The 63,394-nt window shown below is 37.4% G+C and overlaps 1 protein-coding gene across 2 annotated transcripts; it reads left to right on the forward strand.

Moving 5' to 3' along the window:
* Nucleotides 1-27,161: 27,161 nt before the first annotated feature.
* Nucleotides 27,162-60,690, forward strand: EED (embryonic ectoderm development). Of its 2 annotated transcripts, XM_030835874.2 has the most exons (13): nt 27,162-27,945; nt 33,180-33,332; nt 35,294-35,386; nt 38,691-38,756; nt 40,028-40,153; nt 40,803-40,884; nt 45,777-45,868; nt 47,672-47,805; nt 50,308-50,413; nt 51,576-51,650; nt 58,899-59,057; nt 59,787-59,860; nt 60,277-60,690. In XM_030835874.2, the coding sequence occupies exons 1-13, from the start codon at nt 27,832-27,834 to the stop codon at nt 60,401-60,403; spliced, it is 1,401 nt and encodes a 466-aa protein (XP_030691734.1). In that variant the 5' UTR covers nt 27,162-27,831; the 3' UTR covers nt 60,404-60,690. The 2 variants fall into 2 exon arrangements, with proteins under 2 accessions (XP_030691734.1, XP_030691736.1); XM_030835876.2 differs by lacking the exon at nt 51,576-51,650.
* Nucleotides 60,691-63,394: the final 2,704 nt, after the last annotated feature.

A 63,394-nucleotide genomic window follows, 5' to 3' on the forward strand; every position in this document is an offset into this window, starting at 1 on the left:
TGAGAGAGGCACCAGGGTATGGGGTTGTCAGTTTTTACAGGGCTGGGTAATTTCATAGGCTAATGAGTGGGAGGGGTATTCCAGCTCTTTGGGGGAAAGGGTGGGGATTTCCAGGAATTGGGCCAGTGCCCACTTTTTGACCTTTATGGTCTGCCTTGGAACTGTCATGGCACCTGTGGGTGTGTCATTTAGCTTGCTGATGTGTTACAATGAGCATATACTGAGGCTCAAGGTCTAGTGGAAATCGACTCATCCACCATCTTGGACCTACTTGGTTCTAATCAGTTTATGTCATGTGTCGGGCTACGTCATTCTTTTAGAGGTTGTACCCTGCCCCCTTCCTGTCTCAATTGTACCCTAGGTCCTAGCACAGAGCCCGCCACATAATAGGATTTCAATATTTGTAGAGTAAATGAATATTTTTACATGAAAAGCAATAGGGTAAAGGGAGTTGAAACATAGATTTAAAGGGGCTGCTTAAAGTAACTTAGCATACTGCTAATAATCAGTGACAGAATCTTACACGTATGAGGACTTGGTGAGAGGGCATGAGAGGCTTATTTCTTCCTAACTGTATATATGTTGATGTCTTTTCCAACTCTCTGACACCGACTGGGAGTCCAACAATTCAATTCAACTCTGACACTATCTACCTGGAGTTAGCATCAGATCCCACAAGTTAAAGGGCTCATCCCACAAGATTCGCCCCACTTTCAGATGCTGATTCCAAGTCCCAGGCCACTCATGCTTCTGACCCATTAGATATAAATCAAGGATTACCATGACCTCCTCCTCAAGCTCAATATTTTGCTAGAATGATTCACAGAACTTGGGGAGTCACTTTACTTACATTTACTGGTTTATAATAAAGGATATGAATGAACAGCCAGATGAAGTGGTACGTAGTGTGAGATCCAGAAGGGTCCCAGTGAAACAGGAGGGAAGGGGGCAAGACATAACTTTTAAAAGAATGACATAGCCATAGGACAACGATAAAAACTGGTTAGAACCAACTAGGTCCAAGATGGTGGACAGTTCGACTTCCAGTAGACATTGAACATATTCACATAATGAATACGTTCATTGTAATACATTAGCTAAATGACACAGTCACCAGTGCCATGACAGTCCTGAGGCCAACCATAAAAGGTCAAAAAGTGGGTGGTGGCCCAATTCCTAGAAATCCCCAACCCCTCCCCAAAATACTTGGAATAATCCTCCCACTCATCAGCCTATGAAATTACCCAGTCCCTAAAAACTAACCATCCCATATTTGGGGGCCTCTCACCTTCTGAGATGGCCCACACTCGGACTGTGGAGTGTGTTTCTCTCTAAATAAATCCACTTCTACTTATCACACTGTCTCTCACTGAATTCTTTCTACCATGAGACATGGAGAACCTGAGCTTCATTAAGTCCTGAGACCAGGTGTGTGATCTCAATTAAAAGACCATGGGTTCAAGTTCCAAATCTGAGTTGCACGGTTTCACCAGTGCAGGAGCTTCTGTCCCTGTGCAGTTGGGTTTTGCCACCCTCCCAGCACCTTGATGTGCTCACCACTTCAGACCCCATCTGGACCCCATCATTTAGGGGTTTTTATGAAGGTTTCATTACATTGGCATGATGGATTACATCACTGGCCATTGGTGATTAAACTCTGTCTCCAGCCCCCTTTCCCCTTCCAGGAGGTGGGGCTGAAAATTCCATACTTCCAGTCAATGTTTGGTCTTATTGGACACCAGCCCCCATCTTGAAGCTATCTAGAGGCTTCCCAAGAGTGGCGTCATTAAAAGACACTCCTATCACCCTTATCACTCAGGAAATTCCAAGGGTCTTAGGAGCTATGCCAGGAACTGGGGATAAAAAAAATATATATCCTTCTATGATACCACAGGGTGGGAATTAATTTAAGGGCATAAATTTAAGGGTATATACAGCTAATAAGTAGTTTGTAATTATAATGTTGGCAGAGTTGTTAACCAAGGTTTCAAAGGTAATAGTAAGTCATTTGGTTACACTTGTATTTCAACACAATTAATTTCCCATTAACTTCTTCACTGGGGAAATTCATGACATCAGCATGTCTACACTCAGTAATTACAGCACTCCCCTCCCCACTTCATCTAGCCCCAATACCATCTTACTCTGAATCATTTATCTGATAATTAGATGTCTTAGACACTCTTGAGAATGTGTGGCTGAATTACATATTCTGGCACTATGATAGCTTTTCTAGGAAGAGAGGGGTGGATGCCCTTTAATAACCTTAGGCCCCATACAAGATTCATGAACTTAGGTCTAAACTTTCTTTACTTTTGCTATGCTCCAACATTTAATATATCAAAAGATACTTTCCAGTACAAACTATAACTAAGCTGATAATTTAAGGGGAAAAAACCAGACCTTGTCAATTTACACACTGCTGCTCAAAATTGTTGCTGACAGGGTAAGAGAAAGCAAATCATATACAACATACAGATTAAGACATTAAGTCATTCATTCCCTCAAGTTTATGTTGAATGCCTGACACTAGGCATGTAGGAGACCTCTATGATAAAATGAAAATAGGACGCCTAGAGGATGTGACGTGAACTCAAGCTACCAGCAAGAAGCTCCCAATCTTGATAGAACAAAAGATTATAGAACAAAATCTATAATTAAATACTAAGATAAAAGAAGCATTCTACAGAAATATGAGGGAAAGGCAAACAAATCAGATTGGGGATTAGGAAAGATTTCCCAGAAAGCTAAGTTTTGAAGGATGAGCTACATAAAAAGGATAAGGTAAAAAACAAACAAATAAAAAAGGGTAAGGTAAGAAGGAGAGAGTATTTTAAGCAAAAGGAAACATATATATGAAAGAGCTCATGACTTAATCAGTAAACTACAATTCATGACAGATCTTTACATAAAAACATTCAATCTATGAACATTAATAAATACAAAGCTCTGTTCCCAAGCGAAAGTACATCCATTCTTTCAGATATGCTGGAAGGAGTTAGTGGTCAGGTGAGGTAATTTTAGTCCTAGTCACGTCAAGTGACGTAAATGGATTTAGGCTAGTTCTAAATCCATTTTCATTAATTCCTTTGTTTGCAGGGTGGCAAATTCAAATGGCTACCATGAGTGAAGCTGGCAGTTCGGGGGCTGAGGTGAACTGGAGTGAGGGCTGAGGGGAGCTGTGTCCATAGACAGGGGCGGGCAGCCTGCGACATCAGCTGATTGTACCTCGCCAGAGGTAGCCTCAGCGCTGCCTAGCCTTGCTTCTCTCAAAGCAAACCAGAAACCTCCTACAACTTTGAAATGTTGATAACTAACTCAACATTTTTTTTTTTTTTTTTTTTTTTTGCTGTACGCGGGCCTCTCACTATCGTGGCCTCTCCCGTTGCGGAGCACAGGCTCCGGATGCGCAGGCTCGGCGGCCATGGCTCACGGGCCCAGCCACTCCGCGGCATGTGGGATCTTCCCGGACTGGGGCACGAACCCGTGTCCCCTGAATCGGCAGGCGGACTCTCAACCACTGTGCCACCAGGGAAGCCCTAACTCAACATTTTTAAATGTTATGCAGGCCAAACAATTTATGCAGTCCAAATTCAGTCTGCTGACCACCACTTTATGACCTTTGATCTTTGTATATTTGATATCTTTGCTCTTAGCTTCCAATTTTTCACAAAAACTACAAATGGTATTAACCCTTCATGTTCAGTAAGAACAAACGCAGCTAGAGTATCAACAGTGTTGGAAGGAAGAGACATACAGTTAGTATAGACAAAAATAGATGTAGTAAAAAATTGAAAGTGACAAACGTATGTACTTGTAGGATAAATTGTTCATTAATAATGACAATTCTGAAGGACAAGGATCCAATCATTCAATCATTCCTATACCAATGCCATCAGCAATAATGAGCAAAAAGAATGAAAAGTGACTGTCAGAATGAAAGGCTTTAACAAGTGTGCACCTAGAAAAGGGAGATCAATGCCAAACGCCTAAATAAAGTTAATTCTGGACAAAGACCGCCGTGTGTTTAGGAACTTAAACACTGAACATGATAAAAATGCTGCTGTGAGAACTTCTGACACAGCCACAGTTAGGTTCCAGAGTTTACGGATATTTTAGCTTCCAAGGAGTTTCCCACACTTGTAGCCATCACCAAGGAGGGGAATCACCTCTCCTGGCATATGTTCAACATAGTGGAAACTGGTCTATAGGAAAAGATAACTTACAGATTATTAGAAGGCAAGAGAAAAGAGCATGTCTGGTTTGTGATTTTAAAGACTACCTGGTTTTGTTAAAGCAAACATTGTAAATGTTTAAAAATCCAAATAGTTTAAAAAGATATACAGTAGCAAACAAGTCTTTCTTTTGCCCTAAACCCCCAGTTCTCCTCCTAGAGGTGACTACTATTAAGAGTTTCTTATATTTCATTTCATATTAGTCAGCACATATTATACATTTATTTCTGCAACTTTTTTCCCATTTAATATATTTTGGAGATTGTTTTATATTAATTCATATAGATATACCTTATTCATTTTAAAAGCTACATATAAAAATATGCCATAACTTATATAATCAACACTCCATAGATGAATTTATATTGTAGTCTTTTGCTATTACAAACTGTTAAGTCTGTCAGTTTTGAAATCTTTAAAGAATCTTTTTGGTGGAACTGTATCCTAGGCCTGCAAGCTTAAACGTCTCTTAGTCCATTTGGTCTTGGGAACAAGTGGACCTAAGAACAGCCATTTGGAAATGAATTTGTTCATAAGAAGAGAAGAATCTGTGTCTGGAAAGAGGGTAATGTGGCAGAATGATTAACTAGGAAACTAAATTCAAAATTAGCAATATCCTAAAGGGCCTCATGTGATAACCTAAGGAATTTGACTTTATCCTGAAAGTTATTCAGAGCCACTAACTGGTTTTAAGCAGAATGGCTATGACATGGTTATAGCTATGTTTTAGAAACTTACTGTAAAAAGAATGAGGAGAATACAGTGGAACCAGAAAAGAAGTAGGGAGGCCAGGAGAACTATATAAGTAACTCAGGAAATAATTTATGATGATTTTAACTAAGTGATGGCAGTGGACTGAAGAGGAGGGGTATGATATTAGAGAACTATTAATGGAGTAAAACTACAGTACTTTGGACTGACTGCACAAGGGTGTGATTGAATGGGCAGAATCTAAGATGAATACCAGGTTTCTGGATTGGCCCACTCAGTGGATGGTATTAGTCACCAAGGCAAGAGGAGCAAGTAAATGGAGAAGGATGTTCAGTGAGTTTTGAACATTTGACATTGACCTTCTGGAGCATGTAGGTGGTTATGTCAAATAAGTAGTAGAACATATAGGTCTGAAGCTCAACAAGAGCGCTACACACCAATAGCCGTTATCAGCATATATTCCATAGTTGAAACTATGAGAATGGAGTAGGTCAACTAAGGGTTACATATTTGTTGATAGAACAAAAGGAAGAGATGATGGGATCTTAAGGAAAGGAGACATTTAGGTGGTAGGTGGAAGAAAAGAAGCCAAGGAAAGCAGTTTAAAAAAAAAAAGGCCTTCAATGAACATTCAAAAATTAAATAAAAGTGACATAACATGGGACTTCCCTGGTGGCCCAGTGGTTGGGAGTCTGCCTGCCAATGCAGGGGACACAGATTCGAGTCCTGGTCTGGGACGAGTCCACATGCTATGGAGCAACTAAGCCCGTGTGCCACAACTACTGAGCCTGAGCTCTAGAGCCTGAGAGTCACAACTACTGAGCCCACGTGCCAAAAAACCCAAAAAAACAAACCAACAGAAAAACTGACATAACAAAGAACTTGAATATTGGCATAATAAAGGATTCAAATAATTTTATCTTGCTTGAAATTCACAACAACCCCACGGTATTTAAAGCAGATGTTACTATCAGAGTCCCATTTTAGAGGCGACTTAAGCTGATTTAGATGACTAGCCCACGATTTCACAGTTGTTGGTTTTTTTTTTCAATTAATAGGACTCATTACTTTTATTTTTTTATTTATTTTTGGCTGTGTCGCTGTGCATGGGTCTTCATTGCTGTGCACGCAGGCTTTCTCTAGTTGCGACGAGCAGGGGCTACTCTTCCTTGCGGTGCATGGGCTTCTCATTGCGGTGGTTTCTCTTGTTGTGGAGCACGGGCTCTAAGCATGCAGGCTTCAGTAGTTGTGGCACGTGGGCTCAGTAGTTGTGGCACACGGGCTTAGCTGCTCCGTGGCATGTGGGATCTTCCCAGACCAGGAATCGAACCCATGTACCCTGCATTGGCAGGTGGATTCTTAACCACTGTGCCACCAGGAAGTCCCAATTTCACAGTTTTTAAATAGTAGAGCTGGAACTATAACAGGTCTTTTATAGATCTTCATTCCACCATGCTGACTCTAAGTTGCTTATGATTCATAGATATACAGACTAGCAAAACCAGGAAAGCAGATGTGGGAAAGAGATGATGCTAGTACATTATCAACCTCCCTCAATAACCCCGATTCCCAAGTTTTTTATACAGTAGGAATTTAAGGCTCGGAGAAGTTTACAAAGACACTGTGGGCCTTCCCTCGTGGAGCAGTGGTTAAGAATCCACCTGCCAATGCAGGGGACACGGTGCGAGCCCTCGTCCAGGAAGATCCCACATGCCGTGGAGCAACTAAGCCCATGCGTCACAACTACTGAGCCTGTGCTTTAGAGCCCGTGAGCCACAACTACTGAAGCCACCGCAATGAGAAGCCCGCGCACCTCAACGAAGAGTAGTTCCCGCTTGCCGCAACTAAAGAAAGCCTGCATGCAGCAACGAAGACCCAACGCAGCCAAAAATAAATAAATTAAATAAGTAAATTTATAAAAATATATATATATATTAAAAAAAAAGACGCTGTGGACTAAGGATGCCATACCAGTAAACAAAGGATATTGTGTCCATCAGGCCATCATGTTACAGCCCCCCTCCCCACGCTGAAGGTGAGGCCTGAGGGAACTTTGGATGGGAAACAGCCGAATACTGGCCCTAGACAGTTAAGGTGAATATCAAAGGAACGATTTCAATGAGCCAGACTCTTGCACCTTCCCACAAATAGAAAAGTTCTAAATTCTTAACTTGAGATGTCTGGTTTTCTTTAATTAACAGTAACCTTTTGATGTTCCAATTACCTGGTTTTTGTTGCAAAACTCCTATATATCCTGGCTCTTCCCTTACCTCTTCAGAGCAGTCCCTCAGAGCTATCTGAGAGGCTGACTTGGAGGCTTGAAGTCCTCAGAATGTCCGCCGAATAAAACATAATCTTCAACTTTTAGATTGTACATATTTTTTTTAAGTTGACAACACTGATACTGCGCAGGGCCCTGTGGCGCTCCTGGGCACAAAGCCTTTCTCTGTCCTCCATTTCTTTGATTATAGGGAACAGCCTTCATTCAGCCTCCATGACCTTCCTTGAGTTCCAATGGCAGATTCAGGCAGTTGCTAATTAGGGAAGGGAGGGGATGCAGACCAGGGAGAAACAAACAGTCAAGAGTAGCCTTGGGGCAAGGTCCTGTTTCACCATCAATAGAACACACAAAAATATCTTTGAGTTATTTTGCAGATGTTGAAACCCCCTCTAGGTGAGAGAAGTTAAGGATTCATGATGGTATGCTGCCCACAAATATGTAGACCCCAGACCAGTTGGACTTGAAGGTTGATGATGCTGACTCCTACTTACCTCACCACCAACCCATGAGAAGAATGCACGACTATTACTACCTTGATCCTTATCGCATACGCCTGACCACGAGCCCCGACTGTAAGACCTCTCCCTGTTCCCCAGGGAGGGGAGCACAGTTCTTGAGACACTAGCCTACTGTGCTCCCCCTTTGCCTGGCAAAGTAATAAAGCTATCCTTTTCTACTTCACCCCAAACTCTGTCTCCGAGATTTGATTCGGCATTAACACCTTACCTTAAAACTCCAATTCTTATCAAAAATTACCTAAAACTCCAATCCTTTAGCATTCACAAGCAAAAAGGCATTAACGGTTTGCATACAAATATATGTGCTCAGAACATAAACTAAATAGCATCTTTTCTATATTATAATCAGTACAGCACAAACTATGGGACTTCTTAAGGCCTTGTTCTACCCCACACAATGTTCTTTATTTCATGCAAATGTACTGGCCATGGGAGATACCCTGTGCTGTTTTCACTAGCATGACATGAATGAGTGATAGAGATAAGTAAACCATCTCCTTATGCAACAGGGAAGAGCCAATTCTGACTCCATGTTGGATCAGTTTTTTTTACTTTAACCTTTGCTTTTCGTTGCTTTTGTTATTATAATCACTGTCTATAGCTGTAAGAATACATAATGGCCTGTCACAGGGAACCCTACCCCTCTCCCTGACTGTTAAACTAAAGTGTCTTTGTTCAGCTCACAGAAAGATATTCTGACCCTGCCCACCTGTGAATGGCTGCAGAAAAGAAGAAATTAACACATCTCCTCCCTGATGCAGGCCTTGCGAGATGTTTTGTAAGATAAATAGCCTTTTTACTTTACTTCCTCACCTCCTCCCCTTCTCTGTTCTATAAAAGAAACTGGCATCCAGGCCCCTATAAGATGGCTTTGGGGGGACCCTAGTCTGCCATCTTCTCGGTCTGCAGTCTTTCTGAATAAAGTCGCTATTCTTTGCCTCAACACCTCATCTACTGATTTATTTGCCGGTTGTGCAGAGAATAGGGGGAGCTTGGACTTGGTAATACCTATAAAGATATTAACACAGCATTATTATTATGGACCTGCAAAAGCTTAGAAATACTTTCACTATAATCCACCCTGTGATAGTGAAAATTGTTTCCCTGGAATTTGACCTGAAGGAACAGAACTTGGTCATCAAGTTTCAGCACAGATCTTGTGGAAATGAAACAGGAGGGAAGGGGGCAGGGCACAGCCTTTAAAAGAATGACATAGCTGTTGAGGATATGACATAAACTGGTTAGAATCGATTCGGTCCAAGATGTCAGAAGATTTGACTTTCAGTAGAAGTCAAATTGAGCCTCATTATACACTCATTGTAATACATTAGCATGCTAAGTGACACACCCACAGGTGCCATAATAGTTCCCAGGCCGACAATAAAAGGCCAGAAAAGTGGGCGGTGGTCCAAATTCTGGAAATCCCCGCCCCTTCTCCAAAATACTTAGAATAATCCTCTCACTCGTTAGACTATGAAATTATGCAGCCCATAAAAACTAACCACCCATATTTCTGGGCCTCTTACCCTTCTGAGATGGCCCACACTCTGTCTGTGGCGTGTGCTTTTCCCAGGGCTGCTCTCGCCTTTTGAGACGGACTGCATTCTGTCTATGGAATTTGTATCTCTCTAAATAAATCCACTTCTTATCTATCACTTTGCCTCTTGCTGAATTCCTTCTGCACTGAGACATAAAGAACCTGAGCTTCATTAAGTCCTGAGACCAGGTGTGCGATTTCCATTAAAAGACAATGGGTGTGGGCTTCTCTGGTGGCGCAGTGGTTGAGAGTCCGCCTGCCAATGCAGGGGACACGAATTCGTGCCCAGTCCGGGAGGATCCCGCATGCCGTGGAGCGACTGGGCCCGTGAGCCATGGCCGCTGAGCCTGCGCGTCCGGAGCCTGTGCTCCGCAACAGGAGAGGCCACAACAGTGAGAGGCCCGCGTACCACCAAAACAAAAAAACCATAATAAGATACCATTACATACCCACCAAAATGGCTAAAATTAAAAAGACTGACAATACCAAGTGCTGAGAAGGATGTAGAGTAAATGCAACTCTCATACATTGCTAGTGGCAATAAAAATATGGTACAACCACTTTGAAAATGGTTTGATAGTTTCTTATAAAGGCAAACATACATTTGCCACATAACCAAGAATTCCACTCCTAGGCATTTATCCAAGGAAAATCAAAACATACGTCCACACAAAAACGTGTCCATAAATATTCATAGAAGCCTTATTCATAATAGCCCCAAACTATAAACAGCCCAATTGTCTATCAACAGGTTTGTGGATAAACAAATTATTACGTATCCATACAATGAAATACATACTCAGCAATAAAAAGGAATGAAGTACATATGCATGCAACGACACTGCTGAATCTCAAGAAGTATGTATGTGTAAAAGACTACATACTGTGTGGTTCCATTTATATAAAATTCTAGCAAATGTAAACTAATCTATAGCAACACGAAACAAATCAGTGTTTGCGTAGGATGGAGGTAGAGGAGGAAAATGAGTGCAGAGGGGTGCTAGGCAACTTTTGGGATAATGGAAAATTCTATATCTTGGTGGCAAGGGTTACACTGGTGTCAAAACTCATTGAACGGTATACTTTAAATAACTGCAGTTTATTATATATAAATTATACCTCAATAAAGTATAAGAGATACTATGCATGCCAGGTGCAATGTTAGGGCCTTGTGGAACACACAGATGATTAGATATTACAGTTCCCTAGGCTTCCCAGCAGAAAATGAAATGTGCATAGGGTTCAGTAAAGATAGAAGTTTGTTTTCTTTATACTGTCCCTCCTAATTCACCTATCCAACAAATATTTTTTGAAGTCCAATTACATGCCAGGCATTTGGCTCAAAGTTAGAAGTTTACAAAGTCATGTAAACAATCTTCACAAGGTCCCTGACCTCCCGGAGCCTCCAGTTTCAAGGGGGAAATGGCAATGTGAACTACAATCTACAATGATGATTTCTGTGATTGGGAGAATATAGGATGTCAGTGAAGTGCATTTGTGTGGTTAGCGATGACTGCCTGGAACAGTTAACATCTAAGCTCATGTTGAAAGAGTGAGTTTTAGTTAACCAAAACAAAGCTACCTGTCACACCAGAAATGTCATCCCTTTCAGTATCAACAGTGACATACAATTTTTTTTGTGTATACTGTTTTGGATTAATGCTTCCCCAACTAACCAGTTTTTCAAAAAGTTTTTCAAAATTGGGGGTAATTTATCCATGCTTTTAGTTTAATACCAAAAATGTACATGGGTATTAACCAAAACCCTAGTGGTTTCATGACTGAAGTCCTCACCCAACTTTGCGTAACTATGTATATAGTTGATTTACAATACTTTGGGTGTATAGCAAAGCAATTCAGTTATACATATATACATCTATTCTTTTTCCGATTTCTTTTCTTTATAGATTATTATAAGGTATTGAATATAGCTCCCTGTGCTATACAGTAGGTCCTTGTTGTTTATCTATTTTATATATAGTAGTCTGTATCGTTAATCCCAAATTCCAAATTTATCCCTCCCCCGCAGTTTATATGCTAAACCTCATTTTATATAGTTTAATTACAGATTTACACATTATTTAATGTGAAATAATCTGATACAATTAATTACACCGTCAAATCAGAAAAAAAAAGAAAGTAATAGTCTGCATTTAAGATATAGTAAAAGTAACCTTATTAAATCTATTTCTTCCTCTATAAGAGAGTAGGGAGTGGCTCCTAATGAAGAACTCTACCCTCAGGTGTTTGGAAATCTGAGGGATGGTTTTGTCACAATGACTGGGAGAGCTATTTGCATTCAGAGGTTAAGGCCAGGGGTGCTAAATGCCCTGCAATGCTCAGGACAATCTCCCACATACCAAAATCACTCTGCCCTCAATGCTAATAGCATCTGCATTGAGAAATACCATTAGAAGGTCTCCAATGGCCTTTCCAGATCTAAAAGTTTTTTAGTGAATTCTAGTCATTCATTTCCCCTGGTATTGCTTTATTATTCTAAATATCAAATAAAATAAGCAGACAACATCAGCCAACTAGGCATCTGTGATGATTAATTTCACGTGTCAGCTTGGCTTGGCAATAGTACTCAGATACACAGTCAAACGTTATTCTGGATTAAACATGTGAAGGTGTTTTGGATGAGATTAACATTTAAATCAGTGGACTTGAGTAAAGCAGATTGTTCTCCATAATGCAGGTAGGCTTCATCCAATCAGTTGAAGGCCTGAATAGAACAAAAAATGACCACCCACAAGAGAGAGAAAATTCTGCCAGCAGATGGCCTTTGAACTTGAACTGTAGATTTTGAACTTTCCAGCCTTCATAATTGAGTGAACCAATTCCTTTAAACACCACCCCTCATACACACACACACACACACACACACACACACACACACACACACACACACCCCTACTGCTTTTGTTTCTCTGGAGGACGCTCACAAATATAGCATCCTTGTTCTTTGTCATAAGATTTAGGAAATGTGGAATGGATAAGTGAAGTTAAGGGAAATTATCACGTTTACTCTAGATATGGATGGCCATGGTCTCATTAAGTGCACACCTCAAATCTGAAATATTTCAAGTATTTGAGTTCTAGACTGCCCTTGAGCATTTTACAGAGAATGTTTTCCTCTACACTTTTAAACTCATGGGCACTTCGAGGAGTGTAATCCATATGTTTCTGATTCATTTATACTTAACTCATCAAAATCTCTTTTCACAGTTGTCAATCTGAGCTTTCTGAATGCTTTAGCTCTATCAAGTCTTTGTTCTAAGAACCACAAGTCACCTTTTGCTCAAAGAAATGAAATAAAGTCAGAACTCAAGTTGGAGTAAAATTCGAAATGTACAATTTGTTTTAATTTAATTTTTTTAAATTTTTGGCTGCGTTGCGTCTTTGTTGCTGTGCACGGGTTTTCTATAGTTGCAGTCAGCAGGGGCTACTCTTTGTTGCGGTGCGTGGGCTTCTCACTGTGGTGGCTTCTCTTGCTGCGGAGCATGGACTCTAGGTGCACAGGCTTCAGTAGTTGTGGCTCTCAGGCTCTGGAGTGCAGGCTCAGTAGTTGTGGCACATGCGCTTAGTTGCTCCACAGCATGTGGGATCTTCCTGGACCAGGGCTCGAACCTGTGTCCCCTGCACTGGCAGGCGGATTCTTAACCACTGCGCCACCAGGGAAGCCCAAAAGGTACAATTTTGAAATTAGTTCTTACCCCCTTTTTAAAATCACATTTATTTTTGCTTATCACATCTTCACTAAGCAAAAACTGCCTTGTACCTAAAGCCTATTGAAGGTTCTCAGGCATATTTTTAGATATACACAGATCTTCAAAAGAAGCAAGTAATTTTTGTATCAAGCATATTTACATTAAGTATATTTCTTTTCTTGCCTTGGTTATATATACTGATGGTGGACTGTTCAGTGAATCCAAGGATACGCTGTTCTAGAGGCTGTTTTTTGTTTTTTGTTCCCAAGTGCTCATGTTTTTTGCAAAGTCCACGTAATTTAATCTATGTAATTACCTTTTCAACACAAAAACTTCCGTGATGTTGTCTTATTCCAACAAAAATAGCACTATCTGATCCAACAGATTAACACTCCTGAGGCATCATGCAATAACAAGCCAATGTGGGCATGGGAAAAAGGAAAACGAAATATTGGCAAAGAAATTAGAAATGCAATTTTGCACTTCTACGGTGCTAACTCACATTTTTAACTTAAACATCAGATCTCAGGACTGTTTGGGCACTGACTTTAACTTACAGATAGTAGTGAATTTCTTAAGGCTGATTAACAGTCTTTCAGACAATTTAAAGATTATAAATGTTAAAAAAAAAAAAACTCCTGTTTCTCTGGCTTTGATAGCTAAACTTTTATTTCAGAATTGTGCATTTATCTCTAATATTCCAGAGTCTAAGATAATGACAGTTAATTAACCTGGCAATAATTGTAGTTTATTTTTCAGAGAATTAAGCACACAATATGAACCACGTGCCAGACAAAACCTGGTCTTCAAACAGCAAGGTACTTAATGCTTAAAATCAAAATTAGATACAGAGGTGTTTTTTTTCAGGGAATGAATGAGAATTGGGCTATTTAAAATAAATTCATTTAGCTGATTGCTTTTTAAATTAAAATAACCTTTTTTTCTCAATCCCAAAGTAATACATGCTTATTACCAAAAACACAGAGAAGTAGAAAGAAAGAAATAAAGGATATACTCAGGTCCACCCACCCAGAGATAAACATGTTGACATTTCAGTGGGAAGCCATATGGTGCAGAGATGAACTCAGGTTCCAGCCTTAGGCTGTGTGCATTCAAACCTAGCTCCACCACTTACCACCTCTGTGAGCTAGTAATTTAATTTCTCTGTCTCATCTTCCTCATCTGCAAAATAGAGGTTCAAGGATGTGGTGAAGATTATGAGATAAATCATGCAATGTCCCTGGCATATAGCAAACTTTCAATGAATGTTAACTCTTTGTTCAACTTTCTAGATTCTTTTTGTCTTAGCATTTTCATCCAGGGACATTGCTGGGTTTGATTTACATTTGAAAAGAGCACTGAGTGTCTCAGAAGATAGTCACTGAAGATAGTTATAATCAGTAGTGTCTCAGAAGATAGTTATAATCAAAATATGTTTTTCTTCATACTTCTTTTTTATTTTATAAGGGGAAAATTGTAGATAAAATCTTGCTATTCCTAAAATCAAGGCTGGTGATTTTAAAGCACAAGCAAGCTTTTCTTTCATAAAACAAAACAAATTTATCATTCAACAATTTTTCATGCAATAACAAATATTTCAAGCTCTTCCACACAGATTGTCTCATTTAATGCTCATACAAAACTCTTTTGAAAGCACAAGACATTAGAATTATCTCCATTTTTTGAGCTAACTCTTCCCTTAGATTAATGATAGGTCATTGTCATTTCCACTTGCCCTTGAAGACTATATTTAGATATGGGGAGAAGTAAAATTACATGTCTCTCTGCTCAACACTAAAAGTTAAAAAGTCCACCTGCTTTTCCTCCCTTTTTTCTTATTTAGAGATACCACCACTCAGGAAGTCAGCCAAACTATAAACCTGTCACTCTATGGCCCTCTCTCTTCATCCCTCACAGTCCATGAATTACAGAGTCCAGTTGATTATATTTCTTAAATACCTCTGGAAACAACCCTTTACTTTGCACCTTCATTGGCACTGTCTGAGTTCAGATCTGCAGTGTTGCAGTGGCCTTGGAGTTCCCCTCCCTGCCTCCAGTGTTACCTGCTGATATCTGCCAAAGGGAAAACTCTTCTTTGACCACCCATTACCCACAGACTAATGGCAGAAGGCTTTTCATAATCCGGCCCCTTCCCAACTAACAAGATACCTATTTATAAACCATCTACCCAAGTATTAACATTATGCTGTGAAATATACCTCTCCAAGACTAAAATATGAATATCCACTCTTTAGGGCACTCCCTTCCTGTTATCAAGGAAACCAGAAGGTTGAACTAGCGATCATAAGGTAGTACTTGGTAAGCAAAGTCACTGCATAATCACGAGGGAGATTTTATTCTGGCTATAATTGATCCCAATACACTTTCCTTTATCCACAATAGAGTGTGCTTTTCCAGTGTTTGGAATACAGTATTTGCATCCACTGTGTTGTCTCTGTCTCTCAGACTCTATTAGGAAAGACTGATAAAAATGTATTTTCCTAGCTAATTCCCACCTCTTTATGAAGCCTTCTCGTATTTCCACCCAGTTAAAATTACATATTCCCCTGCCCATCCTATCCTAGTCCCGTATTCAGTGTTGGGTATTTCTACTATAGGACTCGTTAGTATTTTTATCACTATAGTTATTTATGAAGGTTGCTTTCTCCTAGAAAGCTGCGAGTGTTAGTGATAAAAAGGACTAGCACTTGGGTCAACCAGATGTGGGTCTGAATTCTGATTCTCCCACTTACTTGTTGAGTGGCCTTTGTCTAGTCCCTTAACGTCTCTGAGCTACTGTTCCCTCATCCATAAAGTGTAGATAATATAGTACTAGCTTCACAGAGTTATTGAGAGAATTAAAAGACAAACTGCATGGAAAACAATTTTCACAGTACTGGATGCATGGAAAACACTCAATAAAGTCAATCTTACTGATCATCTTTGCATTCAGCATGGCAGTGAGGAATCCTGTGACTAGGATGGGATCGATTATACAGCCTTGCTTTTACTTTTAGTGGTTTATCGATTTGGGAAAGCAAGAGCGTTTTCCCTTTTAAAACATTTTGTCCATCATTGAGTGAAGAGACTTTCTCAGACAGTTAGAAGTATTCATTTGGTTTACCTCTGTCTTCTTAGCAGACTGTAAGTTACTAGAGGAGAGGCAAGATGTTTTGTTTTGTTTTTGTTTTTTTTTGTTTTTGAATCCCCAGAAACTAGAAAGTACCTGGCACATAGCAGGTCCTTAAAAATATGTTTACTGAATGAATAGATAAATTTCTAGAAGCTGTTCATAAGACAGTTCTGAGTTTATCATCTAGACCAGTGGTTCTCAAAGGTGGTCCTTGAATCAGCTGCTCGGGCATCACCTTGAGTTTGTTAGAAGTGCACACGAAGGGACCCCACCTCAACATAGCATATCAGAGGTTCTGGGGTGGAGCACAGCCAACTGTGACTTAACAAGCTATCCAGCTGCTTTTATGCCTGTTACAGTTTGAGAACCACTGACCAGATAGTTAACACCATTCTATAAATCTCAAAAACATTATGCCAAACAAAAGACATCAGAGACAAAAGAATTATTCCTTTCACATGAAGTTCTAGAATAGGCAAAACCAATATAAGGTGAAAGAAACCGGAATACTAGTTGCCCTGGAGGGTGGGGTAAGGAGTCGGGGTAGGGATTCAAACAGAAAAAGGCATGAGGAAAGCAGATGGCATGGGTTTATGCCTATGTCAAAACTCATCAAACTGTTTACTGAAGACCTGTGCATTTTGCTGTATTTAAATGCAATGCCAACAAAAAATTAAAGTAATGCCCTTTGAATTCTTTCTGTATAAGTCTTATCAGCAGGAGATCTATTTTTACATTGCAATCTTAAGATGATCTGTAAGGTCCTGCATGATCTGACCCCCTACCTACATTTTCTAGCCTTATCTGTCACCACTGCTTCTGTCACTTTTTTTCAGTCTTTCATCAACATTGACCTTTCACTTTCCCAATGGCATGTATTTCTATCCTGCTCCAGGGCCTTTGCACAGGTTGTTACTACTCCCTTGAATGCTTCTCATTCTTCCTTTTTACCTGGTTAACTCCCATTCTTCTTTGGTTCTCATTTTTTTGTCTGTTCCTCAGGGAAACCCTACCAAATCTCACTTTGTTGTATGTCCATGGAAACTTTTGTAGGGTTGCTGTGTACACTTGTTCAGGTTGTTCATCTTAACAATGGTGCCCAGCTGAGGTAATAGTGGCTAAAATCCAATTTGTACTCTACTTACAAAGACTTACACATGGAGCAGGGCTGTGTTGCCTGGAAAAGGGCTGCCTTTTTCTAATTCATCAAAGGCATAGTCTGCTTGCCAAGCTGTGCCTACTTTAGGTTGCTTCTGTCTATTGAAGTGCCCCTTAAAATATAGCACGAAGATACTACACAGGCTAGCAGCAGCCCTGGCCTTGTACTTCCTCTTCATAGGATTTCACAGTTGTAATTTTACATTTATTTGTGTGATTATTTGGTTAATATTTATTTCCCCCACTAGACAGTAAGCTCTAGTTTTGCTTATCAAGTATTTCCAGCACCTAGAACAGTGCTTGGCACAGAGTGAGTACTCAGTAAATATTTATGAAACGCATGAGACATTTTTTACTGCTGGAAGAATATTATGCTTTTTGAAGGTAGAGTCTGTATCTTATTTTCCCTTTTTCCCTCCTCCCCCACTCCACCCCTTACAATTACCTTACTGCTTTGCACATAAATGGCATTCAGTAAATTCCTCCTGATTGATTTAAAAATGTTCAAAGAAGCCATAGATGTTCTATTCACAGAAAAGTGGATCTGCAAGCATATGATTACACACTGCCTGGGTGATGATGAACAGCTGCTATTTATGAAGCAGAAGAGACAAAAATCGGTGAATGAATGAGAAATAGACTTCAATTGAAATGATAAGGATTTAATTTAGCTTTTGAAACTCATTTCCTGATATGAAGTTTACAAGATACTAGAAGACAATACAAAGTGAGGCTGTGAATTTTCTTTTTCTTTAAAAATACATGATCTTTGAGAGTTTCCCAAGATAGATCAACTACTTGTTTAAGGGCTAAGGGGTATTTCTTTTTTTAAAAAAAATAAATTTATTTATTTTTGGCTGCACTGGATCTTTGTTGCTGCGTGTGGGCTTTCTCTATTTGTGGCGAGCGGGGGCTACTCTTTGTTGTGGTGTGTGGGCTTCTCATTGCGGTAGCTTCTCTTGCTGCAGAGCACGGGCTCTAGGCATGCAGGCTTCAGTAGTTGTGGCATGCGGGTTCAGTAGTTGTGGCTCACGGGCCGTAGAGCGCAGGCTTAGTAGTTGTGGCACACGGGCTTAGTTGCTCCGCGGCATGTGGGATCTTCCCGGACCAGGGCTTGAACCTGTGTCCCCTGCATTGGCAGGCGGATTCTTAACCACTGCACCGTGAGGGAAGCCCTAAGGGATATTTCTGACTTGCGTTCTCAACAATCTAAGATAGACTTTTTTTTTAAATAAGGTTTTTTGTAGGGGATAATTTTACAGAACTGTTGCAAAGTTTCTCTCATTAACATCTTACATCACCATGGTACATTTGTCAAAATTAAGAAATTGAAACACATAACTATTAACTAAACTCCAGACTTTATTTGGATTTCCCATTTCTCCAGTTATGTCCTCTTTCTGTCTCAAGTGAGACAGCTTTTTGATGTTCTTCAGTGGTGTATAAAAGATTGGGTACTCTAAATATCAAGCTCTGAATAGAAATCCATAAATCTAGAGTGGCCTGTGTCCTTCATCTTGAGGCAAAAGTACTTTCCAATCAACCAGACTTGAATATGATCCCTAGCTCTGCCACTTTGAAAAGCTGTGTGCCTTTGGGCAAATCGTTTAATTACACTAAGCAATGGTTTCCACATTTGTAAAATGGAGGTGGTAAGACCTCTCCAACTGCGATGGTTTCTGAAATCTTTCACAGTAAGGGAATTCAGTGTTGAAAAACATGACTTTTGGGCTTCCCTGGTGGCGCAGCGGTTGAGAGTCCGCCTGCCGATGCAGGGGACACGGGTTCGTGCCCTGGTCCGGGAAGATCCCCCGTGCCACGGAGCGGCTGGGCCCGTGAGCCATGGCTGCTGAGCCTGGGCGTATGGAGCCTGTGCTCCGCAACGGGAGAGGCCACAACAGTGAGAGGCCCGCGTACCGCAAAAATACAAAAAAAACAAAAAACTTATGACTTTTTATAGGTAACTAATCTTTTGCATTTATTAAACTAATACCATAAAAATATCACTCTAAATAGCATACCTGTGATGTTTTATATATGTTAAATTAGAAGAGGGCTGGGGGGAGGGATAAATTGGGAGATTGGGATTGACATATAACACTACTCTATATAAAATAGATAACTAATAAAGACCGACCATATAGCACAGGGCACTCTACTCAATACTCTGTAATGACCTATATGGGAAAACTATCTAAAAAAGAGTGGATATATGTATATGTATAACTGATTCACTTTGCTGTATACATAAAACTAATGCAACATTGTAAATCAACTATACTCCAAAAAAATTAAAAAAAAAAAAGAGGGCTCAGAGGATCCTGACTAAAGACTCCTTAACCAAACTTTAGTCAGGCTCCTATGAGCCCTGTTCTCAACTAGACCTTATCCTTCGACCTGCCTCGTTCAGTTGTAGCAAGAATTCTGCTAAGTCAGTTTAGAAAGAATCCTCCACCTTTGATACCTGATAACCCTGGCAAGTCAGTTTAGGAAGAATCCCCCTACGCTTGAGGTCTCCTCTAATAAATTTCCATCCATCAACCCCCCTGTAGGGGTGGAAAGACTTTCCCTCTATCGTCCTATGTTTGAAAGCTGTATCTATGAAATAAACCAAAAACAAGCTAGTTAACAGGAGAAAATGTTTACAAATTTATTTATTTTTAATATTGTATACACAGGAGCATTGCCAGGGGAAAAAAGTGAATATCAAAAAAAGCAGCGATATTTGAGAGTTTACATCATCTCAGTAGGGAAAGGGGAAAGAGGATGTATGCCGCTTAGAGGAGAGTAATGTTTTGGAAAGATGAATGGGCCCATAGAATAGAAGGGAGACAATGGTCATTTGTGACAAATTTTCTCTGGATGTGGTGTTGAGTTCTGACTTCTAGTCTCCTCTTCCATGGTAAGAGTCAATCTTCCCTGGTTGATGAAACTGCTGGAGAGGGGATATATGAGAGTTGAGTTCCTTCTGGAGGATCTATCTTTAGGCAGATAAGTGGAGCTCAGAGAAGTCTGTGTTTCAGGTGCCTTCAGCTCAAAATAATTAGTATGCCAGACTACAATTCTGCAGCCTGTGGAACAAAAACCACATTGACAGAAAGATAGACAAGATGAAAAGGCAGAGGGCTATATACCAGATGAAGGAACAAGATAAAACCCCAGAAAAACAACTAAATGAAGTGGAGATAGGCAGCCTTCCAGAAAAAGAATTCTGAATAATGATAGTGAAGATGATCCAGGACCTCGGAAAAAGAATGGAGGCAAACATTGAGAAGATGCAAGAAATGTTCAACAAAGATCTAGAAGAATTAAAGAACAAACACCTAGAAGAATTAAAGAACAAACAGAGATGAACAATACAATAACTGAAATGAAAAATACACTGGAAGGAATCAATAGGAGAATAACTGAGGCAGAAGAACGGATAAGTGACCTGGAAGACAGAATGGTGGAATTCACTGCACAGAACAGAATAAAGAAAAAAGAATGATAAAAAATGAAGACAGTTTCAGAGACCTCTGGAACAACATTAAATGCAAAAACATTCACATTATACGGGGTCCCAGAAGGAGAAGAGAGAGAGGAAGGACCCAAGAAAATATTTGAAGAGATAATAGTTGAAAACTTCCCTAACATGGGAAAGGAAATAGCCACCCAAGTCCAAGAAGCACAGATAGTCCCAGGCAGGATAAACTCAAGGAGAAACACACCAAGACACATAGTAATCAAATTGACAAAAATTAAAGGCAAAAAAAAAGTATTGAAAGCAACAAGGGAAAAATGACAAATAACGTAAAAGGGAACTCCCATAAGGTCAACAGCTGATTTCTCAGAGAAACTGTACAAGCCAGAAGGGAGTGGCATGATATACTTAAAGTGATGAAAGGGAAGAACGTACAACCAAGATTACTCTACCAGCAAGGATCTCATTCAGATTCGAAGGAGAAATCAAAATCTTTACAGACAAGCAAAAGCTAAGAGAATTCAGCACCACCAAACCAGCTCTACAACAAATGATAAAGGAACCTCTCTAAGTAGGAAACACAAGAAAAGAAAAGGACCTACAAAACAAACCCATAACAATTAAGAAAATGGTAATAGGAACATACATATTGATAGTTACCTTAAACATGAATGTATTAAATGCTCCAACCAAAAGACACAGGCTTGCTGAATGGATACAAAAATAAGACCCATATATATGCTGTCTACAAGAGACCCACTTCAGACCTAGTGACACATACAGACTGAAAGTGAGGAGATAGAAAAAGTTATTCCATGCAAATCGAAATCAAAAGAAAGCTGGAGTAGCAATACTCATATCAGATAAAATAGACTTTAAAATAAAGACTGTTACAAGAGACAAGGAAGGACACTACATAATGATCAAGGGGTCAATCCAAGAAGAAGATATAACAATTATAAATATATATGCACCCAAAATAGCAGCACCTCAATACATAAGGCAACTGCTAAAGGCTATAAAAATGGAAATATATAGTAACACAATAATAGTGGGGGACTTTAACACCTCACTGACACCCATGGACAGATCATCCAACAGAAAATTAATAAGGAAATGCAAGCTTTAAATGACACAATAGACCAGATAGATTTGATTGATATTTACAGGACATTCCATCCAAAAACAGCAGATTATGCTTTCTTCTCAAGTGTGCATGGAACATTCTCCAGGATAGATCACATCTTGGGTCGCAAGTCAAGCCTTAGTAAATTTAAGAAAATTGAAATCATATCAAGCATTTTTTCTGACCACAATGCTAAGAGATTAGAAATCAATTACAGGGAAAAAAATGTAAAAAACACAAACACTTGGAGGCTAAACGATATGTTACTAAATAACCAAGAGATCATTGAAGATATCAAAGAGGAAATAAAAAAATAGCTAGAGTCAAATTACAATGAAAACACGATGATCCAAAACCTATGGGATGCAGCAAAAGCAGTTCTAAGAGGGAAGTTTATAGCTATACAAGCCTACCTCAAGAAACAAGAAAAATCTCAAATAAACAATCTAACCTTACACCTAAAGGAACTACAGAAAGGGGAACAAACAAAACCCAAAGTTAGTAGAAGGAAAGAAACCATAAAGATCAGAGCAGAAATAAATGAAATAGAAACAAAGAAAACAATAGCAAAGATCAATAAAACTAAAAGCTGGTTCTTTGAGAAGATAAACAAAATTGATATCCCATTAGCCAGACTCACCAAGAAAAAGAGGGAGAGGACTCAACTCAATAAAATTACAAATGAAAAAGGAGGAGTTACAACAGACACCACACAAATACAAAGCATACTAAGAGACTACTACAAGCAACTCTATGCCAATAAAATGGACAACCTGGAAGAAATGGACAAATTCATAGAAAGGTATAACCTTCCAAGGCTGAACCAGGAAGAAATAGAAAATATGAACAGACCGATCACAAGTAATGAAATTGAAGCTGTGATTAAAAATCTTCCAACAAACAAAAGCCCAGGACCAGATGGCTTCACAGGCAAATTATATCAAACATTTAGAGAGGAACTAACACCCATCCTTCTCAAACTCTTCCAAAAAATTGAAGAGGAAGGAACACTCCCAAACTCATTCTATGAGGCCACCATCACCCTGATACCAAAAGCAGACAAAGATACTACAAAAAAAGAAAATTACAAACCAATATCACTGATGAACATAGATGCAGAAATCCTCAACAAAATACTAGCAAACAGAATCCAACAGCACATTAAAAGGATCATACACCATGATCAAGTGAGATTTATCCCAGGGATGCAAGAATTCTTCAATATACACAAATTAATCAATGTGATACACCATATTAACAAACTGAAGAATAAAAACCATATGATCATCTCAATAGATGCAGAAAAAGCTTTTGACACAATTCAACACCAATTTATGATAAAAACTCTCCAGAAAGTGGGTATAGAGGGAACCTACCTCAACATAATAAAGGCCATATGTGACAAACCCACAGCAAACATCCTTCTCAATGGTGAAAAACTGAAACCATTTCCTCTAAGATCAGGAACAAGACAAGGATGTCCACTCTCACCACTATTATTCAACATAGTTTTTGGAAGTTTTAGCCACAGCAATCAGAGAAGAAAAAGAAATACAAATCAGAAAAGAAGAAGTAAAACTGTCACTGTCTGCATATGACATGGTACTATACATAGAGAATCCTAAAGATGTCACCAGAAAACTACTAGAGCTAGTCAATGAATTTGGTAAAGTTGCAGGATACAAAATTAATGCACAGAAATCTCTTGTATTCCTATACACTAATGATGAAAAACCTGAAAGAGAAATTAAAGAAACACTCCCATTTACCATTGCAACAAAAAGAATAAAATACCTAGGAATAAACCTACCTAAGGAGAAAAAAGACCTGTATGTAGAAAATTATAAGACACTGATGAAAGAAATTAAAGGTGATACAAACAGATGGAGAGATACACCATGTTCTTGGATTGGAAGAATCAATATTGTGAAAATGACTATACTACCCAAAGCAATCTACAGATTCAATGCAATCCCTATCAAATTACCAATGGCATTTTTTTACAGAACTAGAACAAAAAATCTTAAAATTGGTATGGAGACACAAAAGACCCTGAATAGCCAAAGCAGTCTTGAGGGAAAATATGGAGCTGGAGTAATCAGACTCCCTGACTTCAGACTATACTACAAAGCTACAGTAATCAAGACAATATGTCACTGGCACAAAAACAGAAGCATAGATCAATGGAACAGGATAGAAAGCCCTGAGATAAACCCATGCACCTATGGTCAACTAATCTATGACAAAGGAGGCAAGGATATACAATGGAGAAAAGACAGCCTCTTCAATAAGTGGTTCTGGGAAAAATGGACAGCCACATGTAAAAGAATGAAATTAGTATGAAATTAATACCATACACAAAAATAAACTCAAAATGGATTAGAGACCTAAATGTAAGACTGTACACTATAAAACTCTTAGAGGAAAACATAGGAAGAACACTCTTTGATATAAATCACAGCAATAGCTTTTTTGATCCATCTCCTAGAGTAATGGAAATAAAAACAAAAATAAACAAATGGGACCTAATGAAACATAAAACCTTTTGCAAAGCTTTTGCAAAATCATAGGAAACTACAAACAATATGAAAAGACAACCCTCAAAATGGGAGAAAATATTTGCAAACAAACAACTGACAAATGATTAATCTCCAAAATATATAAACAGCTCATGCAGCTCAATATTAAAAACAAACAAACAACCCAATCAAAAAATGGGCAGAAGACCTGAATAGACACTTCTCCAAAGAAGATACACAGATTGCCAACAAACACATGAAAGGATGCTCAACATCACTAATTATTAGAGAAATGCAAAGCAAAACTACAATGAGGTATCACCTCACACCAGTTTGAATGGGCATCATCAGAAAATCTACAAATAATAAATGCTGGAGAGGATGTGGAGAAGAGGGAATCCTCTTGCACTGTTGGTGGGAATGTAAATTGATACAGCCACTATGGAGAACAGTATGGAGGTTCCTTTAAAAATTAAAATTAGAACTACCATATGACCCAGCAATCCCACTACTGGGCATATACCCAGAGAAAACCATAATTCAAAAAGACACATGCACCCCAATGTTCATTGCAGCACTATTTACAATAGCCAGGACATGGAATCAACCTAAATGCCCATTGACAGATGAATGGATAAAGAAGATGTGGTACATACATACAACAGAATATTACTCAGCCATAAAGAGGAACGAAATTGGGTCATTTGTAGAGACGTGCATGTATCTAGAGACTTATACAGAGAGAAAGTCAGAAAGAGAAAAACAGATATCGTATATTAACGCATATATGTGGAACGTAGAAAAATTGTTCAGATGAACTGGTTTGCAGGGCAGAAATAGAGACACAGATATAGAGAACAAACGTATGGACTCCAAGGGGGGAAAGTGGAGGGGTGGTGGTGTAATGGATTGGGAGATTGGGATTGACATATATACAGTAATATGTATAAAATTGATAACTAATAAGAACCTGTTGTATAAAAAAATAAAATAAAATAAATCAATATTCCAAAGCAGCATACTGCAGGTGGCATGTGCTGAACTCTTTCACCTCCCACCCCGCCACTCTTCTCTTTGATTATAAATCCCCACCTATCCTTGCTGTATTCAGAGTTGAGCCCTATCTCCCTCTCCTACTGTGATAGTCTTGACACTTATTACAATAGTCCTAAGGTTCCTTACTGTTTTAACAAGTGTCAGAATAATTTTTTAACATTAGCAATAATGAACATTAACTAATTTCCATTTATTATCCCTGACTCATCAGACAAATTTTTAAAATATCTCTCCTAGTTTTAATAAAACTAAAATATTTTTGAAATATTTTTGCTTTGTTATGGATAACATGCATGCTGAAAGGCACTTTCCTTCCATATGTCCTTTATCCAAATGTTCAGCACTTTTCTGATTTTATTAGTAGAAGGTGACTCCCACTGATCCCAGATACACAGAGTAATTTGGATTGGAAACGCTTTAGTTAATTATCCTTTATTTGTAGAACTATATTCACAAACATCCTTATCAACAGATAAGTGGGGTATGTTTGTCTCTGTCCGTGAAAATGTCGTACCAAAGCACATCTTACTTTCTCAGTGGTGATTCCATACCAGTCTCATCTCTCTCTCACCAACTGAGGAGTGCTTAGCAGCGCCTGGCAACTAGGAGTTCAACAAACAAGGGCAATTACTATTATTAAGATATGAACTTTAATTTTTTCAGCTTCGCTATTTTTCCTGAGTCTTCATTGCAAAAACTTCTTATTCTGCCCTGCGTTTGCTTTACCTTCCCTTACTCATTCTCAACTGACTTCTCTCCTTATCCCCAAGAGTGACTTGCAATCTGCAGTTAATGAAACAGAGATAATGGTATTCTCTGTGTTAAGGCATCATGCAGAAGTAGTTCTAATACACTAGAATTTTATCGTGGGTCACTCTATACTGTTTATCCAATGGGTGATGTAATGAGGTCTAAAAGACAAAAAAATAATATCAAGTAAGTGATCAAGAAGTATTAGGTGCCTTCCCAAAGCTTCATTTTTACAGATGAGGTCCAGAAATATGTTGTCACAGCTAAGTTCCAAAAAAGGGGGAGGGAGGGGGAACTGGCTTTTATTTCTTGTCATAGTTCTCCTTTTCTGGGCTATTCATTTGGTTATGTGTCTTAATCACCCATCTAACAAATCCACGAGGCTCACCCGTGTATTTGGCACCTGTCAACCGCCCAGATACGGTAACACAGCAAACATTTTGGTGAAGCATAACAGTTTGTTGCCTTCCCCTAGAATTTTATTGTATCTGGTGTGCCAAAAAATATTGTCCGTCATTTGTCTCACAGTCGCATACATGCTTGGAGATGACCATTGACTCTTAGGCCTTGTCGTTCAGGGCCTTGATAATCCTTTAACAGGTAAAAGAAGCACTCTGGAATGTAACCCATTGGAGTCTAGAATTATAATTTTAGTATATTCCTACCTAAACCCTACCCAATATTGGTACCAATTGGACGAGGATAAACATTCATCGCAATAAACATTCACTAGAATAAATATTCATCAAGAAACTAGGAGGCATTCAGGGATTATGATTTTGTAGCGTTTAGAAATCCATCCCGGACTACGGAAACCCGGTGGAAGACTACCTGGTTCGCAAACAAGATTTCAAAGAGGAGGGGCTTGGAGGAGGCGGATCCGGACAACCAAGCGCGAGAATACGCCCCAGCGCATGCGCACCCATTAGCGGGTAACTCCCATTTGCTAGGTAGGGGAGGAAAGTGAGAAGCAGTCTACAATTTAAAAATTTCTCTTCGCAACCGAAAATTAGATTGTGATCAGTTCCGTGAATAATATGAGAGCGTTATTCTCCGAGTTCAAGATTAAGGACCCTTGGCATACACCGCTAAATCAAGAGGTGACTTCTCGTCTCGTCCCCCGTCTCCTGGGACATTGATAGGCTAGTCTATTCCACAGACTTTCGAGTCCTTGCAGCGGGTCGGGGATCGAAGGATTGGGCCAATAGCGGCTGAAACGTCTTCGGAAGGAGGAAGGGGGTGAGGGGGCATCCCTCTGAGTTCCGCCTCTCCTTTTTCGAGGCGGTCGTGGGGAAGGGGGACGTACGAAATATTGCCCTCGAAAGCCAAGGATCACACCTCTCCGTGCAAACTGCCGGGAGGGCGGCGGGAAAAGGGCAAGACGGGAGTGGGGAAAGGGAAGGATCCAGGAAGCCGCGCGGGAGGGCGCGCGCGCGCGCCCCTTTTTCAGCAGTGTGGCGGGGTCGCACGCACGCCCGCCTCGGCGGCTGGGCGCGGTTTGCGACAGTGGGGGGAGTGGTGGAGGTGGAGGCGGCAGTGGCAACTTTGCGGCAAGCTCCGGACGGGCTTGCTTGACGGCGGTGTGGCGGAGGCCCCGCCCTAGGCGGCAGGAACCTGGAGGGAGGCGGAGGAATATGTCCGAGAGGGAAGTGTCTACAGCGCCGGCGGGAACAGACATGCCTGCGGCCAAGAAGCAGAAGCTGAGCAGCGACGAGAACAGCAACCCGGACCTCTCTGGAGACGAGAATGTGAGTGCAGCGCTGAGCAGTCCGGACGGGACTTTGGAGTGAAAGTTTCAAATTCTTTTTAAACTGTAGGCGCGGGGGCGGGCAGGCGGCTGTGGGGGGAGGGAGAGGTGTCACCCTCTACTCAGGAAAACGCGGGCGTGGAGGAGAACATCGAACTTGTTTCTACGGAGATTTTGAGCTGCGGCCGAGAGCGAGCGGAAACTTGACGAAGGAGAGTGGTTTTAGAGAGAGCGTGGTGGTGGAGGTCAGAGGGCTCTGAGATCTTTTTGCGTGCATGCGGAGTGTCTGGGCCTTTAGGCAGATTTTGGGAGAGTGCGGATCTGAGATTCCAGTAGTTTAAAAGGCAAGTTAGAGGTTTTTCTAAGACAGTTGGAAGGAGGGGCCAGCATGTGTTAATGGACTTTTAAAAAGGAATTTAGGGTCCGTGTCACTCGTAGACCCTTACCGACTGTCCAGGATGGGAAGATTAGCTCTTAGACGTAAGAGATTTCGGTGACTCTTTTAAAGGGGCTTTTGTGTCCGTTCCTGTCTTGTGCGTGGAGAAGGGGCGTGCCTGACAGTCGGCTTCTCTTCAGGAGGAGGAAAATTGAGAGGGTCGTCTACTGACTTGGAGGGGGAAACGACCCTTGAGGAAGGAATGAGAAGGGACAGTTACTCTTTTGTAAGTTTTCACTAAGATAAAGGGGATGACCTGGAAGATTTTAGGCCGCTGTGGTCAGGGTAGATGTCTTTAGGTGTGGGCTCGTGGCTTCCCATGTGTAAGGTGTTTTGGAATCAGATTTTTTTTTTTTTAACTCTTAAATGGATCTTGGTAATGCTCTAGTTCGTCCCAACAGTTGATCCCCGTGTTTTTAGGTGAGACGCCAGTAATGACCGAACTGACATTAATTTTCAGTTTCATGCTTTAAGTTTATATCCCATAAGGTCAGCAAAATGTCTTCACAGTTCACTCAACGAATTACTACTCTGAAATGTGAACCCTCCGAGGTAACAACATCTGATTATCTTTTTTAAACCTTTAAAGTGTTATAGGAAGGTGGTGTAAGTTGTTCTTTTTCTCAGTTTAGCTAGTTTCAAGAATAGATGTTGTACCTTACACACCCAGTTCCTAAGTTCTACATCACTGCATCACCGACTGAAGCATGTATATGGCATGGTGTCAAGACCAGAATTTTCACTGAACAGATGGGAAAGAATTCTTTTTGCAGATAGAAGAAAGATATTTGGCAGATTGTCTGTTTGTGGGATTTGGACTTGAAATTTCTGGAAGGCTTAGGTGTTGAATGTTACTTTAAATCTGTTTTTTTCCTGTTTGTGCTTCCCAATCTTATTATATATTGGGATCTAACATTTTTGACCCTCTTCATTCCAGCCCTTGGTGTCTGTTTTATTTCCACCCCTTCTTAAATTTCTCTAGGCAGATTAGGTTAGTGACTAGGAGCACAAACTGGATCTCTTAGGTTAAAATCCCCACTCTACTGCTTACCGGTTGCTTGATCTTGAGCAAGGTGCTTGACCTAATTGCCTTAGATTCTTATCTTAAAAATGGGGATAATAACGGTATTTACCTCATGGGATGTTTGTGAGGATTAAATGAGATAATATAGGTAAAGTGCTGAAAAGAGTGCCTGCCCCTTAATAAGTACCATACAAGTGTTAATTACTATTACTTCTTTTGTAATCACATTGTCTAGACTTATGTTTCTGGCCCTTCCACATATTAATCAGGCTGAAATGTAATGAAAATATCAATAACCTATTAGACTGAGGAAAATTTCAGGGAACCAAATAAATTGAAAGGTTATTTTCTTTTTACAGACCCTTAAGAGGAATGTACTCCTTGATGCATACTAAAGCTATTCAGAACTAGATGATTGGACTAAGCCGTTGTTTTGGTTCCTCCATTTGGCTGGGACTTTTAACCTTTATTGTGCTTTGGACACCTTAATATATCCTGTGAAACCTTCTCAGAATAATAGTTTCAAATGTATAAAATACAATATATAAGATTACAAACAAAATCAGTGATAAAATTATAAAAAAAGTTACAGAATTTTAAAAAACAAATTTAAGATTTGTTTTAATAAAGTGCTTTAATATCAAGTGCTTCTTTATTAGCACATTAAGTAACTAGGTCTGCAGTGACTCTGATAGTTATGATGGGCATAGACAATTTTTGAGATCTGCAACAACTATAATGTGATATAAAAATACCTGATTTCATTGGTGAGAAAGTCACAGCTACAGTAACATTAGCATGTATGCTGCCTGCATTATAATAGAAGGAAGTAATAGATTTCACTTAAAGATAGTGAAAATTAAAATGCAACTTTAAATTTATTTATGTATTTGTTTATTTTGCCGCTTAAGTTCACAGGTCCTTTGAATTTCATCCAGGGACCCAGATCTAGGACATAGGTTAAGGGAAGCGAGTAGAGAACTCTGTATAAAAATGAGTTCAGAAAAAGCTAACAAGGGCAGGTGGTTTTACTCTTGAGGGAGCCAAATAACGACAGGAAGGCCAAAAGCAAGTGGAGGAAAGAATGTGGTGTTTTTGAGTTGGAGTGAAGGTAGTCTGAGCGCTTGCTACGGTTAAGGTGAATCAAAGAATTGAAAGGACATTAAAATTTTTTTCAATTGAGGTATAATTGATTAATAACATTATATTATTTCAGATGCACAATATAATGATTCGATATTTGTATACATTGCAAAATGATCAGCACAATAAATCTAGTTAACATCCGACCTATTTTAAGTTTGTTTTATATGTATCTGCCATTCTATTAACTTTTTAATATGACTGTAGAGTAGTTAGCTTATGGAAGAATACTAATAGTTGTCTGGTACTGAGATCAGAAGGCTGAATCTGGAGACATGTCTTTTGCTTAAGCAGCCTGTGGCAAGATTAAGGGCCAAATTACTATCCCTGTTTCCTTGTTGAGCAAATGCAGATGGTAGTGCCATATATGTTGCATAGTACCATTCTGTATTTTGAGGAGGGGCCAAGATGGAAGTCAGTTTGTACACATATTAGATACTTAGGAAAGGTTTGAATTTAAAGATAAAATGAAAGCATTGTGACTGTATTTCATTTCCATTTGACTGATTTCCATTTGGTCTTGATTTGCCTATTTGAGGAGATGGGTAAATTAAGTGGTTAAAAGTTTATACACATACACACACACGCATACACATACATGTAATGTGCCCCAATTATTAACAATGTTTTGTGGGGCTTCTTGATTAGCAGTTGAATTTTTAGAATGGAAAGAAGAATTTTCCAGACTAGGAAGAAGCTAGTGAATAAATGTCTAACCGTTTTATCATTTCATTTCTCTAGTGTTGAAAGATAATTTTCAGAAAAAGAATAAATTTTCAGAAACATTTTATTTTACTCATATGAGGGAACTGGGCAAGTGTAAGTCAAATGGTACAAATGTATATGGATTAAAGGAATGTAGAGGTGAAATTGCAAATGGAGACAAAAACTTTTCTTCAGCGTGAAAGGGAAGACAGTTTGAACCTCTACCTTTGGATTATGCACAGTGTAAGAGATGTAAGATTGTTCAAAGGCAGTGAAGGGGGTTAGAATCTAATAACACGGAGGAGCGTGCAGTAGTTATATAGTTTTCCAGTGAAACACAAAATTGTTTTCTACACTAGGTTTTAACTGTGTAAATACAACTGAAAGGTAGGGTGAAATAGAGATTAACAGTGATTTCAGGACTTCCCCAGTGGTCCATTGGGTAAGAATCTGCACTTCCCTTGCGGGGGTCCGGGTTTAGTTTCTGGTCAAGGAACTAGATCCCACATGCATGCCGCAACTAAGACCCCGGGCAGCCTAAATAAATAAGTAAATATATATTAAAACAACAACAAAAAAAAAACCCCCAGTGATTTCAACCTAGGAACTGAACTCTAAAGTTTTACATTTCTATATCTATAAAAGCTGATTATATTTACATTAAATTACAGTCTAGATATTGAGCATTACTATGTGCCATCTATCCACTTCATTCTCTTTCACCCTAGATAACCAGTATATTTTAGAATGATTTGTGTATTTTTTTTTAAAGCGTTCCATTTTGGTAGGAACCATTCGTTTTGAAAAACCACCCCTAAGAACTACTGTATAATACCATATAGTTTTTAAGGAATTAATATGAATTTTTAATATACTTTCTGATACTCCAGTTAATTTTTAATGTTCTGTAATATCATAAAACCAACTTTAGGAAGCAGTAATTTAAAAATAACCTCTAAGACAATGGTTCCTAATATGTGTTCTCATAGGTGTTAATAGGCACTCCATGAAAAAAAGGCTTCCTCTGGAATGAATTTAGTAACTACTGCCCTAAGGTGATATAGGTTTAAATAAATCTCTTTATTCCAAGGAACACTTTGGAATATGTAATCAAAGGAGGTAGTGAAATCCTCTTCTCAGAGTAGAGGACCATTAATATAGCTTGTGGACTGGAGACAAGGTATAAGTTAGGTGAGTTTTCAAGGTTTCCTGCAGTCATTTCTACATTTGGAAGGATTTTACTTTACAGTGAGTTTCTGGAGCTCTATTATATGAGTATTTTAGAGCTATGAGTCAGATTTCACTTGTATATAGCACATAACATGTAGAACCTAAAAAAATTCTAAATGGTTTAAGTGTTATAAATAAGCAGAGTTTGAATGATAATCAGGATTTTCATCTAAAGTAGGAAGCACTAACACTGTAGCCTCAAACGGCCACCCACTCCCATGCTCCAAACTGAGCAGCAGTCAAATAAATTATGAAGACATGTAGGTCAGTCAGATTTAGGAGTCATAGCTTTTGGTTTTGAATACCAGCAGCCCTAACCAGCAAGACACCATTTAGGCTCTCTAAGCAACACTTCCTTATCTAACAGTACCTTGTATGAAGAGCAGTAAAGATGAAGTGAGGCAATGTAGTAAAGTGGCTGGCACAGACCAGTGCCTTGTTATTTAAAGGCAGTATTATTCTTACCATTAGCATCATCATGGTTAGCTTTTTTGTTTATATTTTTGCTGAAATATCAAATATCCACAAATCCTAACGTGTTTGTGTTTTATTTTTATTTGGAGACAAGAATAAATTTCTTCATTTCTTGCAGGATTTATTAATTCTTTTAGGCCAGTCAGTAGCTACCCAGTATGAACTCATTTCCTAAGTACAGTATTGCTGTTTCATATAATTTTTTCTGATTTGCTGCTCATAGGATGATGCTGTCAGTATAGAAAGTGGTACAAACACTGAACGCCCTGATACACCTACAAATACACCAAACGCGCCTGGAAGGAAAAGTTGGGGGAAGGGAAAATGGAAGTCAAAGAAATGCAAATATTCTTTCAAATGTGTAAATAGTCTCAAGGTATGTACAGAAAGACACAGTCTATGTGCTGAATGATGGGCTCCAGAGTTATTTCTCAGTGGTAAACATTTTATGCTCAAGATATTCGGTCAAGTTAAAAATATTATAAAATTATAATAATCTGAAGTTTTGTTTGTAGGGCAGACTGCATAGTTATTATAATCCATTCCACATTTGTTTAGCTTTTTTTTGTTTGTTTTACATTAAATGAGTAGTACCTAGTATTGCATCTGGTTTTTCTTTACTGTTTTTATTGATTTTGAGAAATGTTACTCTTCATATTTTGGTAAAACTTAAAAGCATAAGCCACTTTCTGGTACCTGTTACTGAAAAAAACTGAATGTGACTCATTAACTTTGAGTTAGCATAAATTGAAACAGATGTCTTTGTGCAGTCTTTAAAAATTTAACTCTTTTATTTGTAATTGTTTTCAAAGAAAAAGGTAGAAACTAAAATTTTTTTTGAATATTCAATATTTGGAAAAAATAGGTTGGAGTTATTTAGATTACTACCTTCCTCAATAGTGTTTTTATTTTTAAAAAGGATTACTGGTATTTACTTTAAATGTTTTACATGTATTCATTTCCTGTTTTTTAAATTTGGGGGTGTTTTTCCTGTGCTGAGCAAAAATATACATTATGTTATCTTATACATATGTTAGATAGATTCTTTTAAAAATATCTAAATATACTTTAAAGTCTTCGGAAAGCATAAGAAGCTATGGCTTTATGGAAATTATTTTCCTGTCTATGTAGCAAAATGCCTTGCTCAGTGTGTCAAATTATATTGTCTTAAAAGGAGGGAAATTAATCTCAGTGGTTGTTATTTTTTTTTTTCCTTCTTCTAAAGCAAAGTGTCCATTGTAGTTTCATGTTAATATTTAGGTATATTAACCTATTTTTTACGTAGTATATCTGGAAGGTGGTTTTAACTGCCATTTGGATATTTTGATTAAATATTTCCAAAGCCTAAAGCTATGGCTTTTTGAAGGATAAGAAATAAATGTTGTTATACGTTAAAAGTGAAATCAGTGCCTTAAAGTGAATATGAAAGTTACTATTAAACACCAGGAGATTGCCAGTATAATTAAGGCTGAAAAATAACTTTGTGAACAAAACTGAATACTTGTAGCACAGGGAACTCTGCTCAATATTCTGTGGTGGCCTAAATGGGAAAAGAATTTGAAAAAGCTGCATATGTATGGCTGAATCACTTTGCTGTGCACCTGAAACTAATACAACATTGTTAATCAACTCTACTCCAATGTAAAATAAAAATTTAAAAAAACCTGAATACTTGTTTTTTGTACATCTCCTTATAGCCTCCTGGTAACTGTGAAGTTACAGCCCACTGCCTCCCCTGGCCCCCACTGTTCAAGTATTCTTGTTCATTATAAAACTTCTTGGGTTGTTTTTCTTTTAGGACCCAAATTCAAGGTTACTTAAAGTTGTTTCTATAGAACTGTAGAAAGCAGTGATTTGAATGGACTCTGATATGCTTCACTGTACGAGGGAAATTAAACCTAATAAAGTTTAATGAGTACTGGAGAAACTATATTAACTGTTAGGTTATTTGTTATTTCAGAAAAATAAATTGTGTCCTTATGTCGTAAGGGATTAAATGCCTTTGCCACAATTACCCATTTTATTTTGATTCAGAAGCATGCAGTTGGGTTTAAGGATATAGAAGGCAACTATCAAAGTATTTTCATTGATGAGTACTTGTTACCTAACCTTTGATTTAAATCTTTAATTGTTATAAAGCTTTATCATGCGCCAGTATTTTAAAATGTGAAAACTGGACTAACAGATACCTTTTAAGTGTCAAAAGTCAGTTTATGTATGATATATAAAACTGCAACTTGCATTTTGGAAAAAAGTTATAATGGGAATGGTCAGTTTAGTACCATTTTTTGGTCTCTAAAATATATTAATTTTTCTTATTTCTTGGTTATTTTATAGGAAGATCATAATCAGCCATTGTTTGGAGTTCAGTTTAACTGGCACAGTAAAGAAGGAGATCCATTAGTGTTTGCAACTGTAGGAAGCAACAGAGTGAGTGTTAAGGGGACTGTTTGGCATTTGGCTTACCAGAGTGTGGTGTTAATATAACATTGAAGTGTAATGATTTTGAAGTAAACTTTGTATAGGTGGTTTGACAATATTGTTCCTTTATGTAAAAGTGAAGCATTCTAGAAACTGACAAAATTAAAAGTAATATTCATGACTGAAAATATATCTTAATTTCATATATACTCCCAATTGTTCATGAAACAGGTTTCTATTTACATTTTGTACTCATAAATATTTTGTTTTGAGTGGCTGAAAAAATTGACCTTGCTTGTTAGAAGTGACTGTGATAGTTGTTTGTCAATTTAGGGTAAGAAGTCTGTTATTTCTTTTTTGTTTGTTTTTTGGGTTTTTTTTGTTATTTCTTAAAAATAATAAACATAATTAGTTGCTCTCTGTAAATGGAAGGCGTAAATCCAGTGGATTTATGTAATAGTTACTGAAAATATTTTAATTATATGCAGTAAACATTTGTTTTGAATTGTTTTTAGGAAGCCAGAGTATCTTGAACTGAGAGAATGCATAGAAAAAACCATGCTGGGCATGTTTTGATGTAAATGATTAAACTTTTTAGTTAAACCTGGGGCTGAAAAAGTGGATTGCACACACTTGTTTATTTCCATTCACTTCTAAATAAATGGGAAAAAGGAAGATTCCCTAGTGCTTACCAGGGAGAATCAGGAGTTTTCTGTTAAGCTGAAATCACTTCGGAAAAATTGTCCTCCTGATAAGTCTTTACTGTATTAGCTGACATTCTGCTTATTCATTAGTACTGTACTAGGAGTTATGAGAAGTAACAGAGAAACAGATTGGCGTATTTGGAAAAAGAAAGACGGAGGAAGTTGACTACTTGGTATGGATTGACAATAAACAAAGTCACTTTCTTTACCTTTAGCACAAGAGGGTAGGGGAAGGAGGTGAATCTGAGAGGTGTTCCATAAATTGTTACTTTGAGTGAAATTAAATTTATGCTTCTTTAGTAATTGTGCTAAGCTTTTTAGAGAAATAAAAGACCATGATTTTTAATGCACGCCGTTTCCTATATTTGTTTGCTGTTTTAGTGTTAGTATTCTGTTCTCAATCAAAACTAACTTGGGAGTTGTCAGCTGAGTATTTTTCAAATGTCAGCATATTTCCAAGCTTTTTTCCTTTTTTATTCTGGAAGTTTGAGGATCATACAAACACACATGCATCTATTCTGGGCTAGAACTTTGCTATTCCTGTTTTCTAAAAAGTAAAATTTGGCTTTAAGTAATTTCCTGGAAGTCTTTAAGGAAGTTTTAATTAAATTTAAGGCTCTGTTGCTTTTACTGGTCATTGAAGTTCTGAAAATTTGAAACTCTATACTCAAGTTGATAACCTGGGATAACAGCTTTTTTTGGTGTTTAGCCAAATGTAGGTTGTGATATGTAGCTTGAAAACAACAATGCAGAGGGAAATTGATGTAGTTTGAAGAAGAGATTAAGGTTATTTTTTCCGAAAATTGGGAACATAATCCATTAATTCATTTGTATCCACTTTTCAGACATCACTATAAGCCTGATTATACTTCACTAACTTCACCATCATATTAGTATAATTAGAATTAGTATAGTTTGTGCTCCAGTATGCTCATTGTAATGTTCCAGGCTTTCTAACCAAAAGAATCCCTGTTCTCATTTAAAATGACATTGAATTATACGTTACTGAATTATAAAAAGGTCTGCTGTTTGGACTTCTTTTTTTAAAAAAAGAAAGAAAATAAAGCAAAATAATCTCTTAAGACAACCTAGTTAGCATCCATATAAGGAATTTTTTTTAGAATATTAATGTAGCGATTATCTTGTTAATAGGTGATGATAGATGATTTAAAGGATCTTTATAGAGTTCTTATAGACTCTTATTAAGATTAATAATAGGTTATTGCTAACATGACTAAGCTGTAAGAAGAATGGAAAGAAATTTATAAAAAATTTAGTATTATAGAGTAAGCCCTCTGTATCTGTGGGTTCCACATCCACAGATTCAAACAAGTGTGGATCAGAAATATTCAGAAAAGAAAATTCCAGAAAGTTCCAAAAAGCAGAACTGGAATTTGCTTCGTGCTGGCACCTATTTATATAGCATTTACATTGTATTAGATGTCATAGTGGTCTAGAGATGACTTAAAGTATATGGGAGGATGTGTGAGGCTATATGCGTACACTATGCCATTTTATATAAGCAACTTGAGCATCCTCAGATTTTGGTATCTGTGGGGAGTTCTGGAAGCAATCCCCGGCAGATACCAAGGGACAACTGTACATAATTGAATAAAGTGTATATATTATTAATTTTAGAATATGTGACGAAAAGGCCACTGTACATCAGAAAGTTAATATTTGATGAGCAATGTCCATGAGAAACTTATTAGGCAAATTTTAGATTTTCTTTTTTTTTTTAATTTAATTAATTTATTTATTCATTTTTGGCTGTGTTGGGTCTTCGTTGCTGCACGTGGGCTTTCTCTAGTTGTGGCGAGGAGGGGCTATTCTTCGTTGCGGTGCGTGGGCTTCTTATTGCAGTGGCTTCTCTTGTTGCAGAGCACCGGCTCTAGGCACATGGGCTTCAGTACTTGTGGCACACGGGCTTCAGTACTTGTGGCTCGCAGGCTCTAGAGCGCAGGCTCAGTAGTTGTAGCGCACGGGCTTTGTTGATCCGTGGCATGTGGGATCTTCCTGGACCAGGGCTCGAACCTGTGTCCCCTGCATTGGCAGGCGGATTCTTAACCACTGTGCCACCAGGGAAGTCCTAGATTTTCTTATATGTAATTAATAATGTTCTAAAACTATCCAAAGACTTTAAAGCTTTAAAAGAGGATAAACCACGGGAATTCCCTGATGGTCCAGTGGTTGGGACTCCCTGCCATAGGTCTGGGTTCATTCCCTGGTCAGGGAACTGGGATCCTGCAAGCCTTGTGGTGCAGCCAAAAAAAAAAAAAAGATAAACTACAATTTTAGGGAGTAGTTATACTTTACTGTGAGGCATTCAACTTTATTTACTTGGAAGAGTTGGTGCAATTACATGGATGAGATAAAAGTTGAAAACATTGGAAATAGAAACCATTATTATTACTGTAGTATTTAATATATTCTGAAAATTATGTAATGCATTAGGCTTTATAATAGCTTCCTTAAGTTTAAAGGAGCTCTTTTAAAGCAGTAGTTTCTGTAGCATCTTTGAGATACATTTGTGACTAAAATATGTTCAAAAGCTGAAGAGTGTGTTTCTACATTTGAGATAAAATTTACTGTATTTTTGTTTTCATTAGGTTACCTTATATGAATGTCACTCACAAGGAGAAATCCGGTTGTTGCAATCTTATGTGGATGCTGATGTATCCTTTCCTGGGTTTTCCATATTGTTGGCTAAAGAAATTGACTTTCAATAAGTACCCCAAAACTTTTGGAAATTAGTTCTCTAAAGTTATATTGTCCTTTCTTAACTTTAACCAATGCTATCTTTCACTGTTACCCAAAAGATTCCTAGTATCTAGTTTTCCTGATTCCTAGAAAGCCATTGTAGGGTGGATATGAAGGAGGACAGTGTGGGTATCTGGAGATGAGCATTGGAAATCCTGTAATAGAAAATGAAAGCAGAAACTTCCTGTTTCTTTGACCTTGCTTGGAATTTTATCATTTCAGGGCAGTTATATTGGTGAACTTGGGTTAATCAGAAGCTGTGCCTGGCAGTCATACCAAGTATTTGGTCATCAAAGCCTACAGAGAAAAAATAAACATGTGCAGTTTGTTTAGGAAATACTGTAAAACATGGGTTTATAAAGAAAAAGATTTAAAAAGCCAAAGGGTACAACAGTCAAAGCTTGGTGATAAGATTTCTTCCAGATCCATTTGAAAAAGCTAGCAAATAAGAAAAAACAGGAACATTTAGTCTTCCCTTAGGTGATAAGAAAAAAAGTAACCTGTAGCCGTACTGGGAAGATCTCACACAGGAAAAGGTGGAAAACTGAATAGTTATTGATCTTTATCTAGAGGCACGTAGAGTTACTGCGACAGAGCCAGGATCAGCAAATTAGAGCCTATAGAGCTGGCCACCTGTTTTTTGTTTGTTTGTTTGTTTTTGCAGTACGAGGGCCTCTCACTGTTGTGGCCTCTCCCATTGTGGAGCACAGGCTCCGGATGCGCAGGCTCAGCGGCCATGGCTCATGGGCCCAGCCGCTCCGCAGCATGTGGGATCTTCCCGGACCAGGGCACGAACCTGTGTCTCCTGCATCGGCAGGCGGACTCTCAACCACTGCACCACCAGGGAAGCCCCTGGCCACCTGTTTTGTAAATAAATTTTTATTTGGGACACAGCCATGCCCATTCATTTACACACTGGCTATGTCTGCTAAAAAGACAGGTAAATAGTTATGCAAACAGCAAAATAGTAATCAAAACTGAGTGGAAGGACTGGATTTGTTTCATCATTTGGTATAGATTTTAGACCTAAAATCTCCATTGGTTAAACCTGGTAGTGTAAAGAAAAATGGGAACTTCTTTGTTAAAAACTTCAGCAGTTCTTTGGAGGTTTTTGTGTATAGTATTGTGATCATTGATGTGTTTACTTTTCAGAAACAAATTATATTTCTTAACTGGCATTTCTTAGGCTGATGAGAACTTTTACACTTGTGCATGGACATATGATAGCAATACAAGCCATCCTCTGCTAGCTGTAGCTGGATCTAGAGGAATAATTAGGATAATTAATCCCATAACAATGCAGTGCATAAAGGTGGGTTTTCTTGTTAAATTATAGATCTGCTTTTTTTTTTGAATGCACACCTGAAAAAGCTTGTCATGTTGAATTTAAAACAGAGTCAATGTCTGTGCAATTTCTAATTTGGTTTGTACTTTGCCTATTGCTTCATTTAGACAAGTCTTTTGAGACCTTTGTCACATTTGGGTAATGCAAATTAAGGAATAAGTGAGAAAATTTTATCATTTGAACTATTTTCTTTTAAAATAATTTCTGTCCTTTTGTCTTGCTTTAGTCTGAGAGGCTTTAAATGAACAATAAGAAAAGAGTGAGCTCATTTTCCAAAATCCCCTAAATAGGGGGTGTAGAGTCAAGAGCACCTTGTAAAGAACTGAAAAGTGAAGCCTTGGAAGTTGATACTAAAAAAATTTCACAAATCACATTAACCTTGGGGGTACACTAGAATCACCTGATAATCGTTTAAACCCTTGCTGTGGCTCAGAATATCTGCAAATGGGACTTGAACATCTTTTATTTTTCCTTCAAGTTGGATGCTTTTAATATGCAGCCAAGGTTGAGAACCACTATTTCAAGTGAAACTATTTTTCCATTCTCCTAAGATTAATGAAAAAGAATTTATTGATTTTTATATGGAAGTTGAAGAAATGTTTTAAATTTATTATAGCACTATGTTGGCCATGGAAATGCTATCAATGAGCTGAAATTCCATCCAAGAGATCCAAATCTTCTCCTGTCAGTAAGTAAAGGTAAGAGAAGCAAATGTTTCTTTAGTTCGATTATTTGGGAGTGAGTATTTTATTTTAGGGACAAACTGTTCTAAGGAAAAAAGCCAAATTTTAAAAGAAGTAAGTTTTAGAAAAATCTTAGCCTACATTAGCATCTCCAAACCAAGAATTGGAGGGTGGGACCTTGAAATACACTGTTAACATACGATGTAAATAAAATAATTGGTACTGAGGATTAAATGTGTATTACCCTTATTTACCATATTGCATTATGATAGTTTTAGAACTTTATGTGCAATTGAATTTTCATATTAAGCTTCATTAATTTTAAGTGGCAGATCACCAAAGTTATAACATTTTTAATAGTTTGAAGGTAGTTTTGCAAATCATCTTACCATTCTTTCCAATCATGTAGTAAGAAATAATGCATCTGAAGATCGATATTGCTTTCTTTTGACTCTCTCTATGTAAAACTTTGTTTTATAAAGGACTCCCTGTAGAATTCCTTAAAATGCTAAGTTATCCAGTGTAAGCTCTTTGAAATTTTTCCCTTATTTATAAAGAGAAAGCATTGCTTTGCTCTGTATGGCTGTGTCGGCATTATAAGTTTATTCTGGGTTCAGACAGTGCTCTTAATCATTCTTAATCATTTCTGAGCTCTCTAAAATGATTTGGGTTGTTCTTATCTCTACATTCTGTTTTCGATTGCCTTTTCTCGTTTCATTTCTACATTATTATTCTAGTCAAGTTTATTCTTTTAAACTTGTCACACTGATAACCTAACCCCCACAGTCTGCTCATATTAAAAGATGTCCTCAAATTAAAACTCTTACATGAAACATGTTTCAGTATGATTTTTCTTTAACTATCAGGCTTGTTTAGAAATAGACACCTAAGAAGAGAGCTAATAACTTTTTCTCTTCTTTTAATAACATTAGCTGGGCTCAGGTATTCCTTTACAAGTAACATAGGCCATAATGTGTTACTTGTTCTTAGTGTCACAACTTTTTAACCCTGTTCTTCCCCCACTGTGTCAGTAAGAGCATTTTTCAGACAGCTTTTCAAAATGAATAGGAATTTTTCCATAAGTAATGCTCAAGGAAGGAAAAGACAACCTATAGAAAAGGAAAAAATATTTGCAAATTATGTATCTAATAAGGGACTTGTAACAAGAGGTCATACAGCTCAGTAATAAAAAGACAACCAGATTAAAAACAGCCAAAGGTTTTGAATAGACATCTTTCCAAAGAACTTGCACAAATGTCCAATAAGCACATAGAAAGGCACTCAGCATTATTAATCATTAGGGAAATGCAAATCAAAAACACAGTGATACAGGCGAATTCTATCAAACATTTAGAGAAGAGCTAACACCTATCCTTCTCATACTCTTCCAAAATATAGCAGAGGGAGGAACACTCCCAAACTCATTCTACACGGCCACCAATCATCCTGATACCAAAACCAAAGATGTCACAACAAAAGAAAACTACAGGCCAATATCTCTGATGAACAAAGATGCAAAAATCCTCAACAAAATACTAGCAGACAGAATCCAACAGCACATTAAAAGGATTATACACCATGATCAAGTGGGGTTTATCCCAGGAATGCAAGAATTCTTCAATATACACAAATCAATCAATGTGATACACCATATTAACAAATTGAAGGAGAGAAACCATATGATAATCTCAATAGATGCAGAAAAAGCTTTTGGGTTTGACAAAATTCAACACGCATTTATGATATAAATTCTCCAGAAAGTGGGCATAGAGGGAACCTACCTCAACATAATAAAGGCCATATATGACAAACCCACATCCAACATCATTCTCAATGGTGAAAAACTGAAACCATTTCCTCTAAGATCAGGAACAAGATAAGGTTGCCCAGTCTCACCACTATTATTCAACATAGTTTTTGGAAGTTTTAGCCACAGCAATCAGAAGAAAAAGAAATATAAATCAGAAAAGAAGAAGTAAAACTGTCACTGTTTGCAGATCACATGGTACTATACATAGAGAATCCTAAAGATGCTACCAGAAAACTACTAGAGCTAATCAATGAATTTGGTAGAGTAGCAGGATACAGAATTAATGCACAGAAATCTCTTGCATTCCTATACACTAATGATGAAAAATCTGAAAGAGAAATTAAGGAAACACTCCCATTTACCATTGCAACAAAAAGAATAAAATACCTAGGAATAAACCTACCTAAGGAGACAAAAGAACTGTATGTGTAAAACTGTAAGACACTGATGAAAGAAAGATGACACAAACAGGTGGAGAGATATCCTATGTTCTTGGATTGGAAGAATCAACATTGTGAAAATGACTATACTACCCAAAGCAATCTACAGATTCAGTGCAATCCCTATCAAACTAACAATGGCATTTTTCACAGAACTAGAACAATAAATTTCTCAATTTGTATGGAAACAAAAAAGACCCCAAATAGCCAAAGCAATCTTGAGAAAGCAAACTGGAGCTGGAGGAATCAGGCTCCCTGACTTCAGATTGTGCTACAAAGCTACAGTAATCAAGACAGTATGGTACTGGCACAAAAACAGAAATATAGATCAATGGAACAGGATAGAAAGCCCAGAGATAAACCCACGCACCTATGGTTACTTTATCTTTGATAAAGGAGGCAAGAACATACAATGGGGAAAAGACAGCCTCTTCAATAAGTGGTGCTGGGAAAACTGGGCAGCTACATGTAAAAGAATGAAATTAGAACACTCCCTAACACCATACACAAAAATAAACTCAAAATGGATTAAAGACCTAAATGTAAGGCCAGACACTATAAAACTCTAGAGGAAAACATAGGCAGAACACTATGACGTAAATCACAGCAAGATCCTTTTTGACCCACCTCCTAGCGAAATGGAAATAAAAACAAAAATAAACAAATGGGACCTAATGAAACAGAAGCTTTTGCACAGCAAAGGAAGCCATAAACAAGACGAAAAGACAACCCTTAGAATGGGAGAAAATATTTGCAAACGAAATAACTTACAAAGGATTAATCTCCAAAATATCCAAGCAGCTCATGCAGCTCAATATCAAAAAAACCCAACCCAATCCAAAAGTGGGCAGAAGACCTAAATAGACATTTCTCCAAAGAAGATATACAGATTGCCAACAAACACATGAAAGGATTCTCAGCATCGCTAATCATTAGAGAAATGCAAGTCAAAATTACAATGAGGTATCACCTCAAACCGGTCAGTATGGCCATCATCAAAAAATCTACAAACAATAAATGCTGGAGAGGGTGTGGAGAAAAGGGAACCCTCTTGCACTGTTGGTGCGAATGTAAATTGATACAGTCACTCTGGAGAACAGTATGGATATTTCCTAAAAAACTAAAAATAGAACTACCATATGACCCAGCAATCCCACTACTGGGCATATACCCTGAGAAAACCATAATTCAAAAAGAGTCATGTACCACAATGTTCATTGCAACACTGTTTACAATAGCAAGGACATGGAAGCAACCTAAGTGTCCGTCGACAGATGAATGGATAAAGAAGATGTGGCACGTATATACAATGGAATATTACTCAGACATAAAAAGAAACGAAATTGAGTTATTTGTAGTGAGGTGGATGGACCTAGAGTCTGTCATACAAAGTGAGGTAAGTCAGAAAGAGAAAAACATACCGTATGCTAACACATATATATGGAATCTAAAAAAAAAAAAAGGTTCTGATGAACCTAGAGCAGGACAGGAATAAAGAAACAGATGTAGAGAATGGACTTGAGGACACGGGGAGGGGGAAGAGTAAGCTGGGATGAAGTGGGAGAGTAGCATTGACATATGTACACTGCCAAATGTAAAATAGATAGCTAGTGGGAAGCAGCTGCAAGGCACAGGGAGATCAGCTCAGTGCTTTGCGACCACCTAGAGGGGTGGGATAGGGAGGGTGGGAGGGAGACGCAAGAGGAAGGGGATATGGGGCCATACGTATGCATATAGCTGATTCACTTTGTTTTATAGCAGAAACTAACACAACACTGAAAAGCAATTATACTCCAATAAAGATGTTAATAAAAAAATACCACTTCATGCCTACTAGGATGACTGTAATCAAAAAGACAATAAAATATGTTGATTAGGATATGGAGCAATTGGAACCCCCCTCATCCATTGCTGGTGGGAATGTAAAATGTAAGGACATTGGAAAACAGTCTGGCAGTCCAAAAATGTTGAACATAGAATTACCACTCCTAGGTGTGTATGTCTTCAAGAAAAATGAAAATATGTCTGCACAAAAACTTGGACACAAATTGGAATCAAGAAATCATTTTTGTAGCAATGTTAATTTCCACTACTAACACAATATATTACTGCCTCTTAGTGTTACCTATGTAATATGTCAATATTCATGTGCAGTATGGACATTGCTATATTTCAAGCTATATTTATGAGTATTGCTGTCTATTTTATTGCTGATGTTTAGTGGAAAATTAGATTGCTCAAATTACAGTTAATAGCATGTTTGTAAGGTCTATAATACTCTAAAATTATGTCACTGTGAATGTTTCAATCCTATTTTGGGATTTACTATAGAAATCTTATAATTCGTCCTCTTCAGTTTGTAAATGTGGATATGGTAGAGAGAAAAGCTAGTACCTTGTTCTATGGCATATGCAATAATCAAATTTAGGACCAGAGAAATATTTCTTTCTTATCTTGAAAGTATGAGCTCATACCTAGTTAAATCTACAGGTGATATAAATATTTTAAGTTCCTATATGGTATGGATTCCTCCTTAATCTTTACTGTGAGTAAGCTTAGTCCAAACTTTGGTAGCTTTTTCTTCTTTAAAGAGCTTTTGAAAGTCCACAGTAAATGAATGATAAAAGTTCATATTAATTTTTTTATGTCTGTACTAGATCATGCTTTACGATTATGGAATATCCAAACGGACACTCTGGTGGCAATATTTGGAGGTGTAGAAGGGCACAGAGATGAAGTTCTAAGTGCTGTAAGTTGAAAGCTACAGGGCAGTGACCTTCAGGTGTACAAAGCTGTGAACAATACCCATAGAACTCTTTCCTTGTAAGAAAGCATGTGGTTTGTTTCACCTAGTCTGGCAGACAGTTATTTCATTTACTTGTGACAGAGAAGGTTTTAACTTACAGATGAAGAAGTAAAGCAAAAAGCCTCTTTGTGTTTTATCTGTACTCTGCCTGGATTCTCATGAACAAATACTATGAACTTGTTCTTTTCCTTTTTTAATCTAAAATCACCAAGTTAACTTTTGTTGTTTCTCAGTTATTAAAGGAAAAGGTTAACCTACTTGGCAATTAAGAAACTTTTTCATCTTTTATTTGAAGTTGAAATATAAGTTACTCATTTCTAGGAAGTGTTGTTCACACTGAGTTTTAGATAACTCTTCCCTTTGATGGCATGATGTTATCTTTATACTTATGTATTATAATCTATTGATCTATTGTAATGATATAAATGTTTTTAGTCAAGTTTCAGATTTTTATGTTATTTCAGATTTACTTGTGTTTCGTGTAGAGCTTACTTATTTAGTAGTCTTATAGCTCATTTCTTTTCTTTTTTTTTTAAAACTATTTAAAGGGGCACCATATTTTGAAGCATGTGACATTTTAATTGGAGGTACTAACTATTCCTATAGTTAGGGTTTGTATACTTTTGTGAGAATTATACCTACCTTAAAGGATTTTCTAGAACTTGCAACTTGGATTTTCTAGAAGTTGCAATAGCAATCTCCACCTGGTTCTATGTGTGAAAAGACTACTGTCCTTCGTTAAAGACTAATGAGAGCTCCTGGCTCTAAGGGTGTCTTGTTGCTGTTGACAGTGAGGTTATTAGGAAAAGAGCAGCTACAAGACTTGTGGATTCAATAAACACCAAACCTAAAGTTCTCAGGCTGTGTAAAACAATGTTCATGATTAATTTAAAGGTTGGATTAACAGAATATCTAGTTTAGTGAGGAAAATACTCTCCTTAAATAGAACTCTCTACTGTTATTTCTCTAAATGAGAGCAGGAGTCTGTATCTCTTCTCTGTAACAATAGGAGTTCACTGCTAGAAGGATTGATGTGTGAGATTTTCCTTAACACATGTATGTACCATGTGCTAAATTAAATATCATCTCTGTGCCTCAGTGTCTCATCTATGTAACGAGGTGGAATAAGGTTATAATGGATGATCTGTTAGGAGCTTAGTAAAAATTAGTAAACAGCAAATGAAAAAGTTTAAATATGGTATTTCCTTTTTTAGACATTTTTTCCTTTATTCTTTTAAAAAGTGAACTCTAAAACCAAGGTACCTGAAGTCTTGTGACTTAGGTGTACAAATAAAGTAAAATTTCAATTGTTTAAGGACTCATAATTTCACATACAGATGTCAGTTTCATTGCTTGATCAGGGTTAGACAAAGAAAAGTAACATAACCATTTAGGTTTTTGTGTCATAGAATAATTGTTTTACCTCATCATTCAATTCATCTTCAAAATCAAGCAAAGGAAATATTTGAATAAAGATAATTGAATAGATAAAATTAAATTCAGTTTACTTTTTTGCCTTCCGTATTGTATAAGCTCATATACTGTGGTGGTGACACATCAGTTAAAATAAATCTCAAAAGCAGTAAAAACTTTGTGGCTTATGGCCTACATATATGAAACCCAAAATGTTAGTATGGTGGTTTGAAATACAATTTTCACAATACTGGACATCAGATGAAAATTAGATAGCATAATTTGGGGAAATAATTTATATATTTAATTTAAGCTTTTCTGTTTTACATACAGGATTATGATCTTTTGGGTGAAAAAATAATGTCCTGTGGTATGGATCACTCTCTTAAACTTTGGAGGATCAATTCAAAGAGAATGATGAATGCAATTAAGGAATCTTATGATTATAATCCAAATAAAACTAACAGGTAACAGTTGTAGTGCTTAAAACAATTTGCTATCTCATGCTGTTGAATAGCGTTTCACTTTTTCCAAAATTATTGTATAAGTCTCCAACACTGATTTTAGAATCCCCTTTTAATAACTTTAAGGTATAACTTACATGCCATAAAATTCACTGATTTTAAATGGAAGGCCTTTATTTTTGTCTATATGTTTGTGGCTTATTTTTCAAAATCCCTTTCAGTTGTATTTTTATCTTAATTTAGTAGCACATTTCACTTATTTTTATTTAGGTATGCATGTGCTAATGTTATTAGCACTGCTTGTCAATACTCTAAGTTCTAATTCAAGACAGTAAATAATAATTTTATTTTTCACTCATAATGAAAGAGCTTTATTTTCAGTCCTTAAATTTCATATGCCTTGAAACTATTATATTGATTATGTTTCTAAGAAAATAAATTATTTGAAAACTCACACATCTGTGGAAGATGATTGTATAAACAGAAGAAGTAAATCATAATTTTAAATGGGGTTCTTAGCTTTAATTCATGATAAAATAATGCTTTCCTTTAAGTGATACTCACTTCATTAAATGGAGAAAATTCAAAAGCAGGAGATTTGAACCAAGGGGAGGGACTAGCTGTGGGAACTTGGCAGTTTTCTTAGTATAGTTTTGAAAAACCTCAACTCTTAATTCATTTACTATCTTTTTCAGAATCTTATCAAGCTATTATTAACACTTTCACTGTGACTATCATATGTTTGTAAATGTTAACTTTGTTTGCACTTTTCATTTTAGCAGAGTTAATTTTCTGGTTATCAAGCCAGATTATTAATAGATTGGTAGTTGAATTTGTAATTATCAGTAAATATTTTAATAGACATGCATCAGATCTCAAGCCTCTAAGAATTAGTATGACTTTCGATTTTTATTTTAAAACACCAGGGCTTAGTGTAATATTCAGTTTATGTTTTTATATTTTCTAGAGCTCTGAAATAAATAGAAGTTATACTTTACAGCTTACAGAAAATAACAGTGAATTATGCTGATCTTCTTGAGAGAGGTTTAACCATAGATTATAATACATATTTGGCTGAAAAGTAATTAATAAAATTATAGCAGTTAAGAATTTATATCAGATCATTAATAGCGTTTTAATGTTTTAATAAAGAAAAAATCCAGGAGTTCCCTGGTGGCCTGGTGGTTAGGATTCCAGGCTTTCACTGTTGTGGCCTAGGTTCAATCCCTGGTTGAGGAACTGAGATCCTGCAAACCGCAAAAAAAAAGAAAAAAAGAAAAGAAAAGATCCTAGAATTTGAATTGGAAAGAGTATTTGAAATGATTCAGCCCAACATCCTTTTTACATATGAGAGAAAAGCAAAGAGAGGACATGTGAGTTGCCCAAGACACAACTAATTCATGGTATATGATACTTCTGCAGTTATTTCAGTTTAAAAACTGAATCAGGGGCTTCCCTGGTGGCGCAGTGGTTGAGAATCTGCCTGCCAATGCAGGGGACACGGGTTTGAGAACTGGTCCGGGAGGATCCCACATGCCGTGGAGCAAGTAAGCCCGTGAGCCACAACAGCTGAGCCTGCACTCTAGAGCCCACGAGCCACAACTACTGAGCCCGTGTGCCACAATGCCTGATGCCCACACACCTAGAGCCCGTGCTCCGCAACAAAAGGAGCCACCACAATGAGAAGCCCATGCACTGCAATGAAGAGTAGCCTCTGCTCATCGCAACCAGAGAAGAGCCCGCGTACAGCAGCGAAGACCCAATGCAGCCAAAAATAAAATAAATAAATAAAACTGAATCACTTACTAGATTAGAAATATTAGGTATACATTTAATTAACTTCAGAATTGGTAGCAACTTCTCTAGTTTATGGTCTTCTCACAAATATCTTTAAGGAAAAGTTGCGCCATATTTTACTTTTCTAAATACAGGAGAAGTTCTAACTAATAAATGTCAAATTGTTGTCAGATGTCATCTTCAGAAATTGTTCTAGGAAGGATTCTCACCTAACTTTACCTTTAGCAGACTTTGAAATGATGTCATTGTTCCTAAAAGATAATTATCTTTTGAAATAATCTAGATGTGTTTACTTTCATAGACCATTAATGCTTAATTTTAAAGGATTGAGTAGGTAGCTTAGTATTTTCTATGAGAAATTTTCAGCTCTGTAATCAAGTGTCTTTGGTTATTGGTTAGATAGCCAGAATTGAAGTGATTAATTTTGGCCTATATGTAGTAAGGCAGGAAGCTGCAATTTTTATAAATGAAATTTCATAGGATGAATACAAAATTCAGTTGAGAGCTAATAATGGAGTAAATGTAGAAACAAAAATGAAATGAGATTTTAGCTCTGAGTAAACAGATAAGAAGGTATTTAGTTTTGTAGAAACAAAGAAGAATTAGTATTCATATATTTTATTTTTCAAAGTTTTATAAATCCAAAAAGGAAAATTAGTGAGCTTTTGCTACACGTTTTTCTCTTAACTTTTGATATTTCCATTTCAGGCCATTTATTTCTCAGAAAATTCATTTTCCTGACTTTTCTACCAGAGACATACATAGAAATTATGTCGATTGTGTGCGATGGTTAGGTGATTTGATACTTTCCAAGGTATGGTAACTGCTGTTAAGCTGTATTTCCATTGTTTGTGTGAGTTGGAACTTTGCAGGGAGCACAGTTTTTTATGCAGTTGGTAAATTGGATAACAGATGGGAAATCGCTTTTTTTTTTTTTAAGTCTTATGATAACTTTGAAAGATTTGGAAATTTGTTTTAGGCATAAAACATCCTGATGAATTATAATTTGTGTTCCAATAAGATGAAAAATGTTACCTTGCAAGTTGATACTGTTCTCTGATATCCAGTGTTACTGTAAAATAACCAATATCTAAAGCCAGTAGTGTGGTTGTTTTTTGTTGTTGTTAATGTTTGTGTTCATTTCAGTAAACTTACATGTACAAAAACAGATGGATGGAGTTGGTTCATGGGATGTAGTTTGCCAACCCCTGCTCTAGTATGTTGATACATATGTTTATATATATATATTTTACTGATAATTTAGAGAAGTTGGTGGTGATGTCATCTGAACATTTAGGATTGTCAAATTTGGAGAAACTGCTATCTAGTTTCTTTTCTTGATACAGGTTTCAGGGCATTTCACATTTTCTTGGGCAGAGCCTGATTTATTTTTTCCTTGGCCATGAGGGTATAGTTTTACCTTTCTATTTTTTAACTTTTGATCTTGAAATTAGATTCACAGGAAGTTTCAAAGACAGTTCAGAGAGGTCCCATATTGCCCTTCACCCAATTTCCCCCATTGGTTATTACATCTTACATAGCTATAATACAATATCAAATCCAGGAAATTGACATTGTACAATGTGCGTGTGTAGTTCTATGTCATTTTATCACATGTGATTTTGTCATTTCAAGAGTGTTATGGTATGGGACCTTTTAAGATTTTTTTTTTCACTCAGTGTAATGCCATCCAAGTTGTTGTGTGTATCAATAGGTCTCCCTTTTTACTGCTGAGTAGTATCCCATGGAATGGGTGTACCACAGTTTATTTAACCTTATGCATCTATTGTAGGACATTTTGATCCTTTCTAGTTTGGGCCTATTACAAATAAAGCTGCTATTGAACAATCGTGTATAGGTTTTTGTGTGGACTTACTTAAGTTTTCACTTCTCTAGGATAAATGCCTAGAAGAGCAATTGCTAGGTCATGGTTAAGTTCGTTTAGTTTTTTAAGAACCTGCCAAACTATTTTCCAGAGTGGCCGTGCCATTTTACATTCCCACCAGCAATGTATGAAAGATCCAGTGTCTTCGAATCTTCGCCGGCATTTGGTATTGTCACTATTTTTTATTTTAGCTGTTCTGATAGGTGTGTAGTGATACATCATCGTGGTCTTAATTTGCATTTCCCTGATGGTTAGTGGTGTTGAACATCTTTTTCATGTGCTTATTTACCATCCATATATCCTTTCAATGATGTCTCTTCATATCTTCTCATTTTCTGATTGGATTGGTTTTTGTTTTGTTTTGTTTTTTACTGTGTTGAGTTTTGAGAGTTCTTCATATATTCTAAATATAAATCCTATGTCAGATAAATAGTTTGCAAATATTTTCTTCCAGTCTGTAGCTTGTCTTTTCATCCTCTTAACAGGGTCTTTTACAAATGTTTTTAATTTTGATAAAGTTCAATTAATTTATTGATTTTTTAAAAAAATTATTATTTTATGGATCATGCTTTTGATATTGTGTTTAAACGCTCTTCACTGAGCCCTAGGTCCTAAAGATTTTCTCCTGTGTTTCCTTCAAAAAGTATTGTAATGGTTTATGTTAAATTTAATGGTCCATTTTAAGTTAATTTTTGTATGAGGTTTAGGTAGAAAGTTCATTTTTTGCCTATAGTTATCCAGTTGTTCCAGCTCCATTTGTTGAAAGCCTATCTTTCCTCCTTTGAATTGCTTTTGTACTTTTTTCAAAATTGTTTGGCCATACTTGTATGAGGCTGATTCTGGTTTTTCTATTCTGTTCCCTCTACCAGTACTACATACACAGGCTCAGTTACTCTAGCTCTATAATTAGTCTTGGAGTTGGTAGAGTGATTTCTTCCACTTTATTCTTTTTCAATATTATTTTAGCTATTCTAGTTGCTTTGTCTTTCCATATAAATTTTAGAATAATCTTGTCTACATTTACTAAAAATCTCGCTGGGCTTTTTTTTTGGGGGCGGGGAGATTTTGATTGGAATTGTGTTAAACCTGTATATCAGTTTGGTGGGGAATTAATATCTTTACTCTGCTTAGTCTTCTGGTCCTTGACTATGGTATGTCTCTCCATTTAGAGTGACTGTAATAAATGGTATTTCTGATTTCCATTTCTTTGTGTTCATTGCTAGTAGATAGAAATAAATTGATTTTTGTGTATTAATCTTGAATCCTTCAATCTGTTTGAACTACTTATAGTTCAGGAAGGTTTTTGTTTGTTTTTGGTTAATTACATGGGATTTTCTACATAGATCATAATTTCATCTGCAAATAAGGACAGTTTTTATATCTTCCTTTCTGAACTGTATTTTTCTTAATTTCCTTTTCTTGTCTTATTTCACTGGTAAGCTTCTAGTCCTGTGTTGAATAGCTGTGTTAAGAGCAGACATCCTAGGCTTGTTTCTGATGTTAAAGGGGAAAAGAATTCAGTCTTTCACAATTTTGTAGATGTTCTTTATCAAGTTGAGAGCTTTCCTTCTGCCTAATTTTTTCAGAGTTTTATCATGAATGGGTGTTAAATTTTGTCAAATGCTTCTTCTGCATCAACTGATATGATCACTGGTTTTTCTTTTTTAGCCTGTTAATGCAGTGGATTGCACTGATTGTTTCTGAATATTGTATCACTGGAATAAGCTTACTTGGTCTTGCTGTATAATTCTTTTTATATGTTACTGAATTCTATTTGATAATATTTTGTTAAAGATTTTATATGTATTAATGAGATATGATATTGGTCTGAAGTTTTCTTATTTATATTGCCTTTGTCTGGTTTTGGTATCAATAATACTGTCCCCTAGGCCTAGAAATTTTTGAGGAGGAGTTTAAAAATTAAACACTCAGTTTCCTTAAAAGTGAAAAGGTTATTCGAATGAACTGTTTCATATTGAGTGAATTGTGGTAGTTTGTGCTATTTGAGGAGTTGATCCATTCCATCTAGTATAAAATTTATGTGTGGAGAGTTGTTTGTAGTATTCTCTTATTATCCTTTTGATATCTGCAAGGTCTCTAGTGATAGCCCCTGTTTCATTCCTGAAGTTAGTAATTTATATCTTCTCTTCTGTCAGTCTTTTTAAGGGTTTGTCAAATTTTCTTCTGTTATCTCCTGTCTTCCTTCTTTCCTTTAGTTTGCCGTGAGTTGTTTTTGTTCTTCTATTTTTACGACGGGAGCTTAGATTATTTAGTTGAGACTTTTCTGATGTAAGCATTTAGTGCTATAAATTTCCCTGTCAGCACTGCTTTTAGCTTCATCTCACAAAAATTTTGATATGAAGTGTGTTGTGTAGTTTCTAGGTGCTAGGAAATTTTCTTGTTGTCGTTCTCTTATTGATTCTAGTTTGATTCCATTTTGGTCAGAATATACTCTTTATGATTTTGATTCTTTTAAATTTTTTGAGATTTGTTTTATGACCCTGTTTTGGGTATGTTCCATGGGAGCTTGAAAAGAATGTATATTCTGCTGTTCAGTGGAGTGTTCTATAAATGTCAGTTAGATCCTGTCAGTTGACAGTGTGGTTGAATTCTTCTATGTCTTTGTTGATTTTCTGTCCACTGTTTTGTCTAATAATTAATAAATTATTGAGAAATAAGTGTTGAAGTCTTCAACTATAATTGTGGCTTTTTCCCTTTCTCCTTTTAGTTCTGTTACATTTTGCAGCTCTGTTGGTTGGTGTATACACATTTGGTATTGCTTTGTCTTGGTAGCTTGACCCTCTTATCATTATGTAAGGTCCATCTCTGTCTCTGGTAAAGTTTTTGCTTGATGGATCCTTTGTCTTACAGTAGTAGAGCCATTCCTGCTTTCCTTTAATTAATGGTATATCTTTTTCAAACCTCTGTTGTTGTTGTTTATTTATTTTTGACTGCCTCTGGTCTTGGTTGCTGTGCCTGGGCTTTTTCTAGTTGCAGCGAATGGGGGCTCCTCTTCATTGCAGTGCATGGGCTTCTCTTTGCAGAGGCTTCTTTTGTTGCAGAGCATGGGCTCTAGGGTGTATGGACTTCAGTAGTTGTGGCACATGGGCTCAGTAGTTGTGGCTCACGGGTTCTAGAGTGCAGGCTCAGTAGTTGTGGCGCACGGGCTTAGTTGCTCTGCAGCATGTGGGATCTTCCCGGACCAGGGCTCGAACCTGTATTCTCTGCATTGGCAGGTGGATTCTTAACCACTGCACCACCAGGCAAGTCCCATCTTTTTCAAACCTTTTACCTTTAATCTACCTGTATTGTTACACCTGAAGTGAGTTTCTTTTTTTTTTTTGCGGTACGCGGGCCTCTCACTGTTGTGGCCTCTCCCGTTGCGGAGCACAGGCTCCAGACACTCAGGCTCAGCAGCCATGGCTCACAGGCCCAGCCGCTCCGCAGCATGTGGGATCCTCCCGGACCGGGTCACAAACCCGTGTCCCCTGCATCGGCAGGCGGACTCTCAACCACTGCGCCACCAGGGAAGCCCCGAAGTGAGTTTCTTAACGATAGCATATAGTTGGGTCATATTTTTTTAATTCACTTTGCCAAACTGTCTTTTAGCTAGTATATTCAGACCATTTATATTTGAGCCTTAACTTACCAATTATTACATTACGTTTACTATTTAATTTTTTTTCATTCTTTTCATTTCTCTGGGTTTTTTCGCTTATGTGCACATACTTTAGAATTCCAATTTGATGTATCTATACTACTTTTGAGTATATTTCTTTGTGTAGCTTTTTTGGCATTTGCTCTGGGTGTTACTATATATATATATATATATATATATGTATATATGTATGTATATGATATATATGTGATCAGTCAGTATATCAACATTTTACCACTTCAAGTGAAGTATAGGAAGCTTACCTCTCTCTTTCTCCTCCACTTATAATTGTCTCAAATATTCCCTTTACAATTGAGAACTTCATCAAAGAGTATTACAATTTTTGCTTCAACTGCCAAACAGAATTTTAAAACTCAAGAAGAAGAAGAATGTTGTGTTTACTCATTATGCTTTTTCTGTTGTTCATTCCTCCTTTCTGATATTCCAAGATTCCTTCTTATATCATTTCCTTTCTGTTCATCAAACTTCCTGTAGCCATTCTTTTAGAATGGTGACAAATTCTTTTAGTTTTTCTTAGTCTGAGGATGTCCTCATTTCCCCTTCATTCCTGAAGCATATATTCACTGAATATAGGATTTTGTGTTGATGGTTCTTTTCTTTAAACATTTGAAAAATGTTGTTCCCCCTCTTTCTGGTCTCTGTCATTTGTAATGAGACATCTGCCATCATTGAATTGTTTTTTTTCCTATAGGTAAGGTGTTCTTTCTGTCTTAACTGCTTTCGGGATTTTTTTTTCTTTGTCTTTAGTTTTCAGAAGTTTGAATGCGATATGCCTGATATTGATTTCTTTGAGTTTATCTTTTTTGGCGTTCACTCACCATCTCTAATCTAGTAGGTTTGTCTTTGGGGACATAATTTGTCCCAAAATTGGGAACTTTTCAGCCATTATTCAGATTCTTATTTAGCCCCACTTTCTTCCCCCTCTCCTTTAGGAACTCTAATGATGTGAATATTATGTTTTTTGTTTGGTCCCTGAGACTCTGTTATTTAATAAGTCTGTTTTCTTTCGTTCAAATTGGGTAATTTCTATGTTCTAACTTTAAATTTACTGACTCTTTCATCTCTCTTTTTTTGCTGGTGAGCCCTTCAGTTGTTTTTTATTTTAGCTATAGTTTTTTTAGTTCTAAAATTTACATGTGATTCTTATCTTTTATTTCTTTGCTGAGACTTTTTTTATTGTTTTAAATGTGTTTGTAATTTCTCATTGAAGCATTTTTATGGTAGCTGCTTTAAAATCCTTGTCAGATAGTTCTAACATCTATGTCATCTCAGTGTTGGTACCTCTTGATAATCTTTTCTCATTAAAGTTGAGATTTTTACATTTCTTGGTATGACAAGTGAATTTTGATTAAGATATCGATATTTTGGTTACTGTTACAAAACTCTGGATCTTACTGATATTTAAGCAGGCTTCCTTTGATAAATTTTCAGCTGGGGAAGGGGAGTGCTGCTTCATTATTGGCAGGTGGCAAGGGAAGTTCAGGTTCCCCACTTGGTTGACTTGGTGATTTTGTCTCTTTACTACTGGGGTGGGAGTTCAGGCTTTTCAGTGGGCCTCAGGTGATAGCACCCTGGCAAGAGGGGTTGGGAGGCCTCAGTACTGCTCCCCGAGTGTCTCCACTGACACTGAGAGTGGTGGGTGGTTGTGAACATTCTGACTCTCTGCTAGGCTTCCTCTAATACCACCCCAGGCAGAGGGTGAGGAGGAGAGTCACCTCATTACCATGAGGGGTAGGGAGGAGTCAGGGTGTTACGTACTTGAAGTGTTTAGTTATCACTTGAGAAGGGACCCCACTGGGACTTTGCTGGTCTACATGTGTGGATGGGTCCACTGTTTTTTCTGTGGTATTAAGGGTTTACCTAAAAATTTTCTCTCATGCTAGGTTGCCACTTTCCTGGTCCTTTGGAGAGAGTAGGCTTTTGTTGGGGCTTTTTTTTTTTTTTTTGTCTTCACTTGTTAGCTTTGTTGAGTTGCTACCTTCTCTAGCATCCAGTCTGGGATACATAAAGAGGCAAAAGAAAACCAAGCAACTCAATGTTCTTCATGTCCCAGGGCCCCTAACCAGTCTGCCTCCTCCCTAGCCTTCAGACTTTTAAGCTGTACTTAACGAGATAAATAGGAAAAAGTACCTCTACTTCATCTGTTTTGGAAGCAGAATTAAAAAAGGAGTAGCTCTAAAATTTCTGCTCTTAGAACTTAATCAGATAATAGGAAAGGATTTCTGCATTTTAGGTGGGAAGCTGAACTGAATATTGGTGGTCTCAAATCTGGCTCCACATCAGAACTATTGGGAGGACATTGTAAAAATAGATTCCTAGGCTTCATCCCCAGATATTCTAAATCTGGCATAAGGACCTGGGAATTTGTAATGTTTAAAAACTCTCTAGATGATTTTCTAGTACAGCCATCCATCAGTGAGATTATTTAGTTCTCCATGAGGGAACTCTATTGATTAAGGATCCTTTACCAATACAGTCAGTAGGAAGCACTTGAAGAAGTATTTTACAATTCTGCTGCTTTGGCCTCCCCTCTCAGAGTTTGTGATCAGTAGGGTTGGGGTCAAGATGAGTATTTAAAGAAAGCTGTACAGTCTATATCAATCCAATTGTGTACTTAGTTAAGAGTCATCAGCCTAGGTGATCTCTAAGATACTTTATAATGAAGAACTTGTGTAACAGATCCATATCCCTGGGATTTTATATAATCCAAAAAGGGCAGAGAAGAAAAAAAGCATACTGTCCACTCCCTAATCTCCATGTGACCCCACAGAGCTACCACATGTGGTTGTTAGGCTGTGTCCTGTAAAGTTCCAGGAGGCATTCTTCGCCTACACCAGGATTTCTCAATCCTGGCCCTGTGGAAGTTGGGTAAGACAATTCTTTTTTGTGGGAGGAGCTGTTCTGTGCATTGCAAAGTGTTCAGCATCTCTGGCTTCTATTAACTAGAAGCCAGAGACATTGCCAAATATCCCTTAGCAAGCAAACCACACAGGAATATAAATAGTGCCCTCTGTTTTGCATTTTTTCCTCCCATTCTATTCTTTACCACTTGCTGCTTAAATAGAATGTATGTAAAGGTTCAGTGTTGCAGGATAGGAAGGTGTAACTCAGCCTATTTTAATCCCATCCCCTTATCAGTGTCTTGATATTGAACCACTGCTTTTATTGCCTTCTGTATAATCTGACCTCTAAGGCCCCTTCTATGAATTCATTAGCTTTCCTATGACATCTCTTGAGCACCTATCATGTAGTGCAGACAGGAGGATTAATAGTTAACCAGATATAAAGGGAACCACGGGGGTTTAGAAGTGGAATGGGGAAAGATGAAACTAGCGAAGTAAGCAGGGGCCATATTGAAGAGCTGTGTATTCTAATACAGTGTTTGTAATTTTACCTTTGCTATAAAATACTTCAAGTCTCTGGATGCTGAAGTATCTAAAGCTGAATTTGTTTTGGTTTGGAAGGGAAATTGTGACTTCAAAAATGAATATTCTAGACAGTGTAATGCTTTTGTATTGTTAAAATCTGTTGATAATCAGACTTCTTGTCCGTAAGTGTGGATACTGACTCTGTAAATATAAATGAATGTATATCGCTGGACTCAGTAGATGGATAACCAGGTTCTAAGAGCTGTGAGTTCTGAAATGATAGTAGAGAAAAAGCTTTGTTTTTAATGTTTAAAATTCAGTTCTTTGATTAACATTTCTTTTTTTCTCATTTCTGTCTTTTTTAAAGTCTTGTGAAAATGCCATTGTATGCTGGAAACCTGGCAAAATGGAAGATGATATAGATAAAATTAAACCCAGTGAGTCTAATGTGACTATTCTTGGGCGATTTGATTACAGCCAGTGTGACATTTGGTACATGAGGTTTTCTATGGATTTCTGGCAAAAGGTAGCAACATATTTTTACATTTTGAAATTATTTGACTTAAAACCATGGCAATTTTAGTTTTCCCTGTAGTGTATCTGTATTCTATTACCTCTAAGTTTAAGCTACCTTGATTTTTTTTGTATTAATTGCTTTGGCCTTTGATGTTATTTATTCTACCCTTGTGGCTCTGCACACCATTTGCAGTGCTTATTATAAATGAAATTGACAGGTGTCAATGGTGGCAGTTAGGTGTTTACTTTCCGTAACATCTGTTACTAAGATTTAATGTTTTGGATTAGAGTGTTAATCTTTTTATATAGAAAACCAACATGGAAGATAGAGACAAAATATTAGTTATCTAAAATTTTTTCAAAATTTGGTGTTAGAATTTTGTGATAAATTACTTGGGTATTTATTTCTATATGAAAGCTTTGGAAATTTCCTATGGCTTTTACTACAGTTCTTTAAGGCAGAATAAAGAGTACATGCTAACTATGTAAATAAATTGTAAAGTTCTTCGTAAATTTACAAAATAACCTCCTTATTTTACTCAAGACATCTTTGTGATGCATTAGTTGCTCTTATCCTCATTTACACAATATAAGAAATATAAGATGCAAAGAAATAACCAAGAGCGTTGCCATAGGCTGGAGCTGAGGCTTTTCTGAAATAAGAAAGATGTCTTAGGATTGTTTGAAATCTTTATAGCTTGTTTTAATAATTTGATTTGTTTTTAATATGTTTATACAGATGCTTGCATTGGGCAATCAGGTTGGCAAACTTTATGTTTGGGATTTAGAAGTAGAAGATCCTCATAAAGCCAAGTAAGTGTTTAGAAATTCCTCTTCATAATTTCTGACTTTTCCTCCAAAGCGTTATGTCAGCATAGAGGAAGTAATTGATACTTGCAATGCCAACCTTAAATCATTTGTAACATTTACATTCTCAGAGTATTGTAAAGTATTTCTTTTTTATTCTAATAATGATTGTTTTTCCCAAGTACTTTGGTAATAAGTTATTTCTCTTTTTTTAATATAAGTTATATAGTACCTCTTGGATTTAAAGTATACCCAAATTTTATGAAATTTGAGATTGGGCTCTTAGTGAACTGTATTCTGTTTTCAAGTGCTTTCTATATGACTTGGAACATCTATTCATTTTCTGACTCATTGTTTTAAGTTAGATACTGACAGCATTATATATGCATGGTATTTAACCTGTTGTCATGTTTTCTCCCTAGATGCACAACACTGACTCATCATAAATGTGGTGCTGCTATTCGACAAACCAGTTTTAGCAGGGATAGCAGCATTCTTATAGCTGTTTGTGATGATGCCAGTATTTGGCGCTGGGACCGACTTCGATAAAATACTTTTTCTCAATCAAAATTAGAGTGTGTTTTCTGTGTACAGTAGAACTAACGTATCTTGCTAGTAAGGGCACATAGAGCATTTAGAGTTGTCTTTCAGCATTCAATCAAGCTGAGCTGAATGTAGTGATGTTTACATTGTTTACACTCTTTGTACTGTCTCCTGCTCAGACTCTACTGCTTTTAATAAAAATTTATTTTTGTAAAGCTGTGTTGTATTTTAGTTTATTTTGTTTTGTTCATTGTGATGAAAAGAAATGTTGAAAGTAATAAAATTACACCGTATCTTTTTGCAGTGATTATTATTGTTTTATTTGTGTAACTGGAGAAAGCTATATAATATAGTGATTAAGTATAAGCTCTAGAACAAACTGAATTTTAATCTTGGCTCTGCCACTAACTGACCTTGGGTAAGTAAAAGGATCAAGTGATTTAATACATGTGAAGCAATTAGAACAGTACTTGACTACACTAAACCCTTACCTTTATTGGAAATTGTATTTCCTATGGTTTTATATTTCTTAATGATTTCTTCTATAATAATTTTGTAATAAGTAAATTCTATAGGAGTTGTGACATGTAATGTTTTAATAACCTATCTTTATAGTTAAAAAATATTATTGGGCTTCCCTCGTGGCGCAGTGGTTGAGGGTCCGCCTGCCGATGCAGGGGACACAGGTTCGTGCCTCAGTCCGGGAGGATCCCACATGCCACGGAGCGGCTGGGCCCGTGAGCCATGACCGCTGGGCCTGCGCGTCCGGAGCCTATGCTCTTCAGCGGGAGAGGCCACAGCGGTGAGAGGCCTGCGTACCGCAAAAAAAAAAAAAAAAAATATATATATATATATTATTGCCATTCGATTTACAACTTGGTCATTAGTAATCTTAGTGGAAATACTGTCAGTAGAGCAAGGGAGGAGAGGACAAAACCTTAAATGCAGTGGGTTGAAAAATGAAAGAAATGGGGAGTATGTTTGTATATTGAGTTATTGCCCCCTTTTCTAGAAGTGTATTGGTTAAGAGAAATAAGTAAATTGAGGATATCATAGGGTTGAAAGTAGTTGGTGGGTTTTCCTGGTGGCACAGTGGTTAAGAATCTGCCTGCCAGTGCAGGGGACGTGGGTTTGAGCCCTGGGCCGGGAAGATCCCACATGCCGTGGATCAACTAAGCCCGTGCACCACAACTACTGAGCCTGAACTCTAGAGCCTCTGAGCCACAACTACCGAGCCTGCGTGTCACAACTACTGAAGCCCGTGCGCCTAGAGCCCGTGCTCCGCAACAAGAGAAGCCACCACAATGAGAAGCCCACGCACAACAACAAAGAGGAGTAGCCCCCGCTCGCCACAACTAGAGGAAGCCCACGCGCAGCAACAAAGACCCAATGCAGCCATCAATCAATCAATAAAAATTTATTTTAAAAAAAGTAGTTGGTGATTTTTGTCCCAAACATAGGGTGCTTTGTGCACAGTGGCAAGAACAGAATTAAAGGGACTTCCCTGGTGGCGCAGTGGTTAACCTGTTGTGATTTGTAGAAAATGACTATCATTTTGGAATTGAACTGGTGGATTTCTAAAGAGATTCTTGGTGTTTTGTGGTTATTTTCTGATGCAGAGCAAGACTTCAGATGAATAAAAGCAGACTCATTTCACCTTCCTTGCTTCAGTTACTCCAGGCTGATGTGAAATGTAAAACAGGTGATTTCTGTTATGTTTTGTGTAATGAGTGAGTGTGTATTTGTGTTTAATTCTAAAACCATTTAATCATGGGTTGTCAAAATCATTGTGAGTAATGTATAGCACTCTATTGGCCATTATTTGATTATTTTGATGCAAAATTACTTCTTAAACCACTAAAATTTTGTATAAAAAATGTTTATCATTCTGAAAGACTGATTGCAAATCAAGGTTTTAATAATCCCAGTTCTGAGTAGCTACCTATGTTGCTGTATTGTTTCCCTCAAATCCCTGAAAATAGCTGGCTGCAACAGGGTTTGTAACTCTTGGAAGTCAAAACCCTTTGTGAAGGGCCTTCTAAAATAATTTATTACCTTTGCCTTAAAATGTGAGCTCCTAGTAGACAGGAGACAATCACTCATTTATAAACTTAATTGGCCAGGTGTGCAAAGCATTGCATTAATTAGGTCCCTGTATAAACCTGTGCCGTACAATGGTTCCCAGATGCTGGTCAGTGGAAAGAGTGAGTGCAGCAGAATCATTAGCATATGACTGATCTCTGGGCCCCAACCTGAGAGATTTGAATTCAGTATTTTTTTAAAAACTCACCCAGGTGATTCTGCTGCACAGATTATGCTTATCTTAACCCAGCCCCATACAACTTTCCACAGTCATTTGAAACTTCCTCTCTGTGGCTAACTAGTACCTCTCAAACTCATGTTCAAGGCTACTGGTGGGAGTGGTGGAGAATTCTTAATAGTTCTTCTGTCTGTTGGGTCACCTCTGTGTCTGGGATTTAGCATTGTTTCTGTCCCAGTTCTCAGATTGGGGCCTGATTCAGCTTCCTGCCAGGCCTCCCCTCTTTCTACGGCCTTTCTCTGTAGTCTTCTGGGCCACAACCAAGATCAGGACATCCAAGAGAGACAGCTGTGAACAGACTGGGACTTGACAGGGACTGTTCAAGACCCCACATAGACTGGAGTCTTTTCTTCCTGGCCAGGGCCCCTCACTTAGCCAATGCCCTTTCTCTTTTCTTCTGGTGGCCTTGCCAGGCTTTGGCAGACGCTTTCCAGGTAGCTAAGCTGTTTTCTGTATTCACATTGTAGGGGCTCAGTTAAATGTCCTCTGGAAAGAGTTTCTACGTTTCCCAGTTACTGCCTTTCTTCCACTTCCCTTCATAATATCTCTGGTAGAAACCCATTTTAGTATCCCACTGAAATGCGTGCACTGTTGTGTTTTCCTGTTATGAAATCAGTGCCAGAGTAAGAGCTATTGAAACACAGAAGTGTTTCCTTCTGTTTTTAATCTCAATCTCA

Source organism: Globicephala melas, chromosome 8, assembly GCF_963455315.2.
Source record: "Globicephala melas chromosome 8, mGloMel1.2, whole genome shotgun sequence".
Lineage (NCBI taxonomy): Eukaryota > Metazoa > Chordata > Mammalia > Artiodactyla > Delphinidae > Globicephala > Globicephala melas.

Excerpts from the sequence above, each read along its gene's own strand:
- EED (XM_030835874.2), top strand. The coding sequence starts at position 27,832 with ATGTCCGAGAGGGAAGTGTCTACAGCGCCGGCGGGAACAGACATGCCT. Across the intron at positions 33,333-35,293 it reads AATGTGTAAATAGTCTCAAG|GAAGATCATAATCAGCCATT; the intron begins GTATGTACAGAA and ends GTTATTTTATAG. Across the intron at positions 50,414-51,575 it reads GTGATTTGATACTTTCCAAG|AGTGGCCGTGCCATTTTACA; the intron begins GTATGGTAACTG and ends ACTATTTTCCAG.